Consider the following 67608-nt stretch of genomic DNA (forward strand, 5'->3'; position numbering starts at 1 on the left):
GAGTTTTAAAACCCTCTGAGTGAATCCAGGAAGAGGGAAGCGGCAGAGGTGCTAGAAGTGTGTGGGTGCTCAGGCTGGACATGTGTGAGTGTTCAGCGGCTGTGAGTTTTAAAAACATCTGAGTGAATCAGGGAATAGCGAAGAGGCAGAGGCGCTGGGTGCTCAGACTGTGAGTCTTAAAAAGGTCTGAGTGAATCCAGGAAGAGGCAGAAGGGCTGGAAGTGTGTGAGTATTCAGAAGCTGTGAGTTTTAAAACCCTCTGAGTGAATCCAGGAAGAGGGAAGAGGCAGAGGGGCTGGAAGTGTGTGGGTGCTCAGGCTGTGAGTTTTAAAAATGTCTGAGTGAATCAGGGAATAGCAAAGAGGCAGAGGCGCTGGAAGTGTGTGGGTGTGTACTAGCTGTGAGTTTTAAAACCCTCTGAGTGAATCCAGAAAGAGGGAAGGGGCAGAGGAGCTGGAAGTGTGTGGGTGCTCAGGCTGTGAGTCTTATATAGGTCTGAGTGAATCCAGGAAGAGGGAAGAGGAAGAGGGGCTGGAAATGTGTGACCTGTGCTCAGGGTTTGAGTCTTAAAAAGGTCTGAGTGAATCCACTAAGAGGGAAGAGGCAGAGGGGCTGGAAGTGTGTGAGTGTTCAGAGGCTGTGAGTTTTTAAAACATCTGAGTGAATCCAGGAAGAGGGAAGACGCAGAGGGGCTGGAAGTGTGTGGGTGCTCAGGCTGTGAGTCTTAAAAAGGTCTGAGTGAATCCAGGAAGAGGGAAGAGTCAGAGGGACTGGAAATGTGTGACCTGTGTTCAGGCTGTGAGCCTTAAAAAGGTCTGAGTGAATCAAGGAAGAGGGAAGAGGCAGAGGTGCTTGAAGTGTGTGACCTGTGCTCACGCTGTGAGTCTTAAAAAGGTCTGAGTGAATCCAGGAAGAGGGAAGAGGCAGAGGGGCTGGAAGTGTGTGGGTGCTCAGGCTTTGAGTCATAAGAAGGTCTGAGTGAATCCGGGAAGAGGTAGAGGGGCAGGAAGTGTGTGAGTATTCAGAAGCTGTGAGTTTTAAAAACGTCTGAGTGAATCAGGGAATAGCGAAAAGGCAGAGGCGCTGGAAGTGTGTGGGTGTGTACTAGCTGTGAGTTTTAAAACCCTCTGAGTGAATCCAGGAAGAGGGAAGGGGCAGAGGTGCTGGAAGTGTGTGGGTGCTCAGGCTGGACATCTGTGTGTGTTCAGCGGCTGTGAGTTTTAAAAACATCTGAGTGAATCAGGGAATAGCGAAGAGGCAGAGGCGCTGGGTGCTCAGACTGTGAGTCTTAAAAAGGTCTGAGTGAATCCGGGAAGAGGCAGAGGGGCTGGAAGTGTGTGAGTATTCAGAAGCTGTGAGTTTTAAAACCCTCTGAGTGAATCCAGGAAGAGGGAAGGGGCAGAGGGGCTGGAAGTGTGTGGGTGCTGAGGCTGTGAGTCTTAAAAAGGTCTGAGTGAATCCAGGAAGAGGAAAGAGGCAGAGGGGCTGGAAATGTGTGACCTGTGTTCAGGCTGTGAGTCTTAAAAAGGTCTGAGTGAATCCAGGAAGAGGGAAGAGGCAGAGGGACTGGAAGTGTGTGGGTGCTCAGGCTGTGAGTTTTAAAAAGCTCTGAGTGAATCCAGCAAGAGGGAAGAGGCAGAGGGGCTGGAAGTGTGTGAGTGTTCAGAGGCTGTGAGTTTTTAAAACATCTGAGTGAATCCAGGAAGAGGGAAGACGCAGAGGGGCTGGAAGTGTGTGGGTGCTCAGGCTGTGAGCCTTAAAAAGGTCTGAGTGAATCCAGCAAGAGGGAAGAGGCAGAGGGGCTTGAAGTGTGTGACCTGTGCTCTCACTGTGAGTCTTAAAAAGGTCTGAGTGAATCCAGGAAGAGGGAAGAGGCAGAGGGGCGGGAAGTGTGTGGGTGCTCAGACTGTGAGTCTTAAAAAGGTCTGAGTGAATCAGGGAAGAGGCAGAGGGGCTGGAAGTGTGTGGGTGTGTACTAGCTGTGAGCTTTAAAAACGTCTGAGTGAATCAGGGAATAGCGAAGAGGCAGAGGGTCTGGAAGTGTGTGGGTGTGTACTGGCTGTGAGTTTTAAAACCCTCTGAGTGAATCAGGGAATAGCGAAGAGGCGGAGGCGCTGGGTGCTCAGACTGTGAGTCTTAAAAAGGTCTGAGTGAATCCGGGAAGAGGCAGAGGGGCTGGAAGTGTGTGAGTATTCAGAAGCTGTGAGTTTTAAAACCCTCTGAGTGAATCCAGGAAGAGGGAAGGGGCAGAGGGGCTGGAAGTGTGTGGGTGCTGAGGCTGTGAGTCTTAAAAAGGTCTGAGTGAATCCAGGAAGAGGAAAGAGGCAGAGGAGCTGGAAGTGTGTGGGTGCTCAGGCTGTGAGTCTTATATAGGTCTGAGTGAGTCCAGGAAGAGGGAAGAGGCAGAGGGGCTGGAAGTGTGTGGGTGCTCAGGCTGGACATGTGTGAGTGTTCAGCGGCTGTGAGTTTTAAAAACATCTGAGTGAATCAGGGAATAGCGAAGAGGCGGAGGCGCTGGGTGCTCAGACTGTGAGTCTTAAAAAGGTCTGAGTGAATCCGGGAAGAGGCAGAGGGGCTGGAAGTGTGTGAGTATTCAGAAGCTGTGAGTTTTAAAACCCTCTGAGTGAATCCAGGAAGAGGGAAGGGGCAGAGGGGCTGGAAGTGTGTGGGTGCTGAGGCTGTGAGTCTTAAAAAGGTCTGAGTGAATCCAGGAAGAGGGAAGAGGCAGAGGGGCTGGAAATGTGTGACCTGTGTTCAGGCTGTGAGTCTTAAAAAGGTCTGAGTGAATCCAGGAAGAGGGAAGAGGCAGAGGGACTGGAAGTGTGTGGGTGCTCAGGCTGTGAGCCTTAAAAAGGTCTGAGTGAATCCAGCAAGAGGGAAGAGGCAGAGGGGCTTGAAGTGTGTGACCTGTGCTCACACTGTGAGTCTTAAAAAGGTCTGAGTGAATCCAGGAAGAGGGAAGAGGCAGAGGGGCTGGAAGTGTGTGGGTGCTCAGACTGTGAGTCTTAAAAAGGTCTGAGTGAATCAGGGAAGAGGCAGAGGGGCTGGAAGTGTGTGGGTGTGTACTAGCTGTGAGCTTTAAAAACGTCTGAGTGAATCAGGGAATAGCGAAGAGGCAGAGGCTCTGGAAGTGTGTGGGTGTGTACTGGCTGTGAGTTTTAAAACCCTCTGAGTGAATCCAGGAAGAGGGAAGGGGCAGAGGGGCTGGAAGTGTGTGAGTATTCAGAAGCTATGAGTTTTAAAACGTCTGAGTGAATCAGGGAATAGCGAAGAGGCAGAGGCTCTGGAAGTGTGTGGGTGTGTACTGGCTGTGAGTTTTAAAACCCTCTGAGTGAATCCAGGAAGAGGGAAGGGGCAGAGGGGCTGGAAGTGTGTGGGTGCTGAGGCTGTGAGTCTTAAAAAGGTCTGAGTGAATCCAGGAAGAGGGAAGAGGCAGAGGGGCTGGAAGTGTGTGGGTGCTCAGGCTGTGAGTTTTAAAAACGTCTGAGTGAATCAGGGAGTAGCAAAGAGGCAGAGGCGCTGGAAGTGTGTGGGTGTGTACTAGCTGTGAGTTTTAAAACCCTCTGAGTGAATCCAGGAAGAGGGAAGGGGCAGAGGAGCTGCAAGTGTGTGGGTGCTGAGGATGTGAGTCTTAAAAAGGTCTGAGTGAATACAGGAAGAGGGAAGAGGCAGAGGGGCTGGAAGTGCGTGAGTGTTCAGAAGCTGTGAGTTTTAAAAACGTCTGAGTAAATCAGGGAAGAGGGAAGAGGCAGAGGAGCTGGAAGTGTGTGGGTGCTCAGGCTGTGAGTCTTATATAGGTCTGAGTGAATCCAGGAAGAGGGAAGAGGCAGAGGGGCTGGAAGTGTGTGGGTGCTCAGGCTGTGAGTCTCAAAAAATTCTGAGTGAATCCAGGAAGAGGGAAGAGGCAGAAGAGCTGGAAATGTGTGACCTGTGCTCAGGGTTTGAGTCTTAAAAAGGTCTGAGTGAATCGACTAAGAGGGAAGACGCAGAGGGGCTGGAAGTGTGTGGGTGTGTACTGGCTGTGGGTTTTAATACCCTCTGAGTGACTCCAGGATGAGGGCAGGGGCAGAGGGGCTGGAAGTGTGTGGGTCCTCAGGCTGTGAGTCTTAAGAAGGTCTGAGTGAATCAGGGAATAGCAAAGAGGCAGAGGCGCTGGAAGTGTGTGGGTGTGTACTAGCTGTGAGTTTTAAAACCCTCTGAGTGAATCAGGGAATAGCGAAGAGGCAGAGGCGCTGGAAGTGTGTGGGTGTGTACTAGCTGTGAGTTTTAAAACCCTCTGAGTGAATCCAGGAAGAGGGAAGGGGCAGAGGGGCTGGAAGTGTGTGGGTGCTGAGGCTGTGAGTCTTAAAAAGGTCTGAGTGAATCCAGGAAGAGGGAAGAGGCAGAGGGGCTGGAAATGTGTGACCTGTGTTCAGGCTGTGAGTCTTAAAAAGGTCTGAGTGAATCCAGGAAGAGGGAAGAAGCAGAGGGACTGGAAGTGTGTGGGTGCTCAGGCTGTGAGTTTTAAAAAGCTCTGAGTGAATCCAGCAAGAGGGAAGAGGCAGAGGGGCTGGAAGTGCGTGAGTGTTCAGAAGCTGTGAGTTTTAAAAACGTCTGAGTGAATCAGGGAAGAGGGAAGAGGCAGAGGAGCTGGAAGTGTGTGGGTGCTCAGGCTGTGAGTCTTATATAGGTCTGAGTGAATCCAGGAAGAGGGAAGAGGCAGAGGGGCTTGAAGTGTGTGGGTGCTCAAGCTGTGAGTCTCAAAAAATTCTGAGTGAATCCAGGAAGAGGGAAGAGGCAGAGGGGCTGGAAATGTTTGACCTGTGCTCAGGGTTTGAGTCTTAAAAAGGTCTGAGTGAATCCACTAAGAGGGAAGACGCAGAGGGGCTGGAAGTGTGTGGGTGTGTACTGGCTGTGGGTTTTAATACCCTCTGAGTGACTCCAGGAAGAGGGCAGGGGCAGAGGGGCTGGAAGTGTGTGGGTCCTCAGGCTGTGAGTCTTAAAAAGGTCTGAGTGAATCCAGGAAGAGGGAAGAGTCAGAGGGACTGGAAATGTGTGACCTGTGTTCAGGCTGTGAGCCTTAAAAAGGTCTGAGTGAATCAAGGAAGAGGGAAGAGGCAGAGGTGCTTGAAGTGTGTGACCTGTGCTCACGCTGTGAGTCTTAAAAAGGTCTGAGTAAATCCAGGAAGAGGGAAGAGGCAGGGGGGCTGGAAGTGTGTGGGTGCTCCGGCTTTGAGTCTTAAAAAGGTCTGAGTGAATCCGGGAAGAGGTAGAGGGGCTGGAAGTGTGTGAGTATTCAGAAGCTGTGAGTTTTAAAAACGTCTGAGTGAATCAGGGAATAGCGAAAAGGCAGAGGCGCTGGAAGTGTGTGGGTGTGTACTAGCTGTGAGTTTTAAAACCCTCTGAGTGAATCCAGGAAGAGGGAAGGGGCAGAGGTGCTGGAAGTGTGTGGGTGCTCAGGCTGGACATGTGTTAGTGTTCAGCGGCTGTGAGTTTTAAAAACATCTGAGTGAATCAGGGAATAGCGAAGAGGCAGAGGCGCTGGGTGCTCAGACTGTGAGTCTTAAAAAGGTCTGAGTGAATCCGGGAAGAGGCAGAGGGGCTGGAAGTGTGTGAGTATTCAGAAGCTGAGAGTTTTAAAAACGTCTGAGTGAATCCAGGAAGAGGGAAGGCGCAGAGGGGCTGGAAGTGTGTGGGTGTGTACTAGCTGTGAGTTTTAAAACCCTCTGAGTGAATCCAGGAAGAGGGAAGGGGTAGAAGGGCTGGAAGTGTGTGGGTGCTGAGGCTGTGAGTCTTAAAAAGGTCTGAGTGAATCCAGGAAGTGGGAAGAGGCAGAGGGGCTGGAAGTGTGTGGGTGTGTACTTGCTGTGAGTTTTAAAAAGCTCTGAGTGAATCCAGCAAGAGGGAAGAGGCACAGGGGCTGGAAGTGCGTGAGTGTTCAGAAGCTGTGAGTTTTAAAAACGTCTGAGTGAATCAGGGAAAAGGGAAGAGGCAGAGGCGCTGGAAGTGTGTGGGTGTGTACTAGCTGTGAGTTTTAAAACCCTCTGAGTGAATCCAGGAAGAGGGAAGGGGTAGAAGGGCTGGAAGTGTGTGGGTGCTGAGGCTGTGAGTCTTAAAAAGGTCTGAGTGAATCCAGGAAGTGGGAAGAGGCAGAGGGGCTGGAAGTGTGTGGGTGCTCAGGCTGTGAGTTTTTAAAACATCTGAGTGAATCCACTAAGAGGGAAGAGGCAGAGGGGCTGGAAGTGCGTGAGTGTTCAGAAGCTGTGAGTTTTAAAAACGTCTGAGTGAATCAGGGAAGAGGGAAGATGCAGAGGGGCTGGAAGTGTGTGGGTGCTCAGGCTGTGAGTCTCAAAAAATTCTGAGTGAATCCAGGAAGAGGGAAGAGGCAGAGGGGCTGGAAATGTGTGACCTGTGCTCAGGCTTTGAGTCTTAAAAAGGTCTGAGTGAATCCAGGAAGAGGGAAGAGGCAGAGGGACTGGAAGTGTGTGGGAGCTCAGGCTGTGAGTTTTAAAAAGCTCTGAGTGAATCCAGCAAGAGGGAAGAGGCAGAGGGGCTGGAAATGTGTGACCTGTGCTCAGGCTTTGAGCCTTAAAAAGGTCTGATTGAATCAAGGAAGAGGGAAGAGGCAGATGGGCTGGAAGTGTGTGGGTGTGTACTGGCTGTGGGTTTTAATACCCTCTGAGTGACTCCAGGAAGAGGGCAGGGGCAGAGGGGCTGGAAGTGTGTGGGTGCTCAGGCTGTGAGTCTTAAAAAGGTCTGAGTGAATCCAGGAAGAGGGAAGAGGCAGAGGGGCTGGAAATGTGTGACCTGTGTTAAGGCTGTGAGCCTTAAAAAGGTCTGACTGAATCAAGGAAGAGGGACGGGGCTGAGGGGCTTGAAGTGTGTGACCTGTGCTCACGCTGTGAGTCTTAAAAAGGTCTGAGTGAATCCAGGAAGAGGGAAGAGGCAGAGGGGATGGAAGTGTGAGGGTGCTCAGGCTTTGAGTCTTAAAAAGGTCTGAATGAATCCGGGAAGAGGCAGAGGGGCTGGAAGTGTGTGGGTGTGTACTAGCTGTGACCTTTAAAAACGTCTGAGTGAATCAGGGAATAGCGAACGGGCAGAGGCGCTGGAAGTGTGTGGGTGTGTACTAGCTGTGAGTTTTAAAACCCTCTGAGTGAATCCAGGAAGAGGGAAGGGGCAGAGGGGCTGGAAGTGTGTGGGTGCTGAGGCTGTGAGTCTTAAAAAGGTCTGAGTGAATCCAGGAAGAGGGAAGAGGCAGAGGGGCTGGAAGTGTGTGAATGTTCAGAGGCTGTGATTTTTTAAAACATCTGTGTGGATCCAATAAGAGGGAAGATGCAGAGGGGCTGGAAGTGTGTGGGTGCTCTGGCTGTGAGCCTTAAAAAGGTCTGAGTGAATCCAGGAAGAGGGAAGAGGCAGAGTGGCTGGAAGTGAGTGGGTGCTAAGGCTGTGAGTCTTAAAAAGGTCTGAGTGAACCATGGAAGAGGGAAGAGGCAGAGGGGCTGGAAGTGTGTTGATGTGTACAGGCTGTGAGTTTTAAAACCGTCTAAGTGAATCCAGGAAGAGGAAAGGGGCAGAGGGGCTGGAAGTGTGTGGGTGCTCCGGCTGTGAGTCTCAAAAAGTTCTGAGTGAATCCAGGAAGAGGGAAGAGGCAGAGGGACTGGAAATATGTGACCTGTGCTCAGGCTTTGAGTCTTAAAAAGGTCTGAGTGAATCCAGGAAGATGGAAGAGGCAGCGGGGCTGGAAATGTGTGACCTGTGCTAAGGCTTTGAGTCTTTAAAAGGTCTGAGTGAATCCAGGAAGAGGGAAGGGGAAGAGGGGCTGGAAGTGAGTGGGTGCTCAGGCTGTGAGTCTAAAAAAGGTCTGAGTGAATCAGGGAAGAGGGAAGAGGTAGAGGAGCTGGAAGTGTGTGGGTGCTCAGGCTGTGAGTCTTATATAGGTCTGAGTGAATCCAGGAAGAGGGAAGAGGCAGAGGGGCTGGAAGTGTGTGGGTGCTAAGGCTGTGAGTCTCAAAAAATTCTGAGTGAATCCAGGAAGAGGGAATGGGCAGAGGGGCTGGAAGTGTGTGGGTGCTCAGGCTGTGAGTCTCAAAAAATTCTGAGTGAATCCAGGAAGAGGGAAGAGGCAGAGGGGCTGGAAATGTGTGACCTGTGCTCAGGCTTTGAGTCTTAAAAAGGTCTGAGTGAATCCACTAAGAGGGAAGACGCAGAGGGGCTGGAAATGTGTGACCTGTGTTCAGGCTGTGAGTTTTAAAAAGGTCTGAGTGAATCAGGGAAGAGGGAAGAGGCAGAGGGGCTGGAAAAGTGTGACCTGTGCACAGGCTGTGGGTCTTACAAATTTCTGAGTGAATCCAGGAAGGGGGAAGAGGCAGAGGGGCTAGAAGTGTGTGGGTGTTCAGAAGCTGTGACTTTTAAAACCCTCTGAGTGAATCAGGGAAGAGGGAAGGGGCAGAGGGGCTGAAAGTGTGTGGGTGCTCAGGCCGTGAGTCTTAAAAAGGTCTGAGTAAATCCAGGCAGAGGGAAGAGGCAAAGGGGTTGGAAGTGTGTGGGTGCTCAGGCTTTGAGTCTTAAAAGGTCTGAGTGAATCCAGGACGAGGGAAGAGGCAGAGGGGCTGGAAGTGTGTGGGTGCTCAGGCTGTGAGTTTTAAAAACGTCTGAGTGAATCAGGGAATAGCAAAGAGGCAGAGGCGCTGGAAGTGTGTGGGTGTGTACTAGCTGTGAGTTTTAAAACCCTCTGAGTGAATCCAGGAAGAGGGAAGGGGCAGAGGGGCTGCAAGTTTATGGGTGCTGAGGATGTGAGTCTTAAAAAGGTCTGAGTGAATCAGGGAACAGGGAAGAGGCAGAGGAGCTGGAAGTGTGTGGGTGCTCAGGCTGTGTGTCTCAAAAAATTCTGAGTGAATCCAGGAAGAGGGAAGAGGCAGAGGGGCTGGAAATGTGTGGGTGCTCAGGCTTTGAGTCTCAAAAAGGTCTGAGTGAATCCGGGAAGAGGCAGAGGGGCTGGAAGTGTGTGAGTATTCAGAAGCTGTGAGTTTTAAAAACGTCTGAGTGAATCAGGGAATAGCAGAGAGGCAGAGGCGCTGGAAGTGTGTGGGTGTGTACTAGCTGTGACTTTTAAAACCCTCTGAGTGAATCCAGGAAGAGGGAAGGGGCAGAGGTGCTGGAAGTGTGTGGGTGCTCAGGCTGGACATGTGTGAGTGTTCAGAAGCTGTGAGTTTTAAAACCCTCTGAGTGAATCCAGGAAGAGGGAAGGGGCAGAGGGGCTGGAAGTGTGTGGGTGCTGAGGCTGTGAGTCTTAAAAAGGTCTGAGTGAATCCAGGAAGAGGGAAGAGGCAGAGGGGCTGGAAGTGTGTGGGTGCTCAGGCTGTGAGTTTTAAAAAGCTCTGAGTGAATCCAGCAAGAGGGAAGAGGCAGAGGGGCTGGAAGTGTGTGAGTGTTCAGAGTTTTTAAAACATCTGAGTGAATCCAGGAAGAGGGAAGACGCAGAGGGGCTGGAAGTGTGTGGGTGCTCAGGCTGTGAGCCTTAAAAAGGTCTGAGTGAATCCAGCAAGAGGGAAGAGGCAGTGGGGCTTGAAGTGTGTGACCTGTGCTCACACTGTGAGTCTTAAAAAGGTCTGAGTGAATACAGGTAGAGGGAAGAGGCAGAGGGGCTGGAAGTGTGTTTGTGTGTGCACAGGCTGTTAGTTTTAAAAACCTCTGAGTGAATCTAGGAAGAGGGAAGAGGCAGAGGGCTGTAAGTGCGTCCCTGTACAGAGGCTTTGAGTTTTAAAAACCTCTGAGTGAATCCAGGAAGAGGGAAGAGGCAGAGGCTTGTAAGTGTGTCCCTGTGCAACGGCTGTGAGTTTTAAAAACGTCTGAGTGAATCCAGGAAGAGGGAAGAGGCACAGGGGCTGGAAGTGTGTGTGTGCGTGCACAGGCTGTTAGTTTTAAAAACATCTGAGTGAATCCAGGAAGAGGGAAGAGGCAGAGGGTTGTAAGTGAGTCCCTGTGCAGAGGCTTTGAGTTTTAAAAACCTCTGAGTGAATCCAGGAAGAGGGAAGAGGCATAGGGGCTGGAAGTATGTGTGTGTGCACAGGCTGTGAGTTTTAAAAACCTCTGAGTGAATCCAGGAAGAGGGAAGAGGCAGAGGGTGGTAAGTGTGTCCCTGTGCAGAGGCTGTGAGTTTTAAAAACGTCTGAGTGAATCCAGGAAGAGGGAAGTGGTACAGGGGCTGGAAGTGTGTCCCTGTGCACAAGCTGTGAGTTTAAAGAACATCTGAGTGAATCCAGGAAGAGGGAAGAGGCAGAGGGTTGTAAGTGTGTCCCTGTGAAGAGGCGTTGAGTTTTAAAAACCTCTGAGTGAATCCAGGAAGAGGGAAGAGGCACAGGGTTGTAAGTGTGTGTCCTGTACACAAGCTGTGAGTTTTAAAAACCTCTGAGTGAATTCAGGAAGAGGGAAGAGGCAGAGGGTTGTAAGTGTGTCCCTGTGCACAGGCTTTTAGTTTTAAAAATGTCTGATTGAATCCAGGAAGAGGGAAGAGTCACAGGGGCTGGAAGTGTGGTTGTGTGTGCACAGGCTGTTAGTTTTAAAAACCTCTGAGTGAATCCAGGAAGAGGGAAGAGGCAGAGGGTTGTAAGTGTGTCCCTGTGCACAGGCTTTTAGTTTTAAAAATGTCTGAGTGAATCCAGGAAGAGGTAAGAGGCAGAGGGTCTGGAAGTTTGTGTGTGTGCAGAGGCTGTGTGTTTTAAAACATCTGAGTGAATCCAGGAAGAGGGACGAGACAGAGGGCTGTAATTTTGTCCCTGAGCTCAGGCTTTGAGTTTTAAAAACCTCTGAGTGAATCCAGGAAGAGGGAAAAGGCAGAGGGTCTGGAAGTGTGTTCCTGTGCACATGCTGTGAGTTTTAACAACGTCTGAGTGAATCCAGGAAGAGGGAAGAGGCACAGGGGCTGGAAGTGTGTTTGTGTGTGCACAGGCTGTTAGTTTTAAAAACCTCTGAGTGAATCTAGGAAGAGGGAAGAGGCAGAGGGTTGTAAGTGTGTCCCTGAGCAGAGGCTGTGAGTTTTAAAAACCTCTGAGTGAATCCAGGAAGAGGGAAGAGGCAGAGGCTTGTAAGTGTGTCCCTGTGCAACGTCTGTGAGTTTTAAAAACGTCTGAGTGAATCCAGGAAGTGGGAAGAGGCATAGGGGCTGGAAGTATGTGTGTGTGCACAGGCTGTGAGTTTTAAAAACCTCTGAGTGAATCCAGGAAGAGGGAAGAGGCAGAGGGTTGTAAGTGTGTCCCTGTGCAGAGGCTGTGAGTTTTAAAAACGTCTGAGTGAACACAGGAAGAGGGAAGTGGTACAGGGGCTGGAAGTGTGTCCCTGTGCACAAGATGTGAGTTTAAAGAACATCTGCGTGAATCCAGGAAGAGGGAAGAGGCAGAGGGTTGTAAGTGTGTCCCTGTGCAGAGGCGTTGAGTTTTAAAAACCTCTGAGTGAATCGAGGAAGAGGGAACAGGCAGAGGCTTGTAAGTGTGTGACTGTGCACAGGCTGTGAGTTTTAAAAACATCTGAGTTAATCCAGGAACAGGGAAGTGGTAGAGGGGCTGGAAGTGTGTGTGTGTGCACAGGCTGTGAGTTTTAAAAACGTCTGAGTGAATCCAGGAAGAGGGAAGAGGCAGAGGGTTTTAAGTGTGTCCCGGTGCAGACGCTTTGAGTTTTAAGAACCTCTGAGTGAATCCAGGAAGCGGTAAGAGGCAGAGGGTCTGGAAGTGTGTGTGTGTGCACAGGCTGTGTGTATTAAAACATCTGAGTGAATCCAGGAAGAGGGACGAGGCAGAGGGTTGTAAGTGTGTGCCTGAGCAGAGGCTGTGAGTTTTAAAAACGTCTGAGTGAATCCAGGAAGAGGGACGAGAAACAAGGGCTGGAAGTGTTTGTGTGTGCACAGGCTGTCAGTTTTAAAAACCTCTCAGTGAATCCAGGAAGAGGCAGAGGGGCTGGAAGTATGTGCCTGTGCATAGGCTTTGAGGTTTAAAAACGTCTGATTGAATCCAGGAAGAGGGAAGAGGCAGAGGGTTGTAAGTGTGTCCCTGTGCAACGTCTGTGAGTTTTAAAAACGTCTGAGTGAATCCAGGAAGAGGGAAGAGGCATAGGGGCTGGAAGTATGTTTGTGTGCACAGGCTGTGAGTTTTAAAAATATGTGAGTTAATCCAGGAACAGGGAAGTGGTACATGGGCTGGAAGTGTTTGTGTGTGCACAAGCTGTGAGTTTTAAGAACATCTGATTGAATCCAGGAAGAGGGAAGAGGCATAGGGTTGTAAGTGTGTGCCTGTGCACAGGCTTTTAGTTTTAAAAATGTCTGAGTGAATCCAGGAAGAGGTAAGAGGCAGAGGGTCTGGAAGTGTGTGTGTGTGCACAGGCTGTGTGTTTTAAAACATCTGAGTGAATCCAGGAAGGGGGACGAGACAGAGGGCTGTAATTTTGTCCCTGTGCAGAGGCTTTGAGTTTTAAAAACGTCTGAGTGAATCCAGGAAGAGGGAAGAGGCACAGGGGATGGAAGTGTGTTTGTGTGTGCACAGGCTGTTAGTTTTAAAAACCTCTGAGTGAATCTAGGAAGAGGGAAGAGGCAGAGGGTTGTAAGTGTGTCCCTGTACAGAGGCTTTGAGTTTTAAAAACCTCTGAGTGAATCCAGGAAAAGGGAAGAGGCAGAGGGTTGTAAGTGTGTCCATGTGCAGAGGCTGTGAGTTTTAAAAACCTCTGAGTGAATCCAGGAAGAGGGCAGAGGTAGAGGGTTCTAAGTGAGTCCCTGTGCAGAGGCTTTGAGTTTTAAAAACCTCTGAGTGAATCCAGGAAGAGGGAAGAGGCATAGGGGCTGGAAGTATGTGTGTGTGCACATGCTGTGAGTTTTAAAAACCTGTGAGTGAATCCAGGAAGAGGGACGAGGCAGAGGGTTGTAAGTGTGTCCCTGTGCAGAGGCGTTGAGTTTTAAAAACCTCTGAGTGAATCGAGGAAGAGGAAACAGGCAGAGGGTTGTAAGTGTGTCCCTGTGCAGAGGCGTTGAGTTTTAAAAACCTCTGAGTGAATCCAGGAAGAGGGAAGAGGGATAGGGGCTGGAAGTATGTCTGTGTGCACAGGCTGTGAGTTTTAAAAACCTCTGAGTGAATCCAGGAAGAGGGAAGAGGCAGAGGGTTGTAAGTGTCTGCCTGTGCACCGGCTGTGAGTTTTAAAAAAGTCTGAGTGAATCCAGGAAGAGGGAAGAGGCATAGGGGCTGGTAGTGTGTCTGTGTGCACATGCTGTGAGTTTTAAAAACATCTGAGTGAATCCAGGAAGAGGGAAGAGGCAGAGGGACTGGAAGTGTGTTTGTGAGCACAGGCTGTGAGTTTTAAAAACGTCTGAGTGAATCCAGGAAGAGGGAAGAGGCAGAGGGTTGTAAGTGTGTCCCTGTGCAGAGGCGTTGACTTTTAAAAACCTCTGAGTGAATCGAGGAAGAGCGAACAGGCAGAGTCTTGTAAGTGTGTCCCTGTGCAGAGGCTTTGAGTTTTAAAAACCTCTGAGTGAATCCAGGAAGAGGGAAGAGGCATAGGGGCTGGAAGTATGTGTGTGTGCACAGGCTGTGAGTTTTAAAAATATGTGAGTTAATCCAGGAACAGGGAAGTGGTACAGGGGCTGGAAGTGTTTGTGTGTGCACAAGCTGTGAGTTTTAAGAACATCTGATTGAATCCAGGAAGAGGGAAGAGGCAGAGGGTCTGGAAGTGTGTGTGTGTGCACAGGCTGTGAGTTTTAAAAACCTCTGAGTGAATCCAGGAAGAGGGCAGAGGTAGAGGGTTCTAAGTGAGTCCCTGTGCAGAGGCTTTGAGTTTTAAAAACCTCTGAGTGAATCCAGGAAGAGGGAAGAGGCATAGGGGCTGGAAGTATGTGTGTGTGCACATGCTGTGAGTTTTAAAAACCTCTGAGTGAATCGAGGAAGAGGAAACAGGCAGAGGGTTGTAAGTGTGTCCCTGTGCACAGGCTGTGAGTTTTAAAAACCTCTGAGTGAATCCAGGAAGAGGGATGAGGCAGAGTGTTGTAAGTTTGTGCCTGTGCACCGGCTGTGAGTCCTAAAAAGGTCTGAGTGAATCCAGGAAGAGGGAAGAGGCACAGAGACTGGAAGTGTGTTTGTGTGCACAGGCTGTGAGTTTTAAAAACGTCTGAGTGAATCCAGGAAGAGGGAAGAGGCAGAGGGTTTTAAGTGTGTCCCTGTGCAGACGCTTTAAGTTTTAAGAACCTCTGAGTGAATCCAGGAAGCGGTAAGAGGCAGAGGGTCTGGAAGTGTGTGTGTGTGCACAGGCTGTGTGTATTAAAACATCTGAGTGAATCCAGGAAGAGGGACGAGGCATAGGGTTGTAAGTGTGTGCCTGTGCACAGGCTGTGAGTTTTAAAAACGTCTGAGTGAATCCAGGAAGAGGGAAGAGGTACAGGCGCTGGAAGTGTGTGCCTGAGCACAGGCTGTGAGTTTTAAAAACGTCTGAGTGAATCCAGGAAGAGGGAAGAGGAACAAGGGCTGGAAGTGTTTGTGTGTACACATGCTGTCAGTTTTAAAAACCTCTGAGTGAATCCAGGAAGAGGCAGAGGGGCTGGAAGTATGTGCCTGTGCACAGGCTTTGAGGTTTAAAAAACGTCTGAGTGAATCCAGGAAGAGGGAAGAGGCAGAGGGGCTGGAAGTCTCTGTGTGTGCACCGGTTTTGAGTTTTAAAAACCTCTGAGTGAATCCAGGAAGAGGGAAGAGGCACAGGGGCTGGAAGTGTGTGTGTGTGCACAGGCTGTGAGTTTTAAAAACGTCTGAGTGAATCCAGGAAGAGGGAAGAGGCAGAGGGTTTTAAGTGTGTCCCTGTGCAGACGCTTTGAGTTTTAAGAACCTCTGAGTGAATCCAGGAAGCGGTAAGAGGCAGAGGTTCTGGAAGTGTGTGTGTGTGCACAGGCTGTGTGTATTAAAACATCTGAGTGAATCCAGGAAGAGGGACGAGGCATAGGGTTGTAAGTGTGTGCCTGTGCACAGGCTGTGAGTTTTAAAAACGTCTGAGTGAATCCAGGAAGAGGGAAGAGGTACAGGCGCTGGAAGTGTGGGCCTGAGCACAGGCTGTGAGTTTTAAAAACGTCTGAGTGAATCCAGGAAGAGGGAAGAGGAACAAGGGCTGGAAGTGTTTGTGTGTGCACAGGCTGTCAGTTTTAAAAACCTCTGAGTAAATCCAGGAAGAGGCAGAGGGGCTGGAAGTATGTGCCTGTGCACAGGCTTTGAGGTTTAAAAAACGTCTGAGTGAATCCAGGAAGAGGGAAGAGGCAGAGGGGCTGGAAGTGACTGTGTGTGCACCGGTTTTGAGTTTTAAAAACCTCTGAGTGAATCCAGGAAGAGGGAAGAGGCACAGGGGCTGGAAGTGTGTGTGTGTGCACAGGCTGTGAGTTTTAAAAACATCTGAGTGAATCCAGGAAGAGGGAAGAGGCAGAGGGACTGGAAGTGTGTTTGTGAGCACAGGCTGTGAGTTTTAAAAACGTCTGAGTGAATCCAGGAAGAGGGAAGAGGCAGAGGGTTGTAAGTGTGTCCCTGTGCAGAGGTCTTGAGTTTTAAAAACCTCTGAGTGAATCCAGGAAGAGGGAAGAGGCATAGGGGCTGGAAGTATGTGTGCGTGCACAGGCTGTGAGTTTTAAAAACATCTGAGTTAATCCAGGAACAGGGAAGTGGTAGAGGGGCTGGAAGTGTGTGTGTGTGCACAGGCTGTGAGTTTTAAAAACGTCTGAGTGAATCCAGGAAGAGGGAAGAGGCAGAGGGTTTTAAGTGTGTCCCGGTGCAGACGCTTTGAGTTTTAAGAACCTCTGAGTGAATCCAGGAAGCGGTAAGAGGCAGAGGGTCTGGAAGTGTGTGTGTGTGCACAGGCTGTGTGTATTAAAACATCTGAGTGAATCCAGGAAGAGGGACGAGGCAGAGGGTTGTAAGTGTGTGCCTGTGCACAGGCTGTGAGTTTTAAAAACGTCTGAGTGAATCCAGGAAGAGGGAAGAGGTACAGGCGCTGGAAGTGTGTGCCTGAGCACAGGCTGTGAGTTTTAAAAACGTCTGAGTGAATCCAGGAAGAGGGAAGAGGAACAAGGGCTGGAAGTGTTTGTGTGTGCACAGGCTGTCAGTTTTAAAAACCTCTGAGTGAATCCAGGAAGAGGCAGAGGGGCTGGAAGTATGTTCCTGTGCACAGGCTTTGAGGTTTAAAAACGTCTGATTGAATCCAGGAAGAGGGAAGAGGCAGAGGGGCTGGAAGTGTCTGTGTGTGCACCGGTTTTGAGTTTTAAAAACCACTGAGTGAATCCAGGAAGAGGGAAGAGGCAGAGGGTTGTAAGTGTCTGCCTGTGCACCGGCTGTGAGTTTTAAAAATGTCTGAGTGAATCCAGGAAGAGGGAAGAGGCATAGGGGCTGGTAGTGTGTCTGTGTGCACAGGCTGTGAGTTTTAAAAACATCTGAGTGAATCCAGGAAGAGGGAAGAGGCAGAGGGACTGGAAGTGTGTTTGTGAGCACAGGCTGTGAGTTTTAAAAACGTCTGAGTGAATCCAGGAAGAGGGAAGAGGCAGAGGGTTGTAAGTGTGTCCCTGTGCAGAGGCGTTGAGTTTTAAAAACCTCTGAGTGAATCGAGGAAGAGCGAACAGGCAGAGGCTTGTAAGTGTGTCCCTGTGCAGAGGCTTTGAGTTTTAAAAACCTCTGAGTGAATCCAGGAAGAGGGAAGAGGCATAGGGGCTGGAAGTATGTGTGTGTGCACAGGCTGTGAGTTTTAAAAATATGTGAGTTAATCCAGGAACAGGGAAGTGGTACAGGGGCTGGAAGTGTTTGTGTGTGCACAAGCTGTGAGTTTTAAGAACATCTGATTGAATCCAGGAAGAGGGAAGAGGCAGAGGGTCTGGAAGTGTGTGTGTGTGCACAGGCTGTGTGTTTTAAAACATCTGAGTGAATCCAGGAAGGGGGACGAGACAGAGGGCTGTAATTTTGTCCCTGTGCAGAGGCTTTGAGTTTTAAAAACGTCTGAGTAAATCCAGGAAGAGGGAAGAGCACAGGGGCTGGAAGTGTGTTTGTGTGTGCACAGGCTGTTAGTTTTAAAAACCTCTGAGTGAATCTAGGAAGAGGGAAGAGGCAGAGGGTTGTAAGTGTGTCCCTGTACAGAGGCTTTGAGTTTTAAAAACCTCTGAGTGAATCCAGGAAAAGGGAAGAGGCAGAGGGTTGTAAGTGTGTCCATGTGCAGAGGCTGTGAGTTTTAAAAACCTCTGAGGGAATCCAGGAAGAGGGCAGAGGTAGAGGGTTCTAAGTGAGTCCCTGTGCAAAGGCTTTGAGTTTTAAAAACCTCTGAGTGAATCCAGGAAGAGGGAAGAGGCATAGGGGCTGGAAGTATGTGTGTGTGCACAGGCTGTGAGTTTTAAAAACCTCTAAGTGAATCCAGGAAGAGGTAAGAGGCAGAGGGTTGTAAGTGTGTCCCTGTGCAGAGGCTGTGAGTTTTAAAAACATCTGAGTGAATCCAGGAAGAGGGAAGTGGTACAGGGGCTGGAAGTGTGTCCCTGTGCACAAGATGTGAGTTTAAAGAACATCTGAGTGAATCCAGGAAGAGGGACGAAGCAGAGGGTTGTAAGTGTGTCCCTGTGCAGAGGCGTTGAGTTTTAAAAACCTCTGAGTGAATCGAGGAAGAGGAAACAGGCAGAGGGTTGTAAGTGTGTCCCTGTGCAGAGGCTGTGAGTTTTAAAAACGTCTGAGTGAATCCAGGAAGAGGGAAGTGGTACAGGGGCTGGAAGTGTGTCCCTGTGCACAAGATGTGAGTTTAAAGAACATCTGAGTGAATCCAGGAAGAGGGACGAGGCAGAGGGTTGTAAGTGTGTCCCTGTGCAGAGGCGTTGAGTTTTAAAAACCTCTAAGTGAATCCAGGAAGAGGGAAGAGTCAGAGGGTTGTAAGTGTGTCCCTGTGCAGAGGCTTTGAGTTTTAAAAACCTCTGAGTGAATCCAGGAAGATGGAAGAGGGATAGGGGCTGGAAGTATGTCTGTGTGCACAGGCTGTGAGTTTTAAAAACCTCTGAGTGAATCCAGGAAGAGGGATGAGGCAGAGTGTTGTAAGTTTGTGCCTGTGCACCGGCTGTGAGTCTTAAAAAGGTCTGAGTGAATCCAGGAAGAGCGAAGAGGCAGAGGGGCTGGAAGTGTCTGTGTGTGCACCGGTTTTGAGTTTTAAAAACCTCTGAGTGAATCCAGGAAGAGGGAAGAGGCACAGGGGCTGGAAGTGTGTGTGTGTGCACAGGCTGTGAGTTTTAAAAACGTCTGAGTGAATCCAGGAAGAGGGAGGAGGCAGAGGGTTTTAAGTGTGTCTCTGTGCAGACGCTTTGAGTTTTAAGAACCTCTGAGTGAATCCAGGAAGCGGTAAGAGGCAGAGGTTCTGGAAGTGTGTGTGTGTGCACAGGCTGTGTGTATTAAAACATCTGAGTGAATCCAGGAAGAGGGACGAGGCATAGGGTTGTAAGTGTGTGCCTGTGCACAGGCTGTGAGTTTTAAAAACGTCTGAGTGAATCCAGGAAGAGGGAAGAGGTACAGGCGCTGGAAGTGTGGGCCTGAGCACAGGCTGTGAGTTTTAAAAACGTCTGAGTGAATCCAGGAAGAGGGAAGAGGAACAAGGGCTGGAAGTGTTTGTGTGTGCACAGGCTGTCAGTTTTAAAAACCTCTGAGTGAATCCAGGAAGAGGCAGAGGGGCTGGAAGTATGTGCCTGTGCACAGGCTTTGAGGTTTAAAAAACGTCTGAGTGAATCCAGGAAGAGGGAAGAGGCAGAGGGGCTGGAAGTGTCTGTGTGTGCACCGGTTTTGAGTTTTAAAAACCTCTGAGTGAATCCAGGAAGAGGGAAGAGGCACAGGGGCTGGAAGTGTGTGTGTGTGCACAGGCTGTGAGTTTTAAAAACATCTGAGTGAATCCAGGAAGAGGGAAGAGGCAGAGGGACTGGAAGTGTGTTTGTGAGCACAGGCTGTGAGTTTTAAAAACGTCTGAGTGAATCCAGGAAGAGGGAAGAGGCAGAGGGTTGTAAGTGTGTCCCTGTGCAGAGGCATTGAGTTTTAAAAACCTCTGAGTGAATCGAGGAAGAGGGAACAGGCAGAGGCTTGTAAGTGTGTGACTGTGCACAGGCTGTGAGTTTTAAAAATGTCTGAGTGAATCCAGGAAGAGGGAAGAGGCACAGGGGCTGGAAGTATGTGTGTGCGTGCACAGGCTGTTAGTTTTAAAAACCTCTGAGTGAATCCAGGAAGAGGGAAGAGGCAGAGGGTTGTAAGTGTGTCCCTCTGCAGAGGCTTTGAGTTTTAAAAACCTCTGAGTGAATCCAGGAAGAGGGAAGAGGCATAGGGGTTGGAAGTATGTGTGCGTGCACAGGCTGTGAGTTTTAAAAACATCTGAGTTAATCCAGGAACAGGGAAGTGGTAGAGGGGCTGGAAGTGTGTGTGTGTGCACAGGCTGTGAGTTTTAAAAACGTCTGAGTGAATTCAGGAAGAGGGAAGAGGCAGAGGGTTTTAAGTGTGTCCCGGTGCAGACGCTTTGAGTTTTAAGAACCTCTGAGTGAATCCAGGAAGCGGTAAGAGGCAGAGGGTCTGGAAGTGTGTGTGTGTGCACAGGCTGTGTGTATTAAAACATCTGAGTGAATCCAGGAAGAGGGACGAGGCAGAGGGTTGTAAGTGTGTGCCTGTGCACAGGCTGTGAGTTTTAAAAACGTCTGAGTCAATCCAGGAAGAGGGAAGAGGTACAGGCGCTGGAAGTGTGTGCCTGAGCACAGGCTGTGAGTTTTAAAAACGTCTGAGTGAATCCAGGAAGAGGGAAGAGGAACAAGGGCTGGAAGTGTTTGTGTGTGCACAGGCTGTCAGTTTTAAAAACCTCTGAGTGAATCCAGGAAGAGGCAGAGGGGCTGGAAGTATGTGCCTGTGCACAGGCTTTGAGGTTTAAAAACGTCTGATTGAATCCAGGAAGAGGGAAGAGGCAGAGGGGCTGGAAGTGTCTGTGTGTGCACCGGTTTTGAGTTTTAAAAACCTCTGAGTGAATCCAGGAAGAGGGAAGAGGCAGAGGGTTGTAAGTGTCTGCCTGTGCAACGGCTGTGAGTTTTAAAAATGTCTGAGTGAATCCAGGAAGAGGGAAGAGGCATAGGGGCTGGTAGTGTGTCTGTGTGCACAGGCTGTGAGTTTTAAAAACATCTGAGTTAATCCAGGAACAGGGAAGTGGTACAGGGTCTGGAAGTGTGTCCCTGTGCAGAGGCTGTGAGTTTTAAAAACGTCTGAGTGAATCCAGGAAGAGGGAAGAGGCAGAGGGGCTGGAAGTGTCTGTGTGTGCACCGGTTTTGAGTTTTAAAAACCTCTGAGTGAATCCAGGAAGAGGGAAGAGGCACAGGGGCTGGAAGTGTGTGTGTGTGCACAGGCTGTGAGTTTTAAAAACATTTGAGTGAATCCAGGAAGAGGGAAGAGGCAGAGGGACTGGAAGTGTGTTTGTGAGCACAGGCTGTGAGTTTTAAAAACGTCTGAGTGAATCCAGGAAGAGGGAAGAGGCAGAGGGTTGTAAGTGTGTCCCTGTGCAGAGGCGTTGAGTTTTAAAAACCTCTGAGTGAATCGAGGAAGAGGGAACAGGCAGAGGCTTGTAAGTGTGTGACTGTGCACAGGCTGTGAGTTTTAAAAATGTCTGAGTGAATCCAGGAAGAGGGAAGAGGCACAGGGGCTGGAAGTATGTGTGTGCGTGCACAGGCTGTTAGTTTTAAAAACCTCTGAGTGAATCCAGGAAGAGGGAAGAGGCAGAGGGTTGTAAGTGTGTCCCTCTGCAGAGGCTTTGAGTTTTAAAAACCTCTGAGTGAATCCAGGAAGAGGGAAGAGGCATAGGGGCTGGAAGTATGTGTGCGTGCACAGGCTGTGAGTTTTAAAAACATCTGAGTTAATCCAGGAACAGGGAAGTGGTAGAGGGGCTGGAAGTGTGTGTGTGTGCACAGGCTGTGAGTTTTAAAAACCTCTGAGTGAATCCAGGAAGAGGGAAGAGGCAGAGGGTTGTAAGTGTGTCCCTGTGCACAGGCTTTTAGTTTTAAAAATGTCTGAGTGAATCCAGGAAGAGGTAAGAGGCAGAGGGTCTGGAAGTGTGTGTGTGTGCAGAGGCTGTGTGTTTTAAAACATCTGAGTGAATCCAGGAAGAGGGACGAGACAGAGGGCTGTAATTTTGTCCCTGAGCACAGGCTTTGAGTTTTAAAAACCTCTGAGTGAATCCAGGAAGAGGGAAAAGGCAGAGGCTTGTAAGTGTGTCCCTGTGCAACGTCTGTGAGTTTTAAAAACATCTGAGTGAATCCAGGAAGAGGGAAGAGGCATAGGGGCTGGAAGTATGTGTGTGTGCACAGGCTGTGAGTTTTAAAAACCTCTGAGTGAATCCAGGAAGAGGGAAGAGGCAGAGGGTTGTAAGTGTGTCCCTGTGCAGAGGCTGTGAGTTTTAAAAACGTCTGAGTGAACACAGGAAGAGGGAAGTGGTACAGGGGCTGGAAGTGTGTCCCTGTGCACAAGATGTGAGTTTAAAGAACATCTGAGTGAATCCAGGAAGAGGGAAGAGGCAGAGGGTTGTAAGTGTGTCCCTGTGCAGAGGCGTTGAGTTTTAAAAACCTCTGAGTGAATCGAGGAAGAGGGAACAGGCAGAGGCTTGTAAGTGTGTGACTGTGCACAGGCTGTGAGTTTTAAAAACATCTGAGTTAATCCAGGAACAGGGAAGTGGTAGAGGGGCTGGAAGTGTATGTGTGTGCACAGGCTGTGAGTTTTAAAAACGTCTGAGTGAATCCAGGAAGAGGGAAGAGGCAGAGGGTTTTAAGTGTGTCCCGATGCAGACGCTTTGAGTTTTAAGAACCTCTGAGTGAATCCAGGAAGCGGTAAGAGGCAGAGGGTCTGGAAGTGTGTGCCTGTGCACAGGCTGTGAGTTTTAAAAACGTCTGAGTGAATCCAGGAAGAGGGAAGAGGTACAGGCGCTGGAAGTGTGTGCCTGAGCACAGGCTGTGAGTTTTAAAAACGTCTGAGTGAATCCAGGAAGAGGGAAGAGGAACAAGGGCTGGAAGTGTTTGTGTGTGCACAGGCTGTCAGTTTTAAAAACCTCTGAGTGAATCTAGGAAGAGGGAAGAGGCAGAGGGTTGTAAGTGTGTCCCTGTGCAGAGGCTGTGAGTTTTAAAAACCTCTGAGTGAATCCAGGAAGAGGGAAGAGGCAGAGGCTTGTAAGTGTGTCCCTGTGCAACGTCTGTGAGTTTTAAAAACGTCTGAGTGAATCCAGGAAGAGGGAAGAGGCATAGGGGCTGGAAGTATGTGTGTGTGCACAGGCTGTGAGTTTTAAAAACCTCTGAGTGAATCCAGGAAGAGGGAAGAGGCAGAGGGTTGTAAGTGTGTACCTGTGCAGAGGCTGTGAGTTTTAAAAACGTCTGAGTGAACACAGGAAGAGGGAAGTGGTACAGGGGCTGGAAGTGTGTCCCTGTGCACAAGATGTGAGTTTAAAGAACATCTGAGTGAATCCAGGAAGAGGGAAGAGGCAGAGGCTTGTAAGTGTGTGACTGTGCACAGGCTGTGAGTTTTAAAAACATCTGAGTTAATCCAGGAACAGGGAAGTGGTAGAGGGGCTGGAAGTGTATGTGTGTGCACAGGCTGTGAGTTTTAAAAACGTCTGAGTGAATCCAGGAAGAGGGAAGAGGCAGAGGGTTTTAAGTGTGTCCCGGTGCAGACGCTTTGAGTTTTAAGAACCTCTGAGTGAATCCAGGAAGCGGTAAGAGGCAGAGGGTCTGGAAGTGTGTGCCTGTGCACAGGCTGTGAGTTTTAAAAGCGTCTGAGTGAATCCAGGAAGAGGGAAGAGGTACAGGCGCTGGAAGTGTGTGCCTGAGCACAGGCTGTGAGTTTTAAAAACGTCTGAGTGAATCCAGGAAGAGGGAAGAGGCATTGGGGCTGGAAGTATGTGTGTGTGCAAAGGCTGTGAGTTTTAAAAATATGTGAGTTAATCCAAGAACAGGGAAGTGGTACAGGGGCTGGAAGTGTTTGTGTGTGCACAAGCTGTGAGTTTTAAGAACATCTGATTGAATCCAGGAAGAGGGAAGAGGCATAGGGTCTGGAAGTGTGTGCCTGTGCACAGGCTTTTAGTTTTAAAAATGTCTGAGTGAATCCAGGAAGAGGTAAGAGGCAGAGGGTCTGGAAGTGTGTGTGTGTGCACAAGCTGTGTGTTTTAAAACATCTGAGTGAATCCAGGAAGAGGGACGAGACAGAGGGCTGTAATTTTGTCCCTGTGCAGAGGCTTTGAGTTTTAAAAACCTCTGAGTGAATCCAGGAAGAGGGAAGAGGCAGAGGGTCTGGAAGTGTGTTCCTGTGCACAGGCTGTGAGTTTTAAAAACGTCTGAGTGAATCCAGGAAGAGGGAAGAGGCATAGGGGCTGGAAGTATGTGTGTGTGCAAAGGCTGTGAGTTTTAAAAATATATGAGTTAATCCAGGAACAGGGAAGTGGTACAGGGGCTGGAAGTGTTTGTGTGTGCACAAGCTGTGAGTTTTAAAAACCTCTAAGTGAATCCAGGAAGAGGGAAGAGGCATTGGGGCTGGAAGTATGTGTGTGTGCAAAGGCTGTGAGTTTTAAAAATATGTGAGTTAATCCAAGAACAGGGAAGTGGTACAGGGGCTGGAAGTGTTTGTGTGTGCACAAGCTGTGAGTTTTAAGAACATCTGATTGAATCCAGGAAGAGGGAAGAGGCATAGGGTCTGGAAGTGTGTGCCTGTGCACAGGCTTTTAGTTTTAAAAATGTCTGAGTGAATCCAGGAAGAGGTAAGAGGCAGAGGGTCTGGAAGTGTGTGTGTGTGCACAAGCTGTGTGTTTTAAAACATCTGAGTGAATCCAGGAAGAGGGACGAGACAGAGGGCTGTAATTTTGTCCCTGTGCAGAGGCTTTGAGTTTTAAAAACCTCTGAGTGAATCCAGGAAGAGGGAAGAGGCAGAGGGTCTGGAAGTGTGTTCCTGTGCACAGGCTGTGAGTTTTAAAAACGTCTGAGTGAATCCAGGAAGAGGGAAGAGGCACAGGGGCTGGAATTGTGTTTGTGTGTGCACAGGCTGTTAGTTTTAAAAACCTCTGAGTGAATCTAGGAAGAGGGAAGAGGCAGAGGGTTGTAAGTGTGTCCCTGTACAGAGGCTTTGAGTTTTAAAAACCTCTGAGTGAATCCAGGAAAAGGGAAGAGGCAGAGGGTTGTAAGTGTGTCCATGTGCAGAGGCTGTGAGTTTTAAAAACCTCTGAGTGAATCCAGGAAGAGGGCAGAGGTAGAGGGTTCTAAGTGTGTCCATGTGCAGAGGCTGTGAGTTTTAAAAACCTCTGAGTGAATCCAGGAAGAGGGCAGAGGTAGAGGGTTGTAAGTGTGTCCCTGTGCAGAGGCTGTGAGTTTTAAAAACGTCTGAGTGAATCCAGGAAGAGGGAAGTGGTACAGGGGCTGGAAGTGTGTCCCTGTGCACAAGATGTGAGTTTAAAGAACATCTGAGTGAATCCAGGAAGAGGGACGAGGCAGAGGGTTGTAAGTGTGTCCCTGTGCAGAGGCGTTGAGTTTTAAAAACCTCTGAGTGAATCGAGGAAGAGGGAACAGGCAGAGGCTTGTAAGTGTGTGACTGTGCACAGGCTGTGAGTTTTAAGAACCTCTGAGTGAATCCAGGAAGCGGTAAGAGGTACAGGCGCTGGAAGTGTGTGCCTGAGCACAGGCTGTGAGTTTTAAAAACGTCTGAGTGAATCCAGGAAGAGGGAAGAGGCATTGGGGCTGGAAGTATGTGTGTGTGCAAAGGCTGTGAGTTTTAAAAATATGTGAGTTAATCCAAGAACAGGGAAGTGGTACAGGGGCTGGAAGTTTTTGTGTGTGCACAAGCTGTGAGTTTTAAGAACATCTGATTGAATCCAGGAAGAGGGAAGAGGCATAGGGTCTGGAAGTGTGTGCCTGTGCACAGGCTTTTAGTTTTAAAAATGTCTGAGTGAATCCAGGAAGAGGTAAGAGGCAGAGGGTCTGGAAGTGTGTGTGTGTGCACAAGCTGTGTGTTTTAAAACATCTGAGTGAATCCAGGAAGAGGGACGAGACAGAGGGCTGTAATTTTGTCCCTGTGCAGAGGCTTTGAGTTTTAAAAACCTCTGAGTGAATCCAGGAAGAGGGAAGAGGCAGAGGGTCTGGAAGTGTGTTCCTGTGCACAGGCTGTGAGTTTTAAAAACGTCTGAGTGAATCCAGGAAGAGGGAAGAGGCACAGGGGCTGGAAGTGTGTTTGTGTGTGCACAGGCTGTTAGTTTTAAAAACCTCTGAGTGAATCTAGGAAGAGGGAAGAGGCAGAGGGTTGTAAGTGTGTCCCTGTACAGAGGCTTTGAGTTTTAAAAACCTCTGAGTGAATCCAGGAAAAGGGAAGAGGCAGAGGGTTGTAAGTGTGTCCATGTGCAGAGGCTGTGAGTTTTAAAAACCTCTGAGTGAATCCAGGAAGAGGGCAGAGGTAGAGGGTTCTAAGTGTGTCCATGTGCAGAGGCTGTGAGTTTTAAAAACCTCTGAGTGAATCCAGGAAGAGGGCAGAGGTAGAGGGTTGTAAGTGTGTCCCTGTGCAGAGGCTGTGAGTTTTAAAAACGTCTGAGTGAATCCAGGAAGAGGGAAGTGGTACAGGGGCTGGAAGTGTGTCCCTGTGCACAAGATGTGAGTTTAAAGAACATCTGAGTGAATCCAGGAAGAGGGACGAGGCAGAGGGTTGTAAGTGTGTCCCTGTGCAGAGGCGTTGAGTTTTAAAAACCTCTGAGTGAATCGAGGAAGAGGGAACAGGCAGAGGCTTGTAAGTGTGTGACTGTGCACAGGCTGTGAGTTTTAAAAACATCTGAGTTAATCCAGGAACAGGGAAGTGGTAGAGGGGCTGGAAGTGTATGTGTGTGCACAGGCTGTGAGTTTTAAAAACGTCTGAGTGAATCCAGGAAGAGGGAAGAGGCAGAGGGTTTTAAGTGTGTCCCGATGCAGACGCTTTGAGTTTTAAGAACCTCTGAGTGAATCCAGGAAGCGGTAAGAGGCAGAGGGTCTGGAAGTGTGTGCCTGTGCACAGGCTGTGAGTTTTAAAAACGTCTGAGTGAATCCAGGAAGAGGGAAGAGGTACAGGCGCTGGAAGTGTGTGCCTGAGCACAGGCTGTGAGTTTTAAAAACGTCTGAGTGAATCCAGGAAGAGGGAAGAGGAACAAGGGCTGGAAGTGTTTGTGTGTGCACAGGCTGTCAGTTTTAAAAACCTCTGAGTGAATCTAGGAAGAGGGAAGAGGCAGAGGGTTGTAAGTGTGTCCCTGTGCAGAGGCTGTGAGTTTTAAAAACCTCTGAGTGAATCCAGGAAGAGGGAAGAGGCAGAGGCTTGTAAGTGTGTCCCTGTGCAACGTCTGTGAGTTTTAAAAACGTCTGAGTGAATCCAGGAAGAGGGAAGAGGCATAGGGGCTGGAAGTATGTGTGTGTGCACAGGCTGTGAGTTTTAAAAACCTCTGAGTGAATCCAGGAAGAGGGAAGAGGCAGAGGGTTGTAAGTGTGTACCTGTGCAGAGGCTGTGAGTTTTAAAAACGTCTGAGTGAACACAGGAAGAGGGAAGTGGTACAGGGGCTGGAAGTGTGTCCCTGTGCACAAGATGTGAGTTTAAAGAACATCTGAGTGAATCCAGGAAGAGGGAAGAGTCAGAGGGTTGTAAGTGTGTCCCTGTGCAGAGGCGTTGAGTTTTAAAAACCTCTGAGTGAATCGAGGAAGAGGGAACAGGCAGAGGCTTGTAAGTGTGTGACTGTGCACAGGCTGTGAGTTTTAAAAACATCTGAGTTAATCCAGGAACAGGGAAGTGGTAGAGGGGCTGGAAGTGTATGTGTGTGCACAGGCTGTGAGTTTTAAAAACGTCTGAGTGAATCCAGGAAGAGGGAAGAGGCAGAGGGTTTTAAGTGTGTCCCGGTGCAGACGCTTTGAGTTTTAAGAACCTCTGAGTGAATCCAGGAAGCGGTAAGAGGCAGAGGGTCTGGAAGTGTGTGCCTGTGCACAGGCTGTGAGTTTTAAAAGCGTCTGAGTGAATCCAGGAAGAGGGAAGAGGTACAGGCGCTGGAAGTGTGTGCCTGAGCACAGGCTGTGAGTTTTAAAAACGTCTGAGTGAATCCAGGAAGAGGGAAGAGGCATAGGGGCTGGAAGTATGTGTGTGTGCAAAGGCTGTGAGTTTTAAAAATATGTGAGTTAATCCAGGAACAGGGAAGTGGTACAGGGGCTGGAATTGTTTGTGTGTGCACAAGCTGTGAGTTTTAAGAACATCTGATTGAATCCAGGAAGAGGGAAGAGGCATAGGGTCTGGAAGTGTGTGCCTGTGCACAGGCTTTTAGTTTTAAAAATGTCTGAGTGAATCCAGGAAGAGGTAAGAGGCAGAGGGTCTGGAAGTGTGTGTGTGTGCACAAGCTGTGTGTTTTAAAACATCTGAGTGAATCCAGGAAGAGGGACGAGACAGAGGGCTGTAATTTTGTCCCTGTGCAGAGGCTTTGAGTTTTAAAAACCTCTGAGTGAATCCAGGAAGAGGGAAGAGGCAGAGGGTCTGGAAGTGTGTTCCTGTGCACAGGCTGTGAGTTTTAAAAACGTCTGAGTGAATCCAGGAAGAGGGAAGAGGCACAGGGGCTGGAAGTGTGTTTGTGTGTGCACAGGCTGTTAGTTTTAAAAACCTCTGAGTGAATCTAGGAAGAGGGAAGAGGCAGAGGGTTGTAAGTGTGTCCCTGTACAGAGGCTTTGAGTTTTAAAAACCTCTGAGTGAATCCAGGAAAAGGGAAGAGGCAGAGGGTTGTAAGTGTGTCCATGTGCAGAGGCTGTGAGTTTTAAAAACCTCTGAGTGAATCCAGGAAGAGGGCAGAGGTAGAGGGTTCTAAGTGTGTCCATGTGCAGAGGCTGTGAGTTTTAAAAACCTCTGAGTGAATCCAGGAAGAGGGCAGAGGTAGAGGGTTGTAAGTGTGTCCCTGTGCAGAGGCTGTGAGTTTTAAAAACGTCTGAGTGAATCCAGGAAGAGGGAAGTGGTACAGGGGCTGGAAGTCTGTCCCTGTGCACAAGATGTGAGTTTAAAGAACATCTGAGTGAATCCAGGAAGAGGGACGAGGCAGAGGGTTGTAAGTGTGTCCCTGTGCAGAGGCGTTGAGTTTTAAAAACCTCTGAGTGAATCGAGGAAGAGGGAACAGGCAGAGGCTTGTAAGTGTGTGACTGTGCACAGGCTGTGAGTTTTAAAAACATCTGAGTTAATCCAGGAACAGGGAAGTGGTAGAGGGGCTGGAAGTGTATGTGTGTGCACAGGCTGTGAGTTTTAAAAACGTCTGAGTGAATCCAGGAAGAGGGAAGAGGCAGAGGGTTTTAAGTGTGTCCCGATGCAGACGCTTTGAGTTTTAAGAACCTCTGAGTGAATCCAGGAAGCGGTAAGAGGCAGAGGGTCTGGAAGTGTGTGCCTGTGCACAGGCTGTGAGTTTTAAAAACGTCTGAGTGAATCCAGGAAGAGGGAAGAGGTACAGGCGCTGGAAGTGTGTGCCTGAGCACAGGCTGTGAGTTTTAAAAACGTCTGAGTGAATCCAGGAAGAGGGAAGAGGAACAAGGGCTGGAAGTGTTTGTGTGTGCACAGGCTGTCAGTTTTAAAAACCTCTGAGTGAATCTAGGAAGAGGGAAGAGGCAGAGGGTTGTAAGTGTGTCCCTGTGCAGAGGCTGTGAGTTTTAAAAACCTCTGAGTGAATCCAGGAAGAGGGAAGAGGCATAGGGGCTGGAAGTATGTGTGTGTGCACAGGCTGTGAGTTTTAAAAACCTCTGAGTGAATCCAGGAAGAGGGAAGAGGCAGAGGGTTGTAAGTGTGTACCTGTGCAGAGGCTGTGAGTTTTAAAAACGTCTGAGTGAACACAGGAAGAGGGAAGTGGTACAGGGGCTGGAAGTGTGTCCCTGTGCACAAGATGTGAGTTTAAAGAACATCTGAGTGAATCCAGGAAGAGGGAAGAGGCAGAGGGTTGTAAGTGTGTCCCTGTGCAGAGGCGTTGAGTTTTAAAAACCTCTGAGTGAATCGAGGAAGAGGGAACAGGCAGAGGCTTGTAAGTGTGTGACTGTGCACACGCTGTGAGTTTTAAAAACATCTGAGTTAATCCAGGAACAGGGAAGTGGTAGAGGGGCTGGAAGTGTATGTGTGTGCACAGGCTGTGAGTTTTAAAAACGTCTGAGTGAATCCAGGAAGAGGGAAGAGGCAGAGGGTTTTAAGTGTGTCCCGGTGCAGACGCTTTGAGTTTTAAGAACCTCTGAGTGAATCCAGGAAGCCGTAAGAGGCAGAGGGTCTGGAAGTGTGTGCCTGTGCACAGGCTGTGAGTTTTAAAAGCGTCTGAGTGAATCCAGGAAGAGGGAAGAGGTACAGGCGCTGGAAGTGTGTGCCTGAGCACAGGCTGTGAGTTTTAAAAACGTCTGAGTGAATCCAGGAAGAGGGAAGAGGCATAGGGGCTGGAAGTATGTGTGTGTGCAAAGGCTGTGAGTTTTAAAAATATGTGAGTTAATCCAAGAACAGGGAAGTGGTACAGGGGCTGGAAGTCTTTGTGTGTGCACAAGCTGTGAGTTTTAAGAACATCTGATTGAATCCAGGAAGAGGGAAGAGGCATAGGGTCTGGAAGTGTGTGCCTGTGCACAGGCTTTTAGTTTTAAAAATGTCTGAGTGAATCCAGGAAGAGGTAAGAGGCAGAGGGTCTGGAAGAGTGTGTGTGTGCACAAGCTGTGTGTTTTAAAACATCTGAGTGAATCCAGGAAGAGGGACGAGACAGAGGGCTGTAATTTTGTCCCTGTGCAGAGGCTTTGAGTTTTAAAAACCTCTGAGTGAATCCAGGAAGAGGGAAGAGGCAGAGGGTCTGGAAGTGTGTTCCTGTGCACAGGCTGTGAGTTTTAAAAACCTCTGAGTGAATCCAGGAAGAGGGAAGAGGTACAGGCGCTGGAAGTGTGTGCCTGAGCACAGGCTGTGAGTTTTAAAAACGTCTGAGTGAATCCAGGAAGAGGGAAGAGGAACAAGGGCTGGAAGTGTTTGTGTGTGCACAGGCTGTCAGTTTTAAAAACCTCTGAGTGAATCTAGGAAGAGGGAAGAGGCAGAGGGTTGTAAGTGTGTCCCTGTGCAGAGGCTGTGAGTTTTAAAAACCTCTGAGTGAATCCAGGAAGAGGGAAGAGGCATAGGGGCTGGAAGTATGTGTGTGTGCACAGGCTGTGAGTTTTAAAAACCTCTGAGTGAATCCAGGAAGAGGGAAGAGGCAGAGGGTTGTAAGTGTGTACCTGTGCAGAGGCTGTGAGTTTTAAAAATGTCTGAGTGAACACAGGAAGAGGGAAGTGGTACAGGGGCTGGAAGTGTGTCCCTGTGCACAAGATGTGAGTTTAAAGAACATCTGAGTGAATCCAGGAAGAGGGACGAGACAGAGGGCTGTAATTTTGTCCCTGTGCAGAGGCTTTGAGTTTTAAAAACCTCTGAGTGAATCTAGGAAGAGGGAAGAGGCAGAGGGTTGTAAGTGTGTCCCTGTACAGAGGCTTTGAGTTTTAAAAACCTCTGAGTGAATCCAGGAAAAGGGAAGAGGTAGAGGGTTCTAAGTGTGTCCATGTGCAGAGGCTGTGAGTTTTAAAAACCTCTGAGTGAATCCAGGAAGAGGGCAGAGGTAGAGGGTTGTAAGTGTGTCCCTGTGCAGAGGCTGTGAGTTTTAAAAACGTCTGAGTGAATCCAGGAAGAGGGAAGTGGTACAGGGGCTGGAAGTGTGTCCCTGTGCACAAGATGTGAGTTTAAAGAACATCTGAGTGAATCCAGGAAGAGGGACGAGGCAGAGGGTTGTAAGTGTGTCCCTGTGCAGAGGCGTTGAGTTTTAAAAACCTCTGAGTGAATCGAGGAAGAGGAAACAGGCAGAGGGTTGTAAGTGTGTCCCTGTGCAGAGGCTGTGAGTTTTAAAAACGTCTGAGTGAATCCAGGAAGAGGGAAGTGGTACAGGGGCTGGAAGTGTGTCCCTGTGCACAAGATGTGAGTTTAAAGAACATCTGAGTGAATCCAGGAAGAGGGACGAGGCAGAGGGTTGTAAGTGTGTCCCTGTGCAGAGGCGTTGAGTTTTAAAAACCTCTAAGTGAATCCAGGAAGAGGGAAGAGGCAGAGGGTTGTAAGTGTGTCCCTGTGCAGAGGCTTTGAGTTTTAAAAACCTCTGAGTGAATCCAGGAAGAGGGAAGAGGCATAGGGGCTGGAAGTATGTCTGTGTGCACAGGCTGTGAGTTTTAAAAACCTCTGAGTGAATCCAGGAAGAGGGATGAGGCAGAGTGTTGTAAGTTTGTGCCTGTGCACCGGCTGTGAGTCTTAAAAAGGTGTGAGTGAATCCAGGAAGAGGGAAGAGGCACAGAGACTGGAAGTGTGTTTGTGTGCACAGGCTGTGAGTTTTAAAAACGTCTGAGTGAATCCAGGAAGAGGGAAGAGGCACAGGGGCTGGAAGTGTGTGTGTGTGCACAGGCTGTGAGTTTTAAAAACGTCTGAGTGAATCCAGGAAGAGGGAAGAGGCAGAGGGGCTGGAAGTGTCTGTGTGTGCACCGGTTTTGAGTTTTAAAAACGTCTGAGTGAATCCAGGAAGAGGGAAGAGGCACAGGGGCTGGAAGTGTGTGTGTGTGCACAGGCTGTGAGTTTTAAAAACGTCTGAGTGAATCCAGGAAGAGGGAAGAGGCAGAGGGTTTTAAGTGTGTCCCTGTGCAGACGCTTTGAGTTTTAAGAACCTCTGAGTGAATCCAGGAAGCTTTAAGAGGCAGAGGTTCTGGAAGTGTGTGTGTGTGCGCACAGGCTGTGTGTATTAAAACATCTGAGTGAATCCAGGAAGAGGGACGAGGCATAGGGTTGTAAGTGTGTGCCTGTGCACAGGCTGTGAGTTTTAAAAACATCTGAGTGAATCCAGGAAGAGGGAAGAGGTACAGGCGCTGGAAGTGTGGGCCTAAGCACAGGCTGTGAGTTTTAAAAACGTCTGAGTGAATCCAGGAAGAGGGAAGAGGAACAAGGGCTGGAAGTGTTTTCTGTGTGCACAGGCTGTCAGTTTTAAAAACCTCTGAGTGAATCCAGGAAGAGGCAGAGGGGCTGGAAGTATGTGCCTGTGCACAGGCTTTGAGGTTTAAAAAACGTCTGAGTGAATCCAGGAAGAGGGAAGAGGCAGAGGGGCTGGAAGTGTCTGTGTGTGCACCGGTTTTGAGTTTTAAAAACCTCTGAGTGAATCCAGGAAGAGGGAAGAGGCACAGGGGCTGGAAGTGTTTGTGTGTGCACAGGCTGTGAGTTTTAAAAACATCTGAGTTAATCCAGGAAGAGGGAAGAGGTACAGGGTCTGGAAGTGTGTCCGTGTGCAGAGGCAGTGAGTTTTAAAAACGTCTGAATGAATCCAGGAAGAGGAAAGAGGCACAGGGGCTGGAAGTCTGTTTGTGTGCACAAGCTGTGAGTTTTAAGAACATCTGAGTGAATCCAGGAAGAGGGAAGAGGCAGAGGGTCTGGAAGTGAGTCCCTGTGCAGAGGCTGTGTGTTTTAAAAACCTCTGAGTGAATCCAGGAAGAAGGAAGAGGCATAGGGTTTTAAGTGTGTCCCTGTGCAGACGCTTTGAGTTTTAAGAACCTCTGAATGAATCCAGGAAGCGGTAAGAGGCAGAAGGTCTGGAAGTGTGTGTGTGTGCACAGGCTGTGTGTATTAAAACATCTGAGTGTATCCAGGAAGAGGGACGAGGCAGAGGGTTGTAAGTGTGTGCCTGTGCACAGGCTGTGAGTTTTAAAAACGTCTGAGTGAATCCAGGAAGAGGGAAGAGGTACAGGCGCTGGAAGTGTGTGCCTGTGTGTTTTAAAAACCTCTGAGTGAATCCAGGAAGAGGGAAGAGGCATAGGGTTTTAAATGTGTCCCTGTGCAGAGGCTTTGAGTTTCAAAAACCTCTGAGTGAATCCAGGAAGAGGGAAGAGGCACAGGGGCTGGAAGTGTGTGCGTGTGCACAGGGTGTGAGTTTTCAAAAACCTCTGACTGAATCCAGGAAGAGGGAAGAGGCATAGGGTCTGGAAGTGTGTCCCTGTGCACAAGCTGTGAGTTTAAAGAACATCTGAGTGAATCAAGGAAGAGGGAAGAGGCATAGGGTCTGGAAGTGTGTCCCTGTGCACAGGCTGTGAGTTTTAAAAACGTCTGAGTGAATCCAGGAAGAGGGAAGAGGTACAGGCGCTGGAAGTGTGTGCCTGTGTGTTTTAAAAACCTCTGAGTGAATCCAGGAAGAGGGAAGAGGCATAGGGTTTTAAATGTGTCCCTGTGCAGAGGCTTTGAGTTTCAAAAACCTCTGACTGAATCCAGGAAGAGGGAAGAGGCAGAGGGGCTGGAAGTATGTTTGTATGCACAGGCTGTGAGTTTTAAAAATATGTGAGTTAATCCAGGAACAGGGAAGTGGTACAGGGGCTGGAAGTGTGTCCCTGTGCACAGGCTGTGAGTTTTAAAAACCTCTGAGTGAATCCAGGAAGAGGGAAGAGGCAGAGGCTTGCAAGTGTGTCCCTGTGCACAGGCTGTGAGTTTCAAAAACATCTGACTGAATCCAGGAAGAGGGAAGAGGCACAGGGGCTGGAAGTCTGTGCGTGTGCACAGGGTGTGAGTTTTCAAAAACCTCTGACTGAATCCAGGAAGAGGGAAGAGGCATAGGGTCTGGAAGTGTGTCCCTGTGCACAAGCTGTGAGTTTAAAGAACATCTGAGTGAATCAAGGAAGAGGGAAGAGGCATAGGGTCTGGAAGTGTGTCCCTGTGCACAGGCTGTGAGTTTTAAAAACGTCTGAGTTAATCCAGGAAGAGGGAAGAGGCACAGGGGCTGGAAGTGTGTGCGTGTGCACAGGGTGTGAGTTTTCAAAAACCTCTGACTGAATCCAGGAAGAGGGAAGTGGTACAGTGGCTGGAAGTGTTTGTGTTTGCACAAGCTGTGAGTTTTAAGAACATCTGATTGAATCCAGGAAGAGGGAAGAGGCATAGGGTTGTAAGTGTGTGCCTGTGCACAGGCTTTTAGTTTTAAAAATGTCTGAGTGAATCCAGGAAGAGGGAATAGCCAGAGGGGCTGGAAGTGTGTGTGTGTGCACAGGATGTGAGTTTTAAAAATGTCTGACTGAATCCAGGAAGAGGGAAGAGGCACAGGGGCTGGAAGTCTGTGCGTGTGCACAGGGTGTGAGTTTTCAAAAACCTCTGACTGAATCCAGGAAGAGGGAAGAGGCATAGGGTCTGGAAGTGTGTCCCTGTGCACAAGCTGTGAGTTTAAAGAACATCTGAGTGAATCAAGGAAGAGGGAAGAGGCATAGGGTCTGGAAGTGTGTCCCTGTGCACAGGCTGTGAGTTTTAAAAACGTCTGAGTTAATCCAGGAAGAGGGAAGAGGCACAGGGGCTGGAAGTGTGTGCGTGTGCACAGGGTGTGAGTTTTCAAAAACCTCTGACTGAATCCAGGAAGAGGGAAGTGGTACAGTGGCTGGAAGTGTTTGTGTTTGCACAAGCTGTGAGTTTTAAGAACATCTGATTGAATCCAGGAAGAGGGAAGAGGCATAGGGTTGTAAGTGTGTGCCTGTGCACAGGCTTTTAGTTTTAAAAATGTCTGAGTGAATCCAGGAAGAGGGAATAGCCAGAGGGGCTGGAAGTGTGTGTGTGTGCACAGGATGTGAGTTTTAAAAATGTCTGAGTGAATCCAGGAAGAGGGAAGAGGCAGAGGGTCTGGAAGTGTGTGCCTGTGCAGAGGCTGTGAGTTTTAAAAACCTATGAGTGAATCCAGGAAGAGGGAAGAGGCATAGGGTTTTAAGTGTGTCCCTGTGCAGAGGCTTTGAGTTTCAAAAACCTCTGAGTGAATCCAGGAAGAGGGAAGAGGCAGAGAGTTGTAAGTGTGTCCCTGTGCAGAGGCTGTGAGTTTTAAAAACGTCTGAGTGAATCAGGGAATAGCGAAGAGGCAGAGGCTCTGGAAGTGTGTGGATGTGCACTGGCTGTGAGTCTTAATACCCTCTGAGTGACTCCAGGATGAGGGCAGGGGCAGAGGGGCTGGAAGTGTGTGGGTCCTCAGGCTGTGAGTCTTAAAAAGGTCTGAGTGAATCAGGGAATAGCAAAGAGGCAGAGGCGCTGGAAGTGTGTGGGTGTGTACTAGCTGTGAGTTTTAAAACCCTCTGAGTGAATCAGGGAATAGCGAAGAGGCAGAGGCGCTGGAAGTGTGTGGGTGTGTACTAGCTGTGAGTTTTAAAACCCTCTGAGTGAATCCAGGAAGAGGGAAGGGGCAGAGGGGCTGGAAGTGTGTGGGTGCTGAGGCTGTGAGTCTTAAAAAGGTCTGAGTGAATCCAGGAAGAGGGAAGAGGCAGAGGGGCTGGAAATGTGTGACCTGTGTTCAGGCTGTGAGTCTTAAAAAGGTCTGAGTGAATCCAGGAAGAGGGAAGAAGCAGAGGGACTGGAAGTGTGTGGGTGCTCAGGCTGTGAGTTTTAAAAAGCTCTGAGTGAATCCAGCAAGAGGGAAGAGGCAGAGGGGCTGGAAGTGCGTGAGTGTTCAGAAGCTGTGAGTTTTAAAAACGTCTGAGTGAATCAGGGAAGAGGGAAGAGGCAGAGGAGCTGGAAGTGTGTGGGTGCTCAGGCTGTGAGTCTTATATAGGTCTGAGTGAATCCAGGAAGAGGGAAGAGGCAGAGGGGCTTGAAGTGTGTGGGTGCTCAAGCTGTGAGTCTCAAAAAATTCTGAGTGAATCCAGGAAGAGGGAAGAGGCAGAGGGGCTGGAAATGTTTGACCTGTGCTCAGGGTTTGAGTCTTAAAAAGGTCTGAGTGAATCCACTAAGAGGGAAGACGCAGAGGGGCTGGAAGTGTGTGGGTGTGTACTGGCTGTGGGTTTTAATACCCTCTGAGTGACTCCAGGAAGAGGGCAGGGGCAGAGGGGCTGGAAGTGTGTGGGTCCTCAGGCTGTGAGTCTTAAAAAGGTCTGAGTGAATCCAGGAAGAGGGAAGAGTCAGAGGGACTGGAAATGTGTGACCTGTGTTCAGGCTGTGAGCCTTAAAAAGGTCTGAGTGAATCAAGGAAGAGGGAAGAGGCAGAGGTGCTTGAAGTGTGTGACCTGTGCTCACGCTGTGAGTCTTAAAAAGGTCTGAGTAAATCCAGGAAGAGGGAAGAGGCAGAGGGGCTGGAAGTGTGTGGGTGCTCAGGCTTTGAGTCTTAAAAAGGTCTGAGTGAATCCGGGAAGAGGTAGAGGGGCTGGAAGTGTGTGAGTATTCAGAAGCTGTGAGTTTTAAAAACGTCTGAGTGAATCAGGGAATAGCGAAAAGGCAGAGGCGCTGGAAGTGTGTGGGTGTGTACTAGCTGTGAGTTTTAAAACCCTCTGAGTGAATCCAGGAAGAGGGAAGGGGCAGAGGTGCTGGAAGTGTGTGGGTGCTCAGGCTGGACATGTGTTAGTGTTCAGCGGCTGTGAGTTTTAAAAACATCTGAGTGAATCAGGGAATAGCGAAGAGGCAGAGGCGCTGGGTGCTCAGACTGTGAGTCTTAAAAAGGTCTGAGTGAATCCGGGAAGAGGCAGAGGGGCTGGAAGTGTGTGAGTATTCAGAAGCTGAGAGTTTTAAAAACGTCTGAGTGAATCAGAGAATAGCGAAGAGGCAGAGGCTCTGGAAATGTGTGGGTGTGTACTTGCTGTGAGTTTTAAAAAGCTCTGAGTGAATCCAGCAAGAGGGAAGAGGCAGAGGGGTTGGAAGTGCGTGAGTGTTCAGAAGCTGTGAGTTTTAAAAACGTCTGAGTGAATCAGGGAAAAGGGAAGAGGCAGAGGCGCTGGAAGTGTGTGGGTGTGTACTAGCTGTGAGTTTTAAAACCCTCTGAGTGAATCCAGGAAGAGGGAAGGGGTAGAAGGGCTGGAAGTGTGTGGGTGCTGAGGCTGTGAGTCTTAAAAAGGTCTGAGTGAATCCAGGAAGTGGGAAGAGGCAGAGGGGCTGGAAGTGTGTGGGTGCTCAGGCTGTGAGTTTTTAAAACATCTGAGTGAATCCACTAAGAGGGAAGAGGCAGAGGGGCTGGAAGTGCGTGAGTGTTCAGAAGCTGTGAGTTTTAAAAATGTCTGAGTGAATCAGGGAAGAGGGAAGATGCAGAGGGGCTGGAAGTGTGTGGGTGCTCAGGCTGTGAGTCTCAAAAAATTCTGAGTGAATCCAGGAAGAGGGAAGAGGCAGAGGGGCTGGAAATGTGTGACCTGTGCTCAGGCTTTGAGTCTTAAAAAGGTCTGAGTGAATCCAGGAAGAGGGAAGAGGCAGAGGGACTGGAAGTGTGTGGGAGCTCAGGCTGTGAGTTTTAAAAAGCTCTGAGTGAATCCAGCAAGAGGGAAGAGGCAGAGGGGCTGGAAGTGCGTGAGTGTTCAGAAGCTGTGAGTTTTAAAAACGTCTGAGTGAATCAGGGAAAAGGGAAGAGGCAGAGGCGCTGGAAGTGTGTGGGTGTGTACTAGCTGTGAGTTTTAAAACCCTCTGAGTGAATCCAGGAAGAGGGAAGGGGTAGAAGGGCTGGAAGTGTGTGGGTGCTGAGGCTGTGAGTCTTAAAAAGGTCTGAGTGAATCCAGGAAGAGGGAAGAGGCAGAGGGGCTGGAAGTGTGTGGGTGCTCAGGCTGTGAGTTTTTAAAACATCTGAGTGAATCCACTAAGAGGGAAGAGGCAGAGGGGCTGGAAGTGCGTGTGTGTTCAGAAGCTGTGAGTTTTAAAAACGTCTGAGTGAATCAGGGAAGAGGGAAGATGCAGAGGGGCTGGAAGTGTGTGGGTGCTCAGGCTGTGAGTCTCAAAAAATTCTGAGTGAATCCAGGAAGAAGGAAGAGGCAGAGGGGCTGGAAATGTGTGACCTGTGCTCAGGCTTTGAGTCTTAAAAAGGTCTGAGTGAATCCACTAAGAGGGAAGACGCAGAGGGGCTGGAAATGTGTGACCTGTGTTCAGGCTGTGAGCCTTAAAAAGGTCTGATTGAATCAAGGAAGAGGGAAGAGGCAGATGGGCTGGAAGTGTGTGGGTGTGTACTGGCTGTGGGTTTTAATACCCTCTGAGTGACTCCAGGAAGAGGGCAGGGGCAGAGGGGCTGGAAGTGTGTGGGTGCTGAGGCTGTGAGTCTTAAAAAGGTCTGAGTGAATCCAGGAAGAGGGAAGAGGCAGAGGGGCTGGAAATGTGTGACCTGTGTTAAGGCTGTGAGCCTTAAAAAGGTCTGACTGAATCAAGGAAGAGGGACGGGGCTGAGGGGCTTGAAGTGTGTGACCTGTGCTCACGCTGTGAGTCTTAAAAAGGTCTGAGTGAATCCAGGAAGAGGGAAGAGGCAGAGGGGATGGAAGTGTGAGGGTGCTCAGGCTTTGAGTCTTAAAAAGGTCTGAATGAATCCGGGAAGAGGCAGAGGGGCTGGAAGTGTGTGGGTGTGTACTAGCTGTGACCTTTAAAAACGTCTGAGTGAATCAGGGAATAGCGAACGGGCAGAGGCGCTGGAAGTGTGTGGGTGTGTACTAGCTGTGAGTTTTAAAACCCTCTGAGTGAATCCAGGAAGAGGGAAGGGGCAGAGGGGCTGGAAGTGTGTGGGTGCTGAGGCTGTGAGTCTTAAAAAGGTCTGAGTGAATCCAGGAAGAGGGAAGAGGCAGAGGGGCTGGAAGTGTGTGAATGTTCAGAGGCTGTGATTTTTTAAAACATCTGAGTGGATCCAATAAGAGGGAAGATGCAGAGGGGCTGGAAGTGTGTGGGTGCTCTGGCTGTGAGCCTTAAAAAGGTCTGAGTGAATCCAGGAAGAGGGAAGAGGCAGAGTGGCTGGAAGTGAGTGGGTGCTAAGGCTGTGAGTCTTAAAAAGGTCTGAGTGAACCATGGAAGAGGGAAGAGGCAGAGGGGCTGGAAGTGTGTTGATGTGTACAGGCTGTGAGTTTTAAAACCGTCTAAGTGAATCCAGGAAGAGGAAAGGGGCAGAGGGGCTGGAAGTGTGTGGGTGCTCCGGCTGTGAGTCTCAAAAAGTTCTGAGTGAATCCAGGAAGAGGGAAGAGGCAGAGGGACTGGAAATATGTGACCTGTGCTCAGGCTTTGAGTCTTAAAAAGGTCTGAGTGAATCCAGGAAGATGGAAGAGGCAGCGGGGCTGGAAATGTGTGACCTGTGCTAAGGCTTTGAGTCTTTAAAAGGTCTGAGTGAATCCAGGAAGAGGGAAGGGGAAGAGGGGCTGGAAGTGAGTGGGTGCTCAGGCTGTGAGTCTAAAAAAGGTCTGAGTGAATCAGGGAAGAGGGAAGAGGTAGAGGAGCTGGAAGTGTGTGGGTGCTCAGGCTGTGAGTCTTATATAGGTCTGAGTGAATCCAGGAAGAGGGAAGAGGCAGAGGGGCTGGAAGTGTGTGGGTGCTCAGGCTGTGAGTCTCAAAAAATTCTGAGTGAATCCAGGAAGAGGGAAGAGGCAGAGGGGCTGGAAATGTGTGACCTGTGCTCAGGCTTTGAGTCTTAAAAAGGTCTGAGTGAATCCACTAAGAGGGAAGACGCAGAGGGGCTGGAAATGTGTGACCTGTGCTCATGCTGTGAGTCTTAAAAAGGTCTGAGTGAATCCAGGAAGAGGGAAGAGGCAGAGGGGATGGAATTGTGTGAGTGTTTAGAGGCTGTGAGTTTTGAAAACATCTGAGTGAATCCACTTAGAGGGAAGATGCAGAGGGGCTGGAAGTATGTGGGTGCTCAGGCTGTGAGTCTTTAAAAGGTCTGAGTGAATCCAGGAAGAGGGAAGAGGCAGAGGGGCTGGAAGTGTGTGGGTGTGTACTGGCTGTGAGTTTCAAAACCCTCTGAGTGAATCCAGGAAGAGTGAAGGGGCAGAGGGGCTGGAAATGTGTGACATGTGCTCATGCTGTGAGTCTTAAAAAGGTCTAAATGAATCCACTAAAAGGGAAGACGCAGAGTGGCTGGAAATGTGTAGGTGTTTACTGGTTGTGAGTTTTAAAACCCTCTGAGTGAATCCAGGAAGAGGGAAGGGGAAGAGGGGCTGGAAGTGAGTGGGTGCTCAGGCTGTGAGTCTTAAAAAGGTCTGAGTGAATCCAGGAAGAGGGAAGAGGCAGAGGGGCTGGAAGTGTGTGGGTGTTCAGAAGCTGTGACTTTTAAAACCCTCTGAGTGAATCCAGGAAGAGGGAAGGGGCAGAGGGGCTGGAAGTGTGTGGGTGCTGAGGCTGTGAGTCTTAAAAAGGTCTGAGTGAATCCAGGAAGAGGGAAGAGGCAGAGGGGCTGGAAGTGTGTGAGTGTTCAGAGTTTTTAAAACATCTGAGTGAATCCAGGAAGAGGGAAGACGCAGAGGGGCTGGAAGTGTGTGGGTGCTCAGGCTGTGAGCCTTAAAAAGGTCTGAGTGAATCCAGCAAGAGGGAAGAGGCAGTGGGGCTTGAAGTGTGTGACCTGTGCTCACACTGTGAGTCTTAAAAAGGTCTGAGTGAATACAGGTAGAGGGAAGAGGCAGAGGGGCTGGAAGTGTGTTTGTGTGTGCACAGGCTGTTAGTTTTCAAAACCTCTGAGTGAATCTAGGAAGAGGGAAGAGGCAGAGGGCTGTAAGTGCGTCCCTGTACAGAGGCTTTGAGTTTTAAAAACCTCTGAGTGAATCCAGGAAGAGGGAAGAGGCAGAGGCTTGTAAGTGTGTCCCTGTGCAACGGCTGTGAGTTTTAAAAACGTCTGAGTGAATCCAGGAAGAGGGAAGAGGCACAGGGGCTGGAAGTGTGTGTGTGCGTGCACAGGCTGTTAGTTTTAAAAACATCTGAGTGAATCCAGGAAGAGGGAAGAGGCAGAGGGTTGTAAGTGAGTCCCTGTGCAGAGGCTTTGAGTTTTAAAAACCTCTGAGTGAATCCAGGAAGAGGGAAGAGGCATAGGGGCTGGAAGTATGTGTGTGTGCACAGGCTGTGAGTTTTAAAAACCTCTGAGTGAATCCAGGAAGAGGGAAGAGGCAGAGGGTGGTAAGTGTGTCCCTGTGCAGAGGCTGTGAGTTTTAAAAACGTCTGAGTGAATCCAGGAAGAGGGAAGTGGTACAGGGGCTGGAAGTGTGTCCCTGTGCACAAGCTGTGAGTTTAAAGAACATCTGAGTGAATCCAGGAAGAGGGAAGAGGCAGAGGGTTGTAAGTGTGTCCCTGTGAAGAGGCGTTGAGTTTTAAAAACCTCTGAGTGAATCCAGGAAGAGGGAAGAGGCACAGGGTTGTAAGTGTGTGTCCTGTACACAAGCTGTGAGTTTTAAAAACCTCTGAGTGAATTCAGGAAGAGGGAAGAGGCAGAGGGTTGTAAGTGTGTCCCTGTGCACAGGCTTTTAGTTTTAAAAATGTCTGAGTGAATCCAGGAAGAGGGAAGAGTCACAGGGGCTGGAAGTGTGTGTGTGTGTGCACAGGATGTTAGTTTTAAAAACCTCTGAGTGAATCCAGGAAGAGGGAAGAGGCAGAGGGTTGTAAGTGTGTCCCTGTGCACAGGCTTTTAGTTTTAAAAATGTCTGAGTGAATCCAGGAAGAGGTAAGAGGCAGAGGGTCTGGAAGTTTGTGTGTGTGCAGAGGCTGTGTGTTTTAAAACATCTGAGTGAATCCAGGAAGAGGGACGAGACAGAGGGCTGTAATTTTGTCCCTGAGCACAGGCTTTGAGTTTTAAAAACCTCTGAGTGAATCCAGGAAGAGGGAAAAGGCAGAGGGTCTGGAAGTGTGTTCCTGTGCACATGCTGTGAGTTTTAACAACGTCTGAGTGAATCCAGGAAGAGGGAAGAGGCACAGGGGCTGGAAGTGTGTTTGTGTGTGCACAGGCTGTTAGTTTTAAAAACCTCTGAGTGAATCTAGGAAGAGGGAAGAGGCAGAGGGTTGTAAGTGTGTCCCTGAGCAGAGGCTGTGAGTTTTAAAAACCTCTGAGTGAATCCAGGAAGAGGGAAGAGGCAGAGGCTTGTAAGTGTGTCCCTGTGCAGAGGCTGTGAGTTTTAAAAACGTCTGAGTGAACACAGGAAGAGGGAAGTGGTACAGGGGCTGGAAGTGTGTCCCTGTGCACAAGATGTGAGTTTAAAGAACATCTGCGTGAATCCAGGAAGAGGGAAGAGGCAGAGGGTTGTAAGTGTGTCCCTGTGCAGAGGCGTTGAGTTTTAAAAACCTCTGAGTGAATCGAGGAAGAGGGAACAGGCAGAGGCTTGTAAGTGTGTGACTGTGCACAGGCTGTGAGTTTTAAAAACATCTGAGTTAATCCAGGAACAGGGAAGTGGTAGAGGGGCTGGAAGTGTGTGTGTGTGCACAGGCTGTGAGTTTTAAAAACGTCTGAGTGAATCCAGGAAGAGGGAAGAGGCAGAGGGTTTTAAGTGTGTCCCGGTGCAGACGCTTTGAGTTTTAAGAACCTCTGAGTGAATCCAGGAAGCGGTAAGAGGCAGAGGGTCTGGAAGTGTGTGTGTGTGCACAGGCTGTGTGTATTAAAACATCTGAGTGAATCCAGGAAGAGGGACGAGGCAGAGGGTTGTAAGTGTGTGCCTGAGCAGAGGCTGTGAGTTTTAAAAACGTCTGAGTGAATCCAGGAAGAGGGACGAGGAACAAGGGCTGGAAGTGTTTGTGTGTGCACAGGCTGTCAGTTTTAAAAACCTCTGAGTGAATCCAGGAAGAGGCAGAGGGGCTGGAAGTATGTGCCTGTGCATAGGCTTTGAGGTTTAAAAACGTCTGATTGAATCCAGGAAGAGGGAAGAGGCAGAGGGTTGTAAGTGTGTCCCTGTGCAACGTCTGTGAGTTTTAAAAACGTCTGAGTGAATCCAGGAAGAGGGAAGAGGCATAGGGGCTGGAAGTATGTGTGTGTGCACAGGCTGTGAGTTTTAAAAATATGTGAGTTAATCCAGGAACAGGGAAGTGGTACATGGGCTGGAAGTGTTTGTGTGTGCACAAGCTGTGAGTTTTAAGAACATCTGATTGAATCCAGGAAGAGGGAAGAGGCATAGGGTTGTAAGTGTGTGCCTGTGCACAGGCTTTTAGTTTTAAAAATGTCTGAGTGAATCCAGGAAGAGGTAAGAGGCAGAGGGTCTGGAAGTTTGTGTGTGTGCACAGGCTGTGTGTTTTAAAACATCTGAGTGAATCCAGGAAGGGGGACGAGACAGAGGGCTGTAATTTTGTCCCTGTGCAGAGGCTTTGAGTTTTAAAAACGTCTGAGTGAATCCAGGAAGAGGGAAGAGGCACAGGGGCTGGAAGTGTGTTTGTGTGTGCACAGGCTGTTAGTTTTAAAAACCTCTGAGTGAATCTAGGAAGAGGGAAGAGGCAGAGGGTTGTAAGTGTGTCCCTGTACAGAGGCTTTGAGTTTTAAAAACCTCTGAGTGAATCCAGGAAAAGGGAAGAGGCAGAGGGTTGTAAGTGTGTCCATGTGCAGAGGCTGTGAGTTTTAAAAACCTCTGAGTGAATCCAGGAAGAGGGCAGAGGTAGAGGGTTCTAAGTGAGTCCCTGTGCAGAGGCTTTGAGTTTTAAAAACCTCTGAGTGAATCCAGGAAGAGGGAAGAGGCATAGGGGCTGGAAGTATGTGTGTGTGCACAGGCTGTGAGTTTTAAAAACCTGTGAGTGAATCCAGGAAGAGGTAAGAGGCAGAGGGTTGTAAGTGTGTCCCTGTGCAGAGGCTGTGAGTTTTAAAAACATCTGAGTGAATCCAGGAAGAGGGAAGTGGTACAGGGGCTGGAAGTGTGTCCCTGTGCACAAGATGTGAGTTTAAAGAACATCTGAGTGAATCCAGGAAGAGGGACGAGGCAGAGGGTTGTAAGTGTGTCCCTGTGCAGAGGCGTTGAGTTTTAAAAACCTCTGAGTGAATCCAGGAAGAGGGAAGAGGGATAGGGGCTGGAAGTATGTCTGTGTGCACAGGCTGTGAGTTTTAAAAACCTCTGAGTGAATCCAGGAAGAGGGATGAGGCAGAGTGTTGTAAGTTTGTGCCTGTGCACCGGCTGTGAGTCCTAAAAACCTCTGAGTGAATCCAGGAAGAGGCAGAGGGGCTGGAAGTATGTGCCTGTGCACAGGCTTGGAGGTTTAAAAAACGTCTGAGTGAATCCAGGAAGAGGGAAGAGGCACAGGGGCTGGAAGTGTGTGTGTGTGCACAGGCTGTGAGTTTTAAAAACGTCTGAGTGAATCCAGGAAGAGGGAAGAGGCAGAGGGTTTTAAGTGTGTCCCTGTGCAGACGCTTTGAGTTTTAAGAACCTCTGAGTGAATCCAGGAAGCGGTAAGAGGCAGAGGTTCTGGAAGTGTGTGTGTGTGAACAGGCTGTGTGTATTAAAACATCTGAGTGAATCCAGGAAGAGGGACGAGGCATAGGGTTGTAAGTGTGTGCCTGTGCACAGGCTGTGAGTTTTAAAAACGTCTGAGTGAATCCAGGAAGAGGGAAGAGGTACAGGCGCTGGAAGTGTGGGCCTGAGCACAGGCTGTGAGTTTTAAAAACGTCTGAGTGAATCCAGGAAGAGGGAAGAGGAACAAGGGCTGGAAGTGTTTGTGTGTGCACAGGCTGTCAGCTTTAAAAACCTCTGAGTAAATCCAGGAAGAGGCAGAGGGGCTGGAAGTATGTGCCTGTGCACAGGCTTTGAGGTTTAAAAAACGTCTGAGTGAATCCAGGAAGAGGGAAGAGGCAGAGGGGCTGGAAGTGTCTGTGTGTGCACCGGTTTTGAGTTTTAAAAACCTCTGAGTGAATCCAGGAAGAGGGAAGAGGCACAGGGGCTGGAAGTGTGTGTGTGTGCACAGGCTGTGAGTTTTAAAAACATCTGAGTGAATCCAGGAAGAGGGAAGAGGCAGAGGGACTGGAAGTGTGTTTGTGAGCACAGGCTGTGAGTTTTAAAAACGTCTGAGTGAATCCAGGAAGAGGGAAGAGGCAGAGGGTTGTAAGTGTGTCCCTGTGCAGAGGTGTTGAGTTTTAAAAACCTCTGAGTGAATCCAGGAAGAGGGAAGAGGCATAGGGGCTGGAAGTATGTGTGCGTGCACAGGCTGTGAGTTTTAAAAACATCTGAGTTAATCCAGGAACAGGGAAGTGGTAGAGGGGCTGGAAGTGTGTGTGTGTGCACAGGCTGTGAGTTTTAAAAACGTCTGAGTGAATCCAGGAAGAGGGACGAGGCAGAGGGTTGTAAGTGTGTGCCTGTGCACAGGCTGTGAGTTTTAAAAACGTCTGAGTGAATCCAGGAAGAGGGAAGAGGTACAGGCGCTGGAAGTGTGTGCCTGAGCACAGGCTGTGAGTTTTAAAAACGTCTGAGTGAATCCAGGAAGAGGGAAGAGGCAGAGGGACTGGAAGTGTGTTTGTGAGCACAGGCTGTGAGTTTTAAAAACGTCTGAGTGAATCCAGGAAGAGGGAAGAGGCAGAGGGTTGTAAGTGTGTCCCTGTGCAGAGGTGTTGAGTTTTAAAAACCTCTGAGTGAATCCAGGAAGAGGGAAGAGGCATAGGGGCTGGAAGTATGTGTGCGTGCACAGGCTGTGAGTTTTAAAAACATCTGAGTTAATCCAGGAACAGGGAAGTGGTAGAGGGGCTGGAAGTGTGTGTGTGTGCACAGGCTGTGAGTTTTAAAAACGTCTGAGTGAATCCAGGAAGAGGGACGAGGCAGAGGGTTGTAAGTGTGTGCCTGTGCACAGGCTGTGAGTTTTAAAAACGTCTGAGTGAATCCAGGAAGAGGGAAGAGGTACAGGCGCTGGAAGTGTGTGCCTGAGCACAGGCTGTGAGTTTTAAAAACGTCTGAGTGAATCCAGGAAGAGGGAAGAGGAACAAGGGCTGGAAGTGTTTGTGTGTGCACAGGCTGTCAGTTTTAAAAACCTCTGAGTGAATCCAGGAAGAGGCAGAGGGGCTGGAAGTATGTGCCTGTGCACAGGCTTTGAGGTTTAAAAACGTCTGATTGAATCCAGGAAGAGGGAAGAGGCAGAGGGGCTGGAAGTGTCTGTGTGTGCACCGGTTTTGAGTTTTAAAAACCACTGAGTGAATCCAGGAAGAGGGAAGAGGCAGAGGGTTGTAAGTGTCTGCCTGTGCACCGGCTGTGATTTTTAAAAATGTCTGAGTGAATCCAGGAAGAGGGAAGAGGCATAGGGGCTGGTAGTGTGTCTGTGTGCACAGGCTGTGAGTTTTAAAAACCTCTGAGTGAATCCAGGAAGAGGGCAGAGGTAGAGGGTTCTAAGTGAGTCCCTGTGCAGAGGCTTTGAGTTTTAAAAACCTCTGAGTGAATCCAGGAAGAGGGAAGAGGCATAGGGGCTGGAAGTATGTGTGTGTGCACAGGCTGTGAGTTTTAAAAACCTGTGAGTGAATCCAGGAAGAGGTAAGAGGCAGAGGGTTGTAAGTGTGTCCCTGTGCAGAGGCTGTGAGTTTTAAAAACATCTGAGTGAATCCAGGAAGAGGGAAGTGGTACAGGGGCTGGAAGTGTGTCCCTGTGCACAAGATGTGAGTTTAAAGAACATCTGAGTGAATCCAGGAAGAGGGACGAGGCAGAGGGTTGTAAGTGTGTCCCTGTGCAGAGGCGTTGAGTTTTAAAAACCTCTGAGTGAATCGAGGAAGAGGAAACAGGCAGAGGGTTGTAAGTGTGTCCCTGTGCAGAGGCTGTGAGTTTTAAAAACGTCTGAGTGAATCCAGGAAGAGGGAAGTGGTACAGGGGCTGGAAGTGTGTCCCTGTGCACAAGATGTGAGTTTAAAGAACATCTGAGTGAATCCAGGAAGAGGGACGAGGCAGAGGGTTGTAAGTGTGTCCCTGTGCAGAGGTGTTGAGTTTTAAAAACCTCTGAGTGAATCCAGGAAGAGGGAAGAGGGATAGGGGCTGGAAGTATGTCTGTGTGCACAGGCTGTGAGTTTTAAAAACCTCTGAGTGAATCCAGGAAGAGGGATGAGGCAGAGTGTTGTAAGTTTGTGCCTGTGCACCGGCTGTGAGTCCTAAAAAGGTCTGAGTGAATCCAGGAAGAGGGAAGAGGCACAGAGACTGGAAGTGTGTTTGTGTGCACAGGCTGTGAGTTTTAAAAACGTCTGAGTGAATCCAGGAAGAGGGAAGAGGTACAGGCGCTGGAAGTGTGTGCCTGAGCACAGGCTGTGAGTTTTAAAAACGTCTGAGTGAATCCAGGAAGAGGGAAGAGGAACAAGGGCTGGAAGTGTTTGTGTGTACACATGCTGTCAGTTTTAAAAACCTCTGAGTGAATCCAGGAAGAGGCAGAGGGGCTGGAAGTATGTGCCTGTGCACAGGCTTTGAGGTTTAAAAAACGTCTGAGTGAATCCAGGAAGAGGGAAGAGGCAGAGGGGCTGGAAGTGTCTGTGTGTGCACCGGTTTTGAGTTTTAAAAACCTCTGAGTGAATCCAGGAAGAGGGAAGAGGCACAGGGGCTGGAAGTGTGTGTGTGTGCACAGGCTGTGAGTTTTAAAAACGTCTGAGTGAATCCAGGAAGAGGGAAGAGGCAGAGGGTTTTAAGTGTGTCCCTGTGCAGACGCTTTGAGTTTTAAGAACCTCTGAGTGAATCCAGGAAGCGGTAAGAGGCAGAGGTTCTGGAAGTGTGTGTGTGTGCACAGGCTGTGTGTATTAAAACATCTGAGTGAATCCAGGAAGAGGGACGAGGCATAGGGTGGTAAGTGTGTGCCTGTGCACAGGCTGTGAGTTTTAAAAACGTCTGAGTGAATCCAGGAAGAGGGAAGAGGTACAGGCGCTGGAAGTGTGGGCCTGAGCACAGGCTGTGAGTTTTAAAAACGTCTGAGTGAATCCAGGAAGAGGGAAGAGGAACAAGGGCTGGAAGTGTTTGTGTGTGCACAGGCTGTCAGTTTTAAAAACCTCTGAGTAAATCCAGGAAGAGGCAGAGGGGCTGGAAGTATGTTCCTGTGCACAGGCTTTGAGGTTTAAAAAACGTCTGAGTGAATCCAGGAAGAGGGAAGAGGCAGAGGGGCTGGAAGTGTCTGTGTGTGCACCGGTTTTGAGTTTTAAAAACCTCTGAGTGAATCCAGGAAGAGGGAAGAGGCACAGGGGCTGGAAGTGTGTGTGTGTGCACAGGCTGTGAGTTTTAAAAACATCTGAGTGAATCCAGGAAGAGGGAAGAGGCAGAGGGACTGGAAGTGTGTTTGTGAGCACAGGCTGTGAGTTTTAAAAACGTCTGAGTGAATCCAGGAAGAGGGAAGAGGCAGAGGGTTGTAAGTGTGTCCCTGTGCAGAGGTGTTGAGTTTTAAAAACCTCTGAGTGAATCCAGGAAGAGGGAAGAGGCATAGGGGCTGGAAGTATGTGTGCGTGCACAGGCTGTGAGTTTTAAAAACATCTGAGTTAATCCAGGAACAGGGAAGTGGTAGAGGGGCTGGAAGTGTGTGTGTGTGCACAGGCTGTGAGTTTTAAAAACGTCTGAGTGAATCCAGGAAGAGGGAAGAGGCAGAGGGTTTTAAGTGTGTCCCGGTGCAGACGCTTTGAGTTTTAAGAACCTCTGAGTGAATCCAGGAAGCGGTAAGAGGCAGAGGGTCTGGAAGTGTGTGTGTGTGCACAGGCTGTGTGTATTAAAACATCTGAGTGAATCCAGGAAGAGGGACGAGGCAGAGGGTTGTAAGTGTGTGCCTGTGCACAGGCTGTGAGTTTTAAAAACGTCTGAGTGAATCCAGGAAGAGGGAAGAGGTACAGGCGCTGGAAGTGTGTGCCTGAGCACAGGCTGTGAGTTTTAAAAACGTCTGAGTGAATCCAGGAAGAGGGAAGAGGAACAAGGGCTGGAAGTGTTTGTGTGTGCACAGGCTGTCAGTTTTAAAAACCTCTGAGTGAATCCAGGAAGAGGCAGAGGGGCTGGAAGTATGTGCCTGTGCACAGGCTTTGAGGTTTAAAAACGTCTGATTGAATCCAGGAAGAGGGAAGAGGCAGAGGGGCTGGAAGTGTCTGTGTGTGCACCGGTTTTGAGTTTTAAAAACCACTGAGTGAATCCGGGAAGAGGCAGAGGGTTGTAAGTGTCTGCCTGTGCACCGGCTGTGAGTTTTAAAAATGTCTGAGTGAATCCAGGAAGAGGGAAGAGGCATAGGGGCTGGTAGTGTGTCTGTGTGCACAGGCTGTGAGTTTTAAAAACATCTGAGTTAATCCAGGAACAGGGAAGTGGTACAGGGCCTGGAAGTGTGTCCCTGTGCAGAGGCTGTGAGTTTTAAAAACGTCTGAGTGAATCCAGGAAGAGGGAAGAGGCAGAGGGGCTGGAAGTGTCTGTGTGTGCACCGGTTTTGAGTTTTAAATACCTCTGAGTGAATCCAGGAAGAGGGAAGAGGCACAAGGGCTGGAAGTGTGTGTGTGTGCACAGGCTGTGAGTTTTAAAAACATCTGAGTGAATCCAGGAAGAGGGAAGAGGCAGAGGGACTGGAAGTGTGTTTGTGAGCACAGGCTGTGAGTTTTAAAAACGTCTGAGTGAATCCAGGAAGAGGGAAGAGGCAGAGGGTTGTAAGTGTGTCCCTGTGCAGAGGCGTTGAGTTTTAAAAACCTCTGAGTGAATCGAGGAAGAGGGAACAGGCAGAGGCTTGTAAGTGTGTCCCTGTGCAGAGGCGTTGAGTTTTAAAAACCTCTAAGTGAATCCAGGAAGAGGGAAGAGTCAGAGGGTTGTAAGTGTGTCCCTGTGCAGAGGCTTTGAGTTTTAAAAACCTCTGAGTGAATCCAGGAAGAGGGAAGAGGGATAGGGGCTGGAAGTATGTCTGTGTGCACAGGCTGTGAGTTTTAAAAACCTCTGAGTGAATCCAGGAAGAGGGATGAGGCAGAGTGTTGTAAGTTTGTGCCTGTGCACCGGCTGTGAGTCCTAAAAAGGTCTGAGTGAATCCAGGAAGAGGGAAGAGGCACAGAGACTGGAAGTGTGTTTGTGTGCACAGGCTGTGAGTTTTAAAAACGTCTGAGTGAATCCAGGAAGAGGGAAGAGGCAGAGGGTTTTAAGTGTGTCCCTGTGCAGACGCTTTGAGTTTTAAGAACCTCTGAGTGAATCCAGGAAGCGGTAAGAGGCAGAGGGTCTGGAAGTGTGTGTGTGTGCACAGGCTGTGTGTATTAAAACATCTGAGTGAATCCAGGAAGAGGGACGAGGCATAGGGTTGTAAGTGTGTGCCTGTGCACAGGCTGTGAGTTTTAAAAACGTCTGAGTGAATCCAGGAAGAGGGAAGAGGTACAGGCGCTGGAAGTGTGTGCCTGAGCACAGGCAGTGAGTTTTAAAAACGTCTGAGTGAATCCAGGAAGAGGGAAGAGGAACAAGGGCTGGAAGTGTTTGTGTGTACACAGGCTGTCAGTTTTAAAAACCTCTGAGTGAATCCAGGAAGAGGCAGAGGGGCTGGAAGTATGTGCCTGTGCACAGGCTTTGAGGTTTAAAAAACGTCTGAGTGAATCCAGGAAGAGGGAAGAGGCAGAGGGGCTGGAAGTGTCTGTGTGTGCACCGGTTTTGAGTTTTAAAAACCTCTGAGTGAATCCAGGAAGAGGGAAGAGGCACAGGGGCTGGAAGTGTGTGTGTGTGCACAGGCTGTGAGTTTTAAAAACGTCTGAGTGAATCCAGGAAGAGGGAGGAGGCAGAGGGTTTTAAGTGTGTCCCTGTGCAGACGCTTTGAGTTTTAAGAACCTCTGAGTGAATCCAGGAAGCGGTAAGAGGCAGAGGTTCTGGAAGTGTGTGTGTGTGCACAGGCTGTGTGTATTAAAACATCTGAGTGAATCCAGGAAGAGGGACGAGGCATAGGGTTGTAAGTGTGTGCCTGTGCACAGGCTGTGAGTTTTAAAAACGTCTGAGTGAATCCAGGAAGAGGGAAGAGGTACAGGCGCTGGAAGTGTGGGCCTGAGCACAGGCTGTGAGTTTTAAAAACGTCTGAGTGAATCCAGGAAGAGGGAAGAGGAACAAGGGCTGGAAGTGTTTGTGTGTGCACAGGCTGTCAGTTTTAAAAACCTCTGAGTGAATCCAGGAAGAGGCAGAGGGGCTGGAAGTATGTGCCTGTGCACAGGCTTTGAGGTTTAAAAAACGTCTGAGTGAATCCAGGAAGAGGGAAGAGGCAGAGGGGCTGGAAGTGTCTGTGTGTGCACCGGTTTTGAGTTTTAAAAACCTCTGAGTGAATCCAGGAAGAGGGAAGAGGCACAGGGGCTGGAAGTGTGTGTGTGTGCACAGGCTGTGAGTTTTAAAAACGTCTGAGTGAATCCAGGAAGAGGGAAGAGGCAGAGGGGCTGGAAGTGTCTGTGTGTGTACCGGTTTTGAGTTTTAAATACCTCTGAGTGAATCCAGGAAGAGGGAAGAGGCACAGGGGCTGGAAGTGTGTGTGTGTGCACAGGCTGTGAGTTTTAAAAACATCTGAGTGAATCCAGGAAGAGGGAAGAGGCAGAGGGACTGGAAGTGTGTTTGTGAGCACAGGCTGTGAGTTTTAAAAACGTCTGAGTGAATCCAGGAAGAGGGAAGAGGCAGAGGGTTGTAAGTGTGTCCCTTTGCAGAGGCGTTGAGTTTTAAAAACCTCTGAGTGAATCGAGGAAGAGGGAACAGGCAGAGGCTTGTAAGTGTGTCCCTGTGCAGAGGCTTTGAGTTTTAAAAACCTCTGAGTGAATCCCGGAAGAGGGAAGAGGCATAGGGGCTGGAAGTATGTGTGTGTGCACAGGCTGTGAGTTTTAAAAATATGTGAGTTAATCCAGGAACAGGGAAGTGGTACAGGGGCTGGAAGTGTTTGTGTGTGCACAAGCTGTGAGTTTTAAGAACATCTGATTGAATCCAGGAAGAGGGAAGAGGCAGAGGGTCTGGAAGTGTGTGTTTGTGCACAGGCTGTGTGTTTTAAAACATCTGAGTGAATCCAGGAAGGGGGACGAGACAGAGGGCTGTAATTTTGTCCCTGTGCAGAGGCTTTGAGTTTTAAAAACGTCTGAGTAAATCCAGGAAGAGGGAAGAGCACAGGGGCTGGAAGTGTGTTTGTGTGTGCACAGGCTGTTAGTTTTAAAAACCTCTGAGTGAATCTAGGAAGAGGGAAGAGGCAGAGGGTTGTAAGTGTGTCCCTGTACAGAGGCTTTGAGTTTTAAAAACCTCTGAGTGAATCCAGGAAAAGGGAAGAGGCAGAGGGTTGTAAGTGTGTCCATGTGCAGAGGCTGTGAGTTTTAAAAACCTCTGAGTGAATCCAGGAAGAGGGCAGAGGTAGAGGGTTCTAAGTGAGTCCTTGTGCAAAGGCTTTGAGTTTTAAAAACCTCTGAGTGAATCCAGGAAGAGGGAAGAGGCATAGGGGCTGGAAGTATGTGTGTGTGCACAGGCTGTGAGTTTTAAAAACCTCTGAGTGAATCCAGGAAGAGGTAAGAGGCAGAGGGTTGTAAGTGTGTCCCTGTGCAGAGGCTGTGAGTTTTAAAAACATCTGAGTGAATCCAGGAAGAGGGAAGTGGTACAGGGGCTGGAAGTGTGTCCCTTTGCACAAGATGTGAGTTTAAAGAACATCTGAGTGAATCCAGGAAGAGGGACGAAGCAGAGGGTTGTAAGTGTGTCCCTGTGCAGAGGCATTGAGTTTTAAAAACCTCTGAGTGAATCGAGGAAGAGGAAACAGGCAGAGGGTTGTAAGTGTGTCCCTGTGCAGAGGCTGTGAGTTTTAAAAACGTCTGAGTGAATCCAGGAAGAGGGAAGTGGTACAGGGGCTGGAAGTGTGTCCCTGTGCACAAGATGTGAGTTTAAAGAACATCTGAGTGAATCCAGGAAGAGGGACGAGGCAGAGGGTTGTAAGTGTGTCCCTGTGCAGAGGCGTTGAGTTTTAAAAACCTCTAAGTGAATCCAGGAAGAGGGAAGAGTCAGAGGGTTGTAAGTGTGTCCCTGTGCAGAGGCTTTGAGTTTTAAAAACCTCTGAGTGAATCCAGGAAGAGGGAAGAGGGATAGGGGCTGGAAGTATGTCTGTGTGCACAGGCTGTGAGTTTTAAAAACCTCTGAGTGAATCCAGGAAGAGGGATGAGGCAGAGTGTTGTAAGTTTGTGCCTGTGCACCGGCTGTGAGTCTTAAAAAGGTCTGAGTGAATCCAGGAAGAGGGAAGAGGCACAGAGACTGGAAGTGTGTTTGTGTGCACAGGCTGTGAGTTTTAAAAACGTCTGAGTGAATCCAGGAAGAGGGAAGAGGCAGAGGGTTTTAAGTGTGTCCCTGTGCAGACGCTTTGAGTTTTAAGAACCTCTGAGTGAATCCAGGAAGCGGTAAGAGGCAGAGGGTCTGGAAGTGTGTGTGTGTGCACAGGCTGTGTGTATTAAAACATCTGAGTGAATCCAGGAAGAGGGACGAGGCATAGGGTTGTAAGTGTGTGCCTGTGCACAGGCTGTGAGTTTTAAAAACGTCTGAGTCAATCCAGGAAGAGGGAAGAGGTACAGGCGCTGGAAGTGTGTGCCTGAGCACAGGCTGTGAGTTTTAAAAACGTCTGAGTGAATCCAGGAAGAGGGAAGAGGAACAAGGGCTGGAAGTGTTTGTGTGTGCACAGGCTGTCAGTTTTAAAAACCTCTGAGTGAATCCAGGAAGAGGCAGAGGGGCTGGAAGTATGTGCCTGTGCACAGGCTTTGAGGTTTAAAAACGTCTGATTGAATCCAGGAAGAGGGAAGAGGCAGAGGGGCTGGAAGTGTCTGTGTGTGCACCGGTTTTGAGTTTTAAAAACCTCTGAGTGAATCCAGGAAGAGGGAAGAGGCAGAGGGTTGTAAGTGTCTGCCTGTGCACCGGCTGTGAGTTTTAAAAATGTCTGAGTGAATCCAGGAAGAGGGAAGAGGCATAGGGGCTGGTAGTGTGTCTGTGTGCACAGGCTGTGAGTTTTAAAAACATCTGAGTTAATCCAGGAACAGGGAAGTGGTACAGGGTCTGGAAGTGTGTCCCTGTGCAGAGGCTGTGAGTTTTAAAAACCTCTGAGTGAATCCAGGAAGAGGGAAGAGGCACAGGGGCTGGAAGTGTGTGTGTGTGCACAGGCTGTGAGTTTTAAAAACCTCTGAGTGAATCCAGGAAGAGGGAAGAGGCAGAGGGACTGGAAGTGTGTTTGTGAGCACAGGCTGTGAGTTTTAAAAACGTCTGAGTGAATCCAGGAAGAGGGAAGAGGCAGAGGGTTGTAAGTGTGTCCCTGTGCAGAGGCGTTGAGTTTTAAAAACCTCTGAGTGAATCGAGGAAGAGGGAACAGGCAGAGGCTTGTAAGTGTGTGACTGTGCACAGGCTGTGAGTTTTAAAAATGTCTGAGTGAATCCAGGAAGAGGGAAGAGGCACAGGGGCTGGAAGTATGTGTGTTCGTGCACAGGCTGTTAGTTTTAAAAACCTCTGAGTGAATCCAGGAAGAGGGAAGAGGCAGAGGGTTGTAAGTGTGTCCCTCTGCAGAGGCTTTGAGTTTTAAAAACCTCTGAGTGAATCCAGGAAGAGGGAAGAGGCATAGGGGCTGGAAGTATGTGTGCGTGCACAGGCTGTGAGTTTTAAAAACATCTGAGTTAATCCAGGAACAGGGAAGTGGTAGAGGGGCTGGAAGTGTGTGTGTGTGCACAGGCTGTGAGTTTTAAAAACCTCTGAGTGAATCCAGGAAGAGGGAAGAGGCAGAGGGTTGTAAGTGTGTCCCTGTGCACAGGCTTTTAGTTTTAAAAATGTCTGAGTGAATCCAGGAAGAGGTAAGAGGCAGAGGGTCTGGAAGTGTGTGTGTGTGCAGAGGCTGTGTGTTTTAAAACATCTGAGTGAATCCAGGAAGAGGGACGAGACAGAGGGCTGTAATTTTGTCCCTGAGCACAGGCTTTGAGTTTTAAAAACCTCTGAGTGAATCCAGGAAGAGGGAAAAGGCAGAGGCTTGTAAGTGTGTCCCTGTGCAACGTCTGTGAGTTTTAAAAACGTCTGAGTGAATCCAGGAAGAGGGAAGAGGCATAGGGGCTGGAAGTATGTGTGTGTGCACAGGCTGTGAGTTTTAAAAACCTCTGAGTGAATCCAGGAAGAGGGAAGAGGCAGAGGGTTGTAAGTGTGTCCCTGTGCAGAGGCTGTGAGTTTTAAAAACGTCTGAGTGAACACAGGAAGAGGGAAGTGGTACAGGGGCTGGAAGTGTGTCCCTGTGCACAAGATGTGAGTTTAAAGAACATCTGAGTGAATCCAGGAAGAGGGAAGAGGCAGAGGGTTGTAAGTGTGTCCCTGTGCAGAGGCGTTGAGTTTTAAAAACCTCTGAGTGAATCGAGGAAGAGGGAACAGGCAGAGGCTTGTAAGTGTGTGACTGTGCACAGGCTGTGAGTTTTAAAAACATCTGAGTTAATCCAGGAACAGGGAAGTGGTAGAGGGGCTGGAAGTGTATGTGTATGCACAGGCTGTGAGTTTTAAAAACGTCTGAGTGAATCCAGGAAGAGGGAAGAGGCAGAGGGTTTTAAGTGTGTCCCGATGCAGACGCTTTGAGTTTTAAGAACCTCTGAGTGAATCCAGGAAGCGGTAAGAGGCAGAGGGTCTGGAAGTGTGTGCCTGTGCACAGGCTGTGAGTTTTAAAAACGTCTGAGTGAATCCAGGAAGAGGGAAGAGGTACAGGCGCTGGAAGTGTGTGCCTGAGCACAGGCTGTGAGTTTTAAAAACGTCTGAGTGAATCCAGGAAGAGGGAAGAGGAACAAGGGCTGGAAGTGTTTGTGTGTGCACAGGCTGTCAGTTTTAAAAACCTCTGAGTGAATCTAGGAAGAGGGAAGAGGCAGAGGGTTGTAAGTGTGTCCCTGTGCAGAGGCTGTGAGTTTTAAAAACCTCTGAGTGAATCCAGGAAGAGGGAAGAGGCAGAGGCTTGTAAGTGTGTCCCTGTGCAACGTCTGTGAGTTTTAAAAACGTCTGAGTGAATCCAGGAAGAGGGAAGAGGCATAGGGGCTGGAAGTATGTGTGTGTGCACAGGCTGTGAGTTTTAAAAACCTCTGAGTGAATCCAGGAAGAGGGAAGAGGCAGAGGGTTGTAAGTGTGTACCTGTGCAGAGGCTGTGAGTTTTAAAAACGTCTGAGTGAACACAGGAAGAGGGAAGTGGTACAGGGGCTGGAAGTGTGTCCCTGTGCACAAGATGTGAGTTTAAAGAACATCTGAGTGAATCCAGGAAGAGGGAAGAGGCAGAGGGTTGTAAGTGTGTCCCTGTGCAGAGGCGTTGAGTTTTAAAAACCTCTGAGTGAATCGAGGAAGAGGGAACAGGCAGAGGCTTGTAAGTGTGTGACTGTGCACAGGCTGTGAGTTTTAAAAACATCTGAGTTAATCCAGGAACAGGGAAGTGGTAGAGGGGCTGGAAGTGTATGTGTGTGCACAGGCTGTGAGTTTTAAAAACGTCTGAGTGAATCCAGGAAGAGGGAAGAGGCAGAGGGTTTTAAGTGTGTCCCGGTGCAGACGCTTTGAGTTTTAAGAACCTCTGAGTGAATCCAGGAAGCGGTAAGAGGCAGAGGGTCTGGAAGTGTGTGCCTGTGCACAGGCTGTGAGTTTTAAAAGCGTCTGAGTGAATCCAGGAAGAGGGAAGTGGTACAGGCGCTGGAAGTGTGTGCCTGAGCACAGGCTGTGAGTTTTAAAAACGTCTGAGTGAATCCAGGAAGAGGGAAGAGGCATAGGGGCTGGAAGTATGTGTGTGTGCAAAGGCTGTGAGTTTTAAAAATATGTGAGTTAATCCAGGAACAGGGAAGTGGTACAGGGGCTGGAAGTGTTTGTGTGTGCACAAGCTGTGAGTTTTAAAAACCTCTGAGTGAATCCAGGAAGAGGGAAGAGGCATAGGGGCTGGAAGTATGTGTGTGTGCAAAGGCTGTGAGTTTTAAAAATATGTGAGTTAATCCAAGAACAGGGAAGTGGTACAGGGGCTGGAAGTGTTTGTGTGTGCACAAGCTGTGAGTTTTAAGAACATCTGATTGAATCCAGGAAGAGGGAAGAGGCATAGGGTCTGGAAGTGTGTGCCTGTGCACAGGCTTTTAGTTTTAAAAATGTCTGAGTGAATCCAGGAAGAGGTAAGAGGCAGAGGGTCTGGAAGTGTGTGTGTGTGCACAAGCTGTGTGTTTTAAAACATCTGAGTGAATCCAGGAAGAGGGACGAGACAGAGGGCTGTAATTTTGTCCCTGTGCAGAGGCTTTGAGTTTTAAAAACCTCTGAGTGAATCCAGGAAGAGGGAAGAGGCAGAGGGTCTGGAAGTGTGTTCCTGTGCACAGGCTGTGAGTTTTAAAAACGTCTGAGTGAATCCAGGAAGAGGGAAGAGGCACAGGGGCTGGAAGTGTGTTTGTGTGTGCACAGGCTGTTAGTTTTAAAAACCTCTGAGTGAATCCAGGAAGAGGGAAGAGGCATAGGGGCTGGAAGTATGTCTGTGTGCACAGGCTGTGAGTTTTAAAAACCTCTGAGTGAATCCAGGAAGAGGGATGAGGCAGAGTGTTGTAAGTTTGTGCCTGTGCACCGGCTGTGAGTCTTAAAAAGGTGTGAGTGAATCCAGGAAGAGGGAAGAGGCACAGAGACTGGAAGTGTGTTTGTGTGCACAGGCTGTGAGTTTTAAAAACCTCTGAGTGAATCCAGGAAGAGGGCAGAGGTAGAGGGTTCTAAGTGTGTCCATGTGCAGAGGCTGTGAGTTTTAAAAACCTCTGAGTGAATCCAGGAAGAGGGCAGAGGTAGAGGGTTGTAAGTGTGTCCCTGTGCAGAGGCTGTGAGTTTTAAAAACGTCTGAGTGAATCCAGGAAGAGGGAAGTGGTACAGGGGCTGGAAGTGTGTCCCTGTGCACAAGATGTGAGTTTAAAGAACATCTGAGTGAATCCAGGAAGAGGGACGAGGCAGAGGGTTGTAAGTGTGTCCCTGTGCAGAGGCGTTGAGTTTTAAAAACCTCTGAGTGAATCGAGGAAGAGGAAACAGGCAGAGGGTTGTAAGTGTGTCCCTGTGCAGAGGCTGTGAGTTTTAAAAACGTCTGAGTGAATCCAGGAAGAGGGAAGTGGTACAGGGGCTGGAAGTGTGTCCCTGTGCACAAGATGTGAGTTTAAAGAACATCTGAGTGAATCCAGGAAGAGGGACGAGGCAGAGGGTTGTAAGTGTGTCCCTGTGCAGAGGCGTTGAGTTTTAAAAACCTCTAAGTGAATCCAGGAAGAGGGAAGAGGCAGAGGGTTGTAAGTGTGTCCCTGTGCAGAGGCTTTGAGTTTTAAAAACCTCTGAGTGAATCCAGGAAGAGGGAAGAGGCATAGGGGCTGGAAGTATGTCTGTGTGCACAGGCTGTGAGTTTTAAAAACCTCTGAGTGAATCCAGGAAGAGGGATGAGGCAGAGTGTTGTAAGTTTGTGCCTGTGCACCGGCTGTGAGTCTTAAAAAGGTGTGAGTGAATCCAGGAAGAGGGAAGAGGCACAGAGACTGGAAGTGTGTTTGTGTGCACAGGCTGTGAGTTTTAAAAACGTCTGAGTGAATCCAGGAAGAGGGAAGAGGCACAGGGGCTGGAAGTGTGTGTGTGTGCACAGGCTGTGAGTTTTAAAAACGTCTGAGTGAATCCAGGAAGAGGGAAGAGGCAGAGGGGCTGGAAGTGTCTGTGTGTGTACCGGTTTTGAGTTTTAAAAACCTCTGAGTGAATCCAGGAAGAGGGAAGAGGCACAAGGGCTGGAAGTGTGTGTGTGTGCACAGGCTGTGAGTTTTAAAAACGTCTGAGTGAATCCAGGAAGAGGGAAGAGGCAGAGGGTTTTAAGTGTGTCCCTGTGCAGACGCTTTGAGTTTTAAGAACCTCTGAGTGAATCCAGGAAGCTTTAAGAGGCAGAGGTTCTGGAAGTGTGTGTGTGTGTGCACAGGCTGTGTGTATTAAAACATCTGAGTGAATCCAGGAAGAGGGACGACGCATAGGGTTGTAAGTGTGTGCCTGTGCACAGGCTGTGAGTTTTAAAAACATCTGAGTGAATCCAGGAAGAGGGAAGAGGTACAGGCGCTGGAAGTGTGGGCCTGAGCACAGGCTGTGAGTTTTAAAAACGTCTGAGTGAATCCAGGAAGAGGGAAGAGGAACAAGGGCTGGAAGTGTTTTCTGTGTGCACAGGCTGTGAGTTTTAAAAACCTCTGAGTGAATCCAGGAAGAGGCAGAGGGGCTGGAAGTATGTGCCTGTGCACAGGCTTTGAGGTTTCAAAAACGTCTGAGTGAATCCAGGAAGAGGGAAGAGGCAGAGGGGCTGGAAGTGTCTGTGTGTGCACCGGTTTTGAGTTTTAAAAACCTCTGAGTGAATCCAGGAAGAGGGAAGAGGCACAGGGGCTGGAAGTGTGTGTGTGTGCACAGGCTGTGAGTTTTAAAAACATCTGAGTTAATCCAGGAAGAGGGAAGAGGTACAGGGTCTGGAAGTGTGTCCCTGTGCAGAGGCTGTGAGTTTTAAAAACGTCTGAGTGAATCCAGGAAGAGGAAAGAGGCACAGGGGCTGGAAGTCTGTTTGTGTGCACAAGCTGTGAGTTTCAAGAACATCTGAGTGAATCCAGGAAGAGGGAAGAGGCAGAGGGTCTGGAAGTGAGTCCCTGTGCAGAGGCTGTGTGTTTTAAAAACCTCTGAGTGAATCCAGGAAGAAGGAAGAGGCATAGGGTTTTAAGTGTGTCCCTGTGCAGACGCTTTGAGTTTTAAGAACCTCTGAATGAATCCAGGAAGCGGTAAGAGGCAGAAGGTCTGGAAGTGTGTGTGTGTGCACAGGCTGTGTGTATTAAAACATCTGAGTGTATCCAGGAAGAGGGACGAGGCAGAGGGTTGTAAGTGTGTGCCTGTGCACAGGCTGTGAGTTTTAAAAACGTCTGAGTGAATCCAGGAAGAGGGAAGAGGTACAGGCGCTGGAAGTGTGTGCCTGTGTGTTTTAAAAACCTCTGAGTGAATCCAGGAAGAGGGAAGAGGCATAGGGTTTTAAATGTGTCCCTGTGCAGAGGCTTTGAGTTTCAAAAACCTCTGAGTGAATCCAGGAAGAGGGAAGAGGCACAGGGGCTGGAAGTGTGTGCGTGTGCACAGGGTGTGAGTTTTCAAAAACCTCTGACTGAATCCAGGAAGAGGGAAGAGGCATAGGGTCTGGAACTGTTTCCCTGTGCACAAGCTGTGAGTTTAAAGAACATCTGAGTGAATCAAGGAAGAGGGAAGAGGCATAGGGTCTGGAAGTGTGTCCCTGTGCACAGGCTGTGAGTTTTAAAAACGTCTGAGTGAATCCAGGAAGAGGGAAGAGGTACAGGCGCTGGAAGTGTGTACCTGTGTGTTTTAAAAACCTCTGAGTGAATCCAGGAAGAGGGAAGAGGCATAGGGTTTTAAATGTGTCCCTGTGCAGAGGCTTTGAGTTTCAAAAACCTCTGACTGAATCCAGGAAGAGGGAAGAGGCAGAGGGGCTGGAAGTATGTTTGTATGCACAGGCTGTGAGTTTTAAAAATATGTGAGTTAATCCAGGAACAGGGAAGTGGTACAGGGGCTGGAAGTGTGTCCCTGTGCACAGGCTGTGAGTTTTAAAAACGTCTGAGTGAATCCAGGAAGAGGGAAGAGGCAGAGGGTTTTAAGTGTGTCCCTGTGCAGACGCTTTGAGTTTTAAGAACCTCTGAGTGAATCCAGGAAGCTTTAAGAGGCAGAGGTTCTGGAAGTGTGTGTGTGTGTGCACAGGCTGTGTGTATTAAGACATCTGAGTGAATCCAGGAAGAGGGACGAGGCATAGGGTTGTAAGTGTGTCCCTGTGCACAGGCTGTGAGTTTTAAAAACGTCTGAGTGAATCCAGGAAGAGGGAAGAGGTACAGGCGCTGGAAGTGTGTGCCTGTGTGTTTTAAAAACCTCTGAGTGAATCCAGGAAGAGGGAAGAGGCATAGGGTTTTAAATGTGTCCCTGTGCATAGGCTTTGAGTTTCAAAAACCTCTGAGTGAATCCAGGAAGAGGGAAGAGGCACAGGGGCTGGAAGTGTGTGCGTGTGCACAGGGTGTGAGTTTTCAAAAACCTCTGAGTGAATCCAGGAAGAGGGAAGAGGCAGAGGGTCTGGAAGTGTGTGCCTGTGCAGAGGCTGTGAGTTTTAAAAACCTCTGAGTGAATCCAGGAAGAGGGAAGAGGCATAGGGTTTTAAGTGTGTCCCTCTGCAGAGGCTTTGAGTTTCAAAAACCTCTGAGTGAATCCAGGAAGAGGGAAGAGGCAGAGAGTTGTAAGTGTGTCCCTGTGCACCGGCTGTGAGTTTTAAAAACGTCTGAGTGAATCCAGGAAGAGGGAAGAGGAACAAGGGCTGGAAGTGTTTGTGTGTGCACAGGCTGTGAGTTTTAAAAACGTCTGAGTGAATCCAGGAAGAGGGAAGAGGCAGAGGGACTGGAAGTGTGTTTGTGAGCACAGGCTGTGAGTTTTAAAAACGTCTGAGTGAATCCAGGAAGAGGGAAGAAGCAGAGGGTCTGGAAGTGAGTCCCCGTGCAGAGGCTGTGAGTTTTAAAAACCTCTGAGTGAATCCAGGAAGAGGGAAGAGGCAGAGGGGCTGAAAGTGTCTGTGTGTGCACCGGTTTTGAGTTTTAAAAACCTCTGAGCGAATCCAGGAAGAGGGAAGAGGCACAGGGGCTGGAAGTGTGTGTGTGTGTGCACAGGCTGTGAGTTTTAAAAACAGCTGAGTTAATCCAGGAAGAGGGAAGAGGCAGAGGGTTGTAAGTGTCTGCCTGTGCACCGGCTGTGAGTTTTAAAAATGTCTGAGTGAATCCAGGAAGAGGGAAGAGGCACAGGGGCTGGAAGTATGTGTGTGCGTGCACAGGCTGTTAGTTTTAAAAACCTCTGAGTGAATCCAGGAAGAGGGAAGAGGCAGAGGGTTGTAAGTGTGTCCCTGTGCAGAGGCTTTGCGTTTTAAGAACCTCTGAGTGAATCCAGGAAGCGGTAAGAGGCAGAGGGTCTGGGAGTGTGTGTGTGTGCACAGGCTGTGTGTATTAAAACATCTGAGTGAATCCAGGAAGAGGGACGAGGCAGAGGGTTGTAAGTGTGTGCCTGTGCACAGGCTGTGAGTTTTAAAAACGTCTGAGTGAATCCAGGAAGAGGGAAGAGGTACAGGCGCTGGAAGTGTGTGCCTGAGCACAGGCTGTGAGTTTTAAAAACGTCTGAGTGAATCCAGGAAGAGGGAAGAGGAACAAGGGCTGGAAGTGTTTGTGTGTGCACAGGCTGTCAGTTTTAAAAACCTCTGAGTGAATCCAGGAAGAGGCAGAGGGGCTGGAAGTATGTTCCTGTGCACAGGCTTTGAGGTTTAAAAACGTCTGAGTGAATCCAGGAAGAGGGAAGAGGCAGAGGGGCTGGAAGTGTGTGCGTGTGCACAGGGTGTGAGTTTTCAAAAACCTCTGAGTGAATCCAGGAAGAGGGAAGAGGCAGAGGGTCTGGAAGTGTGTGCCTGTGCAGAGGCTGTGAGTTTTAAAAACCTCTGAGTGAATCCAGGAAGAGGGAAGAGGCATAGGGTTTTAAGTGTGTCCCTCTGCAGAGGCTTTGAGTTTCAAAAACCTCTGAGTGAATCCAGGAAGAGGGAAGAGGCAGAGAGTTGTAAGTGTGTCCCTGTGCACCGGCTGTGAGTTTTAAAAACGTCTGAGTGAATCCAGGAAGAGGGAAGAGGAACAAGGGCTGGAAGTGTTTGTGTGTGCACAGGCTGTGAGTTTTAAAAACGTCTGAGTGAATCCAGGAAGAGGGAAGAGGCAGAGGGACTGGAAGTGTGTTTGTGAGCACAGGCTGTGAGTTTTAAAAACGTCTGAGTGAATCCAGGAAGAGGGAAGAAGCAGAGGGTCTGGAAGTGAGTCCCCGTGCAGAGGCTGTGAGTTTTAAAAACCTCTGAGTGAATCCAGGAAGAGGGAAGAGGCAGAGGGGCTGAAAGTGTCTGTGTGTGCACCGGTTTTGAGTTTTAAAAACCTCTGAGCGAATCCAGGAAGAGGGAAGAGGCACAGGGGCTGGAAGTGTGTGTGTGTGTGCACAGGCTGTGAGTTTTAAAAACAGCTGAGTTAATCCAGGAAGAGGGAAGAGGCAGAGGGTTGTAAGTGTCTGCCTGTGCACCGGCTGTGAGTTTTAAAAATGTCTGAGTGAATCCAGGAAGAGGGAAGAGGCACAGGGGCTGGAAGTATGTGTGTGCGTGCACAGGCTGTTAGTTTTAAAAACCTCTGAGTGAATCCAGGAAGAGGGAAGAGGCAGAGGGTTGTAAGTGTGTCCCTGTGCAGAGGCTTTGCGTTTTAAGAACCTCTGAGTGAATCCAGGAAGCGGTAAGAGGCAGAGGGTCTGGGAGTGTGTGTGTGTGCACAGGCTGTGTGTATTAAAACATCTGAGTGAATCCAGGAAGAGGGACGAGGCAGAGGGTTGTAAGTGTGTGCCTGTGCACAGGCTGTGAGTTTTAAAAACGTCTGAGTGAATCCAGGAAGAGGGAAGAGGTACAGGCGCTGGAAGTGTGTGCCTGAGCACAGGCTGTGAGTTTTAAAAACGTCTGAGTGAATCCAGGAAGAGGGAAGAGGAACAAGGGCTGGAAGTGTTTGTGTGTGCACAGGCTGTCAGTTTTAAAAACCTCTGAGTGAATCCAGGAAGAGGCAGAGGGGCTGGAAGTATGTTCCTGTGCACAGGCTTTGAGGTTTAAAAACGTCTGAGTGAATCCAGGAAGAGGGAAGAGGCAGAGGGGCTGGAAGTGTCTGTGTGTGCACCGGTTTTGAGTTTTAAAAACCTCTGAGTGAATCCAGGAAGAGGGAAGAGGCACAGGGGCTGGAAGTGTGTGTGTGTGCACAGGCTGTGAGTTTTAAAAACATCTGAGTTAATCCAGGAAGAGGGAAGAGGCAGAGGGACTGGAAGTGTGTTTGTGAGCACAGGCTGTGAGTTTTAAAAACGTCTGAGTGAATCCAGGAAGAGGGAAGAGGCACAGGGGCTGGAAGTGTTTGTGTGTGTACAAGCTGTGAGTTTTAAGAACATCTGATTGAATCCAGGAAGAGGGAAGAGGCATAGGGTTGTAAGTGTGTGCCTGTGCACAGGCTTTTAGTTTTAAAAATGTCTGAGTGAATCCAGGAAGAGGGAATAGCCAGAGGGGCTGGAAGTGTGTGTGTGTGCACAGGATGTGAGTTTTAAAAATGTCTGAGTGAATCCAGGAAGAGGGAGGAGGCAGAGGGGCTGGAAGTGTGTCTGTGTGCACAGGCTTTGAGTTTTAAGAACCTCTGAGTTAATCCAGGAAGCGGTAAGAGGCAGAGGGTCTGGAAGTGTGTGTCTGTGCACAGGCTGTGTGTATTAAAACATCTGAGTGAATCCAGGAAGAGGGACGAGGCAGAGGGTTGTAAGTGTGTGCCTGTGCACAGGCTGTGAGTTTTAAAAACGTCTGAGTGATTCCAGGAAGAGGGAAGAGGAACAAGGGCTGGAAGTGTTTGTGTGTGCACAGGCTGTGAGTTTTAAAAACCTCTGAGTGAATCCAGGAAGAGGGAGGAGGCAGAGGGGCTGGAAGTGTGTCCCTGTACAGAGACTTTGAGTTTTAAAAACCTCTGAGTGAATCTAGGAAGAGGGAAGAGGCAGAGGGTTGTAAGTGTGTCCTTGTGCAGAGGCTGTGAATTTTAAAAACCTCTGAGTGAATCCAGGAAGAGGGAAGAGGCAGAGGCTTGTAAGTGTGTCCCTGTGCACCAGCTGTGAGTTTTAAAAACGTTTGAGTGAATCCAGGAAGAGGGAAGAGGCACAGGTGCTGGAAGTGTGTGTGTGCGTGCACAGGCTGTTAGTTTTAAAAACATCTGAGTGAATCCAGGAAGAGGGGCGAGGCAGAGGGTTGTAAGTGTGACCCTGTGCAGAGGCTTTGAGTTTTAAAAACCTCTGAGTGAATCCAGGAAGAGGGAAGAGGCATAGGGTTGTAAGTGAGTCCCTGTGCAGAGGCTTTGAGTTTTAAAAACCTCTGAGTGAATCCAGGAAGAGGGAAGAGGCATAGGGGCTGGAAGTATGTGTGTGTGCACAGGCTGTGAGTTTTAAAAACATCTGAGTTAATACAGGAACAGGGAAGTGGTACAGGAGCTGGAAGTGTGTCCCTGTACACAAGCTGTGAGTTTAAAGAACATCTGAGTGAATCCAGGAAGAGGGAAGAGGCAGAGGGTTGTAAGTGTGTCCCTGTGCAGAGGCGTTGAGTTTTAAAAAGCTCTGAGTGAATCGAGGAAGAGGGAAGAGGCAGAGGATTGTAAGTGTGTGTCCTATGCACAAGCTGTGAGTTTTAAAAACGTCTGAGTGAATTCAGGAAGAGGGAAGAGGCAGAGGGTTGTAAGTGTGTCCCTGTGCAGAGGCTGTGAGTTTTAAAAACCTCTGAGTGAATCCAGGAAGAGGGAAGAGGCAGAGACTTGTAAGTGTGTGACTGTGCACAGGCTGTGAGTTTTAAAAACGTCTGAGTGAATCCAGGAAGAGGGAAGAGGCACAGGGGCTGGAAGTATGTGTGTGCGTGCACAGGCTGTGAGTTTTAAAAACATCTGAGTGAATCCAGGAAGAGGCAGAGGGGCTGGAAGTATGTTCCTGTGCACAGGCTTTGAGGTTTAAAAACCTCTCAGTGAATCCAGGAAGAGGGAAGAGGCACAGGGGCTGGAAGTGTGTTTGTGTGCACAGGCTGTGAGTTTTAAAAACATCTGAGTTAATCCAGGAACAGGGAAGTGGTACAGGGTCTGAAAGTGTGTCCCTGTGCAGAGGCTGTGAGTTTTAAAAATGTCTGTGTGAATCCAGGAAGAGGGAAGAGGCATAGGGGCTGGAAGTGTGTGCCTGTGCACAGGCTGTGAGTTTTAAAAACGTCTGAGTGAATCCAGGTAGAGGGAAGAGGTACAGGCGCTGGAAGTGTGTGCCTGAGCACAGGCTGTGAGTTTTAAAAACGTCTGAGTGAATCCAGGAAGAGGGAAGAGGAACAAGGGCTGGAAGTGTTTGTGTGTGCACAGGCTGTCAGTTTTAAAAACCTCTGAGTGAATCCAGGAAGAGGCAGAGGGGCTGGAAGTATGTTCCTGTGCACAGGCTTTGAGGTTTAAAAACGTCTGAGTGAATCCAGGAAGAGGGAAGAGGCAGAGGGGCTGAAAGTGTCTGTGTGTGCACCGGTTTTGAGTTTTAAAAACCTCTGAGTGAATCTAGGAAGAGGGAAGAGGCACAGGGTCTGGAAGTGTGTGTGTGTGTGTGCACAGGCTGTGAGTTTTAAAAACAGCTGAGTTAATCCAGGAAGAGGGAAGAGGCAGAGGGTTGTAAGTGTCTGCCTGTGCACCGGCTGTGAGTTTTAAAAATGTCTGAGTGAATCCAGGAAGAGGGAAGAGGCACAGGGGCTGGAAGTATGTGTGTGCGTGCACAGGCTGTTAGTTTTAAAAACCTCTGAGTGAATCCAGGAAGAGGGAAGAGGCAGAGGGTTGTAAGTGTGTCCCTGTACACAAGCTGTGAGTTTTAAAAACGTCTGAGTGAATTCAGGAAGAGGGAAGAGGCAGAGGGGCTGGAAGTGTTTGTGTGTGCACAAGCTGTGAGTTTTAAGAACATCTGATTGAATCCAGGAATAGGGAAGAGGCATAGGGTTGTAAGTGTGTGCCTGTGCACAGGCTTTTAGTTTTAAAAATGTCTGAGTGAATCCAGGAAGAGGGAGGAGGCAGAGGGGCTGGAAGTGTGTCTGTGTGCACAGGCTTTGAGTTTTAAGAACCTCTGAGTTAATCCAGGAAGCGGTAAGAGGCAGAGGGTCTGGAAGTGTGTGTCTGTGCACAGGCTGTGTGTATTAAAACATCTGAGTGAATCCAGGAAGAGGGACGAGGCAGAGGCTTGTAAGTGTGTCCCTGTGCACCAGCTGTGAGTTTTAAAAACGTTTGAGTGAATCCAGGAAGAGGGAAGAGGCACAGGGGCTGGAAGTGTGTGTGTGCGTGCACAGGCTGTTAGTTTTAAAAACATCTGAGTGAATCCAGGAAGAGGGGCGAGGCAGAGGGTTGTAAGTGTGACCCTGTGCAGAGGCTTTGAGTTTTAAAAACCTCTGAGTGAATCCAGGAAGAGGGAAGAGGCAGAGGGTTGTAAGTGAGTCCCTGTGCAGAGGCTTTGAGTTTTAAAAACCTCTGAGTGAATCCAGGAAGAGGGAAGAGGCATAGGGGCTGGAAGTATGTGTGTGTGCACAGGCTGTGAGTTTTAAAAACATCTGAGTTAATACAGGAACAGGGAAGTGGTACAGGAGCTGGAAGTGTGTCCCTGTACACAAGCTGTGAGTTTTAAAAACGTCTGAGTGAATTCAGGAAGAGGGAAGAGGCAGAGGGTTGTAAGTGTGTCCTTGTGCAGAGGCTGTGAGTTTTAAAAACATCTGAGTGAATCCAGGAAGAGGGAAGAGGCACAGGGGCTGGAAGTATGTGTGTGCGTGCACAGGCTGTGAGTTTTAAAAACGTCTGAGTGAATCCAGGAAGAGGGAAGAGGAACAAGGGCTGGAAGTGTTTGTGTGTGCACAGGCTGTCAGTTTTAAAAACGTCTGAGTGAATCCAGGAAGAGGGAAGAGGCAGAGGGTCTGGAAGTGAGTCCCTGTGCAGAGGCTGTGAGTTTTAAAAACCTCTGAGTGAATCCAGGAAGCGGTAAGAGGCAGAGGGTCTGGAAGTGTGTGTGTGTGCACAGGCTGTGTGTATTAAAACATCTGAGTGAATCCAGGAAGAGGGACGAGGCAGAGGGTTGTAAGTGTGTGCCTGTGCACAGGCTGTGAGTTTTAAAAACGTCTGAGTGAATCCAGGAAGAGGGAAGAGGTACAGGTGCTGGAAGTGTGTGCCTGAGCACAGGCTGTGAGTTTTAAAAACGTCTGAGTGAATCCAGGAAGAGGGAAGAGGAACAAGGGCTGGAAGTGTTTGTGTGTGCACAGGCTGTCAGTTTTAAAAACCTCTGAGTGAATCCAGGAAGAGGCAGAGGGGCTGGAAGTATGTTCCTGTGCACAGGCTTTGAGGTTTAAAAACCTCTCAGTGAATCCAGGAAGAGGGAAGAGGCACAGGGGCTGGAAGTGTGTTTGTGTGCACAGGCTGTGAGTTTTAAAAACATCTGAGTTAATCCAGGAACAGGGAAGTGGT

Source organism: Natrix helvetica (assembly GCF_964273705.1).
Source record: "Natrix helvetica genome assembly, chromosome: W".
NCBI lineage: Eukaryota > Metazoa > Chordata > Lepidosauria > Squamata > Natricidae > Natrix > Natrix helvetica.